Source organism: Aulostomus chinensis, chromosome 5, assembly GCF_037954235.1.
Source record: "Aulostomus chinensis isolate RoL2024-O1b breed Wild chromosome 5, RoL_Achi_v1.0, whole genome shotgun sequence".
NCBI lineage: Eukaryota > Metazoa > Chordata > Actinopteri > Syngnathiformes > Aulostomidae > Aulostomus > Aulostomus chinensis.
In genome coordinates this window covers 2,139,277-2,211,365 of record NC_141324.1, presented here as the reverse complement: position 1 = coordinate 2,211,365, position 72,089 = coordinate 2,139,277, and the positions used below count along the sequence as shown (strand labels likewise).

The window sequence follows — 72,089 nt, the reverse complement described above, 5'->3', positions numbered from 1 at the left end:
CCGACTAAAACCTCTGGCGAGGCCCCTTGAGCTTTAGACTCCCAGCTGCTGGACCAGTCTGAGCCTGTCCATGTAAAGAGACACCAGTAAAGACACCAGTCACCACTGACAGGCTTTACTGGTTGGAAGTTGCTCCTTGAAGCATTTGACTCCAAATGGTTTCTACATTGTATAAATAAATAAATGAATATACATATATATATATGTACTGTACTGAAACAGCAGTGACTAAAACCTTTCTTTTACCAGGCAGGAAGGTGGAGCTGATCCAGGATCAGTAGGGACGGAGAGAGAGCAGGAGCGCAGGACAGAGACAAAGACAGAGAATGGAGGAAGACAGAGACACAAAAGGAAAGAGAGGGACAGAGATAAAGAGAGAGAGAAAGGAGGAGAGACTGATGGACCGACAGGGACGTGAGCAGGTGGAGCTACGGGTGAAAGCTGGAGCCTCTTCAGGGGCCTCATGTATCAATACTCACATGGATCTCATACTAAAAAAACCATGGTCACAAGAATCGCGAAATTGGCGTTCGCAGAAAAAAATCCAGAGATGCACATATGAGTAGGATTTATATTCACCACACACAGGAGGACAGAGAAGAAAGAGAGGAGGAGAGAGAAGCCCAGTGCATCATGGGAGATCCCAGCAGTCTGAGCCTATAGCAGCAGATCTAAGGGCCAGCCTAAGCAGTCCTGACTGTAAGCCTGATCAGCAAGGAGGTCTTAAGTCTGCTGTTAAACCTAGAGAGGGGGTCTGGGTCCTGGACTGGAACTGGGAGACGGTTCCACAGGAGGGGAGCCTGATAGCTGAAGGCTCTGGCTCCCATTCTACTGTTAGAACTCTAGGAACCAGCAGGAACCCTGCATCCTGGGAGTGAAGGGTTCTAGCTGGATCATAGGGGACTAGGAGCTCTGTCAGGGATGAAGGAGCCTGACTGTTGAGGACTTTAATGTTTGAAGGAGAATTTTAAATTCTGTTCTAAATTTGACAGGGAGCCATGCAGAGGAGTCAGTCCAGGAGAGACCTGGTCTCTGCTACCAGTTCTAGTCATGGGGGCAGCAGTGTTCTGGACCAGCTGGAGAGTCTTTAGGGACTTATTAGTCCAGCCTGGTAGGAGGGAGGTGCAGTAATCCAGCCTGGAAGTGACAAAAGCAGGGACTAGTTTTTCTGCATCTTCTTGAGCCAGGATGTGTCTGATCTTAGCGATGTTACGTAGATGGAAGAAGGCGTCCTGGAGATTTGTTGAATGTGGGAGTTAAAGGGTCCTGGTCAAAGAGAACTGCTAGGTTCCTACAGTGGTGCTGGGGGCCAGGGTGGTGCCATCCAGGGTACCTGTCTCATCAGATCAGGTGGTACTCAGGTGTTTGGGCCCAGCACCAGAACTTCAGTTGATCAGAGTTTAATAAAGGAAATGATGGTCCTCCATGTTTCCTGTCCTTCAGACAGGCCTCCAGTTCAGTCAGCTGGTTTGTTCCATGTGGATCATTGATGAGTTCAGCTGAGTGTCGTCTGCATAGCAGTGAACATTAATGGAGTGTTTCCTGATCATGTGACCTAGAGGAAGCAGGTACAGGGTGAAGAGGACTGGTCCAAGCACAGACCCTTGAGGAACACCAGAACTGACTGTAGTGTTTCAGAGGAACCATCATTAACTAGTACCAACTGAGATGACCTAGTAAATATGACCTGAACCAGTTTATTGCGAAAAAGTTTACAAGCTGTTTAGCAACTGCTTTCTCCAGAACCTTGGAGAGAAAAGGAGGATTTAATGTTGGTAGAAGGTATGTGCCATGTATATGAATGTAGGTGTAGTTGGTGGAACTTCTGGATCCAGGCTTGTTTTTTTGAGGAGGGTTTAATTCCTGCTACTTTAAAGGACTGAGGGACGGAATCAGATACCAGCGCCACATTGACCATATCTAAGAGGGAGGGGCTAACGAGGGGAGAGAGTCTTGGAGCAGCTTAGTTGGGATGGGGTCTAGGAGACAGGAGGAGGTTTAGAGGAGGACATTACAAATTCCAAAGTGATTGATTGGTGGTCTGATAAAAGCGTTCTGTGGAAATACAACTAGATGTTCAGCTTCAGTTCCACATATTCGGAGGAGGTGGAGGGTGTGGTTGTGACAGTGAGGGGGTTCATGGACGGACTGATGAAAACCAATTGAGTCTAAAAGAGATATGCAGTTCAAAGACTGTCGTTATCAACATCCACATGAATACTGAGGTCACCTACAATCATGACTTTATCTGATTTGAGAATTAAACTGGATATAAACTCTGAGAATTCAGAAGAACAATAAATACAAGTATATATGTATGTGTGTGTGTGTGTGTGTGTGTGTGTGTGTGTGTGTGTGTATATATATACATACAGTACATGTGAATACACACACACACACACACACTGATAATGTCATAATTATATAAGTATGTGGGCGGAGTCTCTGCTAACAGTTCTCCCCTGATGGAAAAATACGTGACATCAGCAGACAGTGGGAACCAGAAAAGTGTCTTCCTGACAATGTCCCATCATTCGTGAAGCATGTAGACAGAGGCCAAACCCATCTGACTTGGCAGGTTAATGATCTCTTACGCTGTCATCATGGAGACAAGACAAAGTAACATTCATTCTCCACAGCAGCAAAATTAAAGAAGACACAAAAATGCAGCTCTTCTGGAACATTTTCATATCCGTCTACCTCAGTTGCCAGAGGCAGAGAAACTGTTCATAGCCCTGCCAGAAGCTGCCTTCCCTATTCTATTTGCTTCTGTCCAATGTTGTTCTTCAAGTTGAACTTTGTGTCTGAGCTTCGGCTTCTTCTGTGTCCTTATTCCATTGAATGTTATGGATCTTAAGCAGTGTCTGTTTGACTGTATTTACTGTATATCACACTGGAAATTCTTGTTTCCAAATGTAATCATATGTGTATAAATAACTGCATTTCATTTCCTGTGTGTTTGATGATGAAGATGATGTGCGCTCTGACAAAAGTCTGACGGACAAAAATGAAGTGAAACCTGCTAAGAAATGCAGAAGTCTTTTTCACTTCAGAGTTTTCCAGCACCTTGCAAAGACATGATTGGGCGGAGGTCATCCTGCACAGTCTGATTTTTGTAAAGAGGATTAATGCGCTGACAAACGCCTCCGCAAGACGCTGTTAACCTGAAGCATCCATCCATCCATCCACTGTTTTCTGCTTATTCCTATTAAGGGTCAGGGGGGTGGAGCCTATCCCAGTGGCTATGGCCGAGAGGCGGGGTTCACCCCGGACAGGTCGCCAGTCCATCGCAGGGCCAACATAGAGAGACGAACAACCATTCACACTCACATTCATACCTACGGTCAATTTAGAGAATCAATCAGCCTCGTCCCCAATTGCATGTCTTTGGACTGTGGGAAGAAGCCAGAGTTCCGGAGAGAACCCACGCAGGCACAGAGAGAACGTGCAGACTCACACAGAAAGACCCCGTGCCCTAACCGTGACTCGAACCTGAATCTTCTTGCTGTGAGGCCACAGTGCTGACCACTGCACCACCGTGCTGCTCCCTGAAGCATCCAGCTTGAATGAAAATGGTGTGCTTGACTCATTTCTTGAAATGTGCCAGGAATTTTGAGACTTCCAACAAAGACAATAAAAGAGAACAGGAGAAATTCTTTTGGAATGTTCTGGTAACATTTCCACCTGCCTCAGCAGAACCAGCCACAACACACTTTTACTTGAATTTATCTTCTGTCCCACTTTTTTGATTTGTACATCATCCATCCATCCATCGGCTCTCCCAGCCACGCCTTTGGTCACCGTGGGCTCCACCCACAACCTTCTTGCTGGGGGGCCACGGTGAGGACCACTGCTCCATAGATGCAATATAGCAACTGCAGGACCAAATCAGATATTTGGGATTCTGTTCCCCTTCCATGTCACCCCAGTGAGCACATTTTTTATGGATACAACCACAGTGAAAAAGTCAGCAGCCGTCACCTGCATATAAACAGGAGTGCCAATGTCTACATTGTCCTGGGGAGAACCTGACCAAGCTCTCTGGGTGAACTGAAGCTTGAGCTGCACAGTTCCCTGAAACTGTTTCCCTGCACCTGAAGCAACACCAAGGAAGACACTCCAACATCCAAACATCTCAGTAGCACTGCAGCACCTGGGCAGTTTTAGAGGCGTTCTCATGCTGTCATTGTCGACCACAGTAAGTCTCTGCATGTTGCCTTTGTCTATGCAGCCGAGCGTAAGCAGGGAGCAGAATGCTCTCCCCACAGTTACCTTCACGTTAACAGCGTACATGCCAAATTGACAAGCTTGAATATTAGCTTGAGCATATATTTTACTGCAATAAGAGTTTTGCAGTGGGGAATGTACCCATCTTGTTTTTCTGCTCTGAGAGGCAGAAAGGATGTTGACTACCTGACAAAGGTGCTGATATCCATGAACAGAGAGGTGACTACAAACGCTGGCCCCCAACACCATGATTGATGATCAGAGAGAGTTGAAGACAACAGAAGCCTCAGGGTTTCCAGTGGTACTCAAAGTAAGTCTGGGCGTGACAGCTTCTTTCAAAGTGTTTTGATTTGATACACATTTTATTCTGACACTCCCACATGAGTTTGTGATGAGTCATCTTACAAGCTCATCAACATTTAATTAAAAATGTGGCAGTATATATTTGTGTTGCTGAGACATTTGCAGAAGCTAAGCTTGGCTATGCTAGTGATCTGATGCTGACAGCTCCAAAAAGCCTCCAAGAAACTCACCATCTCTCACCTGGTAAAGGTAAGTGACCAATGATGTCAAGGATGATGTGACAGGGTTTGCCGTTAACATTAAGGTGTTTGATCATTTAACCCTGGTTGTTTTGGTATTACTTCCATAAGTAACTTGTAAATTCACATCATATGTTTGGTCACCAACAGGCTTCTGCGCTGCCGGTCTCATCGATTCTGTCCCTCAGAAAGCACTGCAAGGCAAGTAGACAGACAGGAAAATAATGGTCTCATCTTCCTGTAAGTAGTAGTACTTGACATTTATTGAATTTGTATTTCAACCTTAATCAACCCCAAAGAAAGTCTGAATGGATGAAGTTTGATGTAAAATCTCCTGTGTCGTTTCCAGCAACTTTGCATCCCATGATGAAGGTGCTTCAGGGGACGCTGGTGCTCCTGCTGATGCAGTCTGTCACAGGAAGCACAGGTAAAGTGTCGATCATATTTTCTCTCTTTGCAGCCAAAAGAGTCCCAGCCGTGTAGGGACGCCACGCCTGGGGTGGACACATGTGGTCGGTTGAAATGGTTTAATTGTGTGGTTCATTCATCCTTCAAACTGTCATCTGACCAAAACTGACAGCCTGCAATTATCTTTCTTTAAATGGTTGGATCACTTTATTGACACAACAATAACATTTTCCATCCATCCATTCCTCCGTCTTCCCCCTCTTCTCCTGTTCAGGGTGGTGGGGGTGGAGCCTATCCCAGCAGCCTTCCCCCTGGACAGGTCACCAGTCCATGGCAGGGCCAACACATAGAGACAGACAACCTTTGGCTCTCCCAGCCACGACTACGGTCAATTTAGAGTCTGGATTAACCTGGTCCCCTCTTGATGTCTTTGGACTGTGGAGGAAGCTGGAGTACCAGAGAGAACCCATGCAGGCACAGGGGATTTTGTTGCATGACACTGACAATGGGGCAGTGATCCCTGATATCAAGGGGCAAACTTCTGAGGCAGGGTATTTACGAGGGTGGTTTGTGAGTATGAGTCAGTTCAAGTGGAGTTTGAAGGATTTTTGAGGTGAGGCCTAGGTTTGTCTACAAGTTGAAAAAGGTTCAGTTCTAGTCACTATTCTTTTAATTTGCAAGAGCTTAAGTTCTCCCATAATTCATAGTTCAGAGGAGGCATGCAGTGACAAAGATGGGCAATCTCCTCCACAGCATGTAAATACACTGAAGGGAGGCAGGAAGTACCAGTAATGGTCGCAGGCATGCCTCCACCAAGACTGACATCCAACACAATATATTCATGATTTTGGCATAAAGTAAGAAAGGATTTCTTGTACAGAGAGGCAATATTAACAGAAATGAAAACTCCGCCCCTTCTGTCCCCCGAAACAAGACCTGACCACACAGACAACTGTCTTTATTCAGGGTGTGAGGGCGAAGCCATTTCTCAGACACCTGGTTAGGGTTCATTTTTGGGAACAGGCTTGGAGTGTTTAGATATAAGAGGCTTCATCAGGGCAGATCAAACACAGACACAGGAGGCTAAAAAAGGTTTTCTACACAGACAAAATCAAATTGATTTCTCCGGCTAGGAAGACGGTCAGAATTACAAGCCACAGGAAAGTTGTGGGCAAAACATTGAATATAATTAGAAGAGTTATGTCCTGGTTCCCAATGAACAACTTCATGAAGTCAGGTTGGTTGGTGCTGGGACCCAGGGGGACTCAACAATGAAGGGAATGGCCTGAGCTGGTGTACTGAATGTTTTTCATGTTATTGATTTCCGTAATTTCTGGACTATAAGGCGCACCTGACTGGAAGCCGCACCAGCAACATTTAGGTAAAAAACACAAGCCGCACTGGACTATAAGCCGCAGGTGTTTTAATGTTTCATCACCATATGTAAGGGTTCGTGCACAAAGGGGATTGTCAGGAAAGAGACGGCTGTTTGGGGAAGCTTCCGATTTGTTAACATTTCCTACAAACAACAAGTTGCATATATGCATAACTTATAACAACAGTATGGAACATGTACCTGCTGTGTAAACTGTACTGTATCACATCACACCACGTTTAAGACACACAAACTTTCACAGCATTCGAAACGTATTTACTGAGGAGAAATAAACGGTGTGCACTCAGCGCACGTACCATAAACAAAGCTTACAGCGCTCGTCGAGGCAATGCTTAAATTAAGTGTTTTTTAAAAGTGCTAAATTAAAAGTGCCTGTAACAGAGCAGTAGACCTAAAGGTGCAGTAACATCTGTTTGAAATATAACCAGCCTACCAGAAACTGCCAGCTGCACCGTTGTATAAGCCGCAGGGTTCAAAGCAGGGGGAAAAAGTAGCGGCTTATAGTCCGGAAATTACGGTTATTATATCCACCATCCGTACATTTTCTATGCCGCTTCACGGAAAAGCGGCATGGGGGCCACCCCTTTATTTATCAAATGACAATTATTATGATCCTTTTTTCATTTTCTCCAGTGAGGCTGGTCAACTCTGACAACAGCAAATGTTTTGGACAAGTGGAGGTCTTGCACAACAACCAGTGGGGGACGGTGTGTGACGACCACTGGGGACTGGAGAATGCCGAAGTGGTTTGTCAACAGCTGGGTTGTGGCCAAGCTGTGGCCGCACCACGTGAAGCAGTCTTTGGGGACGGCAGTGGACCAATCTGGTTAGATAATGTGAAGTGTGCCGGAGACGAGTCATCACTATTTGACTGTCAAAGAAAAAGGATTGGGAAAAGCGACTGCGATCACGATGAAGATGCCAGCGTCATCTGTGAAGGTACTTGTCTACATACACGTGAGCTTGATCTGATGATATTGGAGATCCTGTTTGACAACTAAATTCAAATGAACCAACAGATGGTTCTCGGTCCCAGTGGGCTCCAAGTGGTTCGCTTTGTGTTTGTGCTGTGTTCAGCTTCATTTTTTTACATTCAGAGGGCATGTAATCAGTGCACAAACCATGGTGCAAAGAGGCAGGGCGGGACCTAATTATTCTTAGGTGTGGATCAGGCATGACATCACTCAAACCAACCAGAGTGCCTCGTATCATTGCCTTTAGGGTATGCCAGGATTTTACATGTTGCCATATGAGAGACGCACCCATTTCAGCCCAGGAGGAGTAAGCGCTTCTTATCTGGAGAAAGTGACCTCCTTGTGTGCCGGATGAAGGCGGGCATTCAGGTCATGTTTAGAAACAGGAGCAGCAGGAATCCACTGAAGCCATCTGAGGTGCAGCAGGCCTGGGAGGAAGTGGCGGCCGCTATTCCAACTTTGTCCGGCATCAATAGAACTGCATTGCTATGTTGCACATCTGCTCATCTGATTGATGCGCCCTTTAAATAGCGCTTGAACCATAACAGGATTGACCAAAGACCAACCTCTTCTTGTTCTACGGTGCGAATTTATTCTGGTATTCTAAAATGTCAGTGCAGCATGGTTGCACCACACTACACCTCATTAACATACTTAAGCACTTGTTGGCACAGTCGGAGTGCAAGTTCGTTTGTTAGTTCAAGGGCGAGGGCTCTTGACACTAAGACATCATTTTAGCTGGCTCGAAACTATGATGACGCTGACACTTCACCGGGCGCCAGCTTTTAGATCACTTAAATAGGGCCCATAGACTGAAGAACCCTCAGGTACCGTTCTTTCTTTTTTGTAAAACAGCTTCTGCCACTGGATGCCAATATTTAGCCTCTGGTATGCCACAGCTGGCAGGATGAAGGAGTCCGGCGGGTTGGAGGGAGCTGCTGTTGTAAGCAACTCAGTACTCAGTTGATAGCCAGTGGATGTAGCTGATGTAAAAACAATGGATGAATCTCATGGAACTGGCCTTAATCAGGCTGCACTCATTGTTCCTGGTCTACTTGTGATGCTGCAGCAGCAGCTGCTCTCCTACTCCTTCTTGCTCCCCCTCCTCCCAGAACTGATCTCATGCCACCAGCGACTGTTCCCTGTCTCTGCAGATCTGGTCTAATTTCATTGTTCTCCTCGGTCTAAAAACAAATGAAAAATGTCACTGGGTAAGACCTCTAGTTTGCAAACTGACTTACTGCGGTCTGCCATCATTACTTCAATACAGACAAGAAAAGTGTCTGGTCCTTTTCCTGACCACCATTCATAGGAAACTCAATATTCATTCAAACTTACCTTGTTGTATTCATAGTCCATTTCACTTGTGTCTCCCCCTCACCACCCAATGACAGCAGCCGTCTGTGTGCTGTGTTGTGTAGTGTAACACCCTCCTCCAAAGGCGTTCAGTGCAGGCCTTTGGTACATCACATAGCTTGTGCCTTGCATTTTTTGCCTCCAGTATTTTGCATCCTGAGGTAAAAACCCCCATGCTGCATATTGTTGTGTGCTGAAGAGCCAATTGGTCAAAAATAATGATAATTGATAATTATAAATATAATTAATGATATATATTAATAATTCGGGGCACCACCCTGGAAACTATAAGACAACCAAACTTGTAACAGTTACCAGTCTCTAACAGAGTTGATCCACCAACAGTCAATATCCTGTAACATCAACTACCTGGGGACAGCTCTGATGTTGGAGGAGGAGGTCCGAGCACTGCTGTTGCTGAGACACGTGACCACAAGTTGGTACACAAAAGATACTACGACTTCTCTCATGTAATAAAAATATATTTATTAACACAGTGCATCAATCAATCAGCAACACGTTGGTGTAACGGTTATCGAACCAAAAGATACAAGTGATAATATGTGTGTGTGTGTGTAAACGTGTGAGTGAGTGAGGGAGTGAAGAAGGGGAGGGGGAGTCTGGTTGCCTAGCAACCAGTTAGCGTTGCAGCAGGGTTAACAGCTAGGCTAGTTAGCTGAGGCTAGCTAGCCGCTAATTAGCACCGTGGAGGTAGAACTTACGGAATGTTAATAACTAAGCAGAGCACTTAGCGATTCAAAGAAACTGAGAGAGAGAGAGAGACAGACAGAGAGAGAGAGAGAGAGACAGACAGAGAGAGAGAGAGAGAGAGCGAGAGGACAAAGGTAAACCCAAAAATGTGTGTTAACACACTTGTGCAGTATCAATAACCGCTAACACCTTCTTGAGAGGTCACGGTTATTAATAACTAACATCAATAAATAACGTATAATGCTATGTAATTTCTGCTAATTACAGGACTTCGTCACATCAACAGTGCATTCATAGACATTGTACAACACACTAAGCTATTTCTCTGCCCAGAAAATGCCTAGATAAAGGAATCCTTACTTGACCCGGTGGAGCGGTAAGGGATTCAGTTTCCGTGTTCCGGAGCGCGGTTCGGCTCGACTCGGAAGGCAGCAGAGCGGCGGCAGGGCAGCCTGCAGGGTCTGCTGGAGTTACTGGTGGAAAGGATGAAGAAGCTGGGATGGGCTTTCTTGCTCCTGGGACCAGTTCACGCGGGTTGCGTGGCTCGACGGTGGCTTCTCTGGACGAGTGGACAGGAGGGAGAGAAGTGTCCTTGTGGAGTCTCTGTCATCGCTGCACTGCACTCGAGGTCCGAAGTGGAGAACCGGAGAGGCTGAATCTTCTGAAGACGTTGCAAACCACTCAAGAGGGGAAAACCACTGAGAGAAGAAAATCACCGAGAGAGAGAATCTTCTTCGCGCTGAAGTTTCTATGTGGAGGCCGATGATGTCACTTCCTGTGGGATGATACTGGCTCTCAGCCAATAGCATTTTGACAGGTTCTTGGATGTGGTCAGTGGCCAGGTTCTCAGAGGGGGGCCAGTGGCCAGAGTCATCACACCTCTTTTGTGACCCTTTGTTCAAGAGCATGTGGTCACTTGAATTCAGGCTTTGAAAAGAGGTGTTAGGCCTCACAGGCCGAAAGCCTCTTCAGCTGGACTGATTGTCACATCTCTGAATTAATCTCTTGGTCTGGTTGAGTTGGCACAACAATATTCATCAAGGCAAATGTGCTGAGTCAGTGTTTGCTATCGTGCTCATTTGAGAGACAATCCTCAGTGTGCACCCTTAGCCCACCTGTTTGCAGGCGTTTGTGAGTGATGTCAATTCGTAGGTTTTACAAGTGAATGTTTCGCGAATCGGGTGCTTGTTGGTGGACCAAAACAGAGACTGCTGCTGACAGGTCAACGAAGACGGCTGCTAATGGTGAGAATGTAGCAGTGGGTTCAGTAATGACAAACCCCTTTAGAGATATCAGAGGATCAGGAAAAACAGAGAGATAGAAACCAAATTACAAGAGAGTCCAACACTCAAATGTTAAAGGTCAGACAATGTGTCACCACCAGGCTTGGACACAGGCGCAGGGTTCAGGTGTGTCAATGAAGTCTTTATTGAAGGTTTCCAGGTGACTCCAAGTTTTAGGAACAGAAAACAGGCTCCGAACCTGTCTTACAAGATCACCCCTCTCCTGTAGGGGAAGAGGCGTGGCTATGAGAAATATATGAAAGAACACTCCTCTGAAATGGAGGAATAAACGCAATAGGCTACGAAAAAGTCAGCAAACAAAGGCTATAAAAATGATAATTAAAAACTAGACTAAGGTTGACAAATTAACAAAATCTCTTCCTTGGTGGTAGGAAAACACAGAACACTGATTGAGGCTGTGGTCAAAGGACTGGGGTGAACCCACGGAGACGGAACACTGGCACAAGACAGAGGGAGACACTGACAACATAGAAACACAGGGTAACAGGGATCAGATGCCATAAGACCAAGCCACAAGAGGAAGGGCAAGTCAGCTGAAACAAGAGGAAAGTTTCTTTTCAAAATAAAACAGAAAACGACAAGACAAAACATGGAGACGGGAGAAAAACCAGACTTGACCTCACAGGTGACACAAGGAGCTGTGACGAGATCATTTTAGTTATTCTACTCACCTGTAAGTTCTCAAGTCATGAAAAACACTGACTTCTTTTAATCCTAGATTTACTGTCTGGCTCACTGGAACCTTGAAGATTCATACGGTGCCTTTTTCCATAATTTCCAAAAATGTGGCAGTAAAACTGGTATTTACGGACTTTTTTTTCCATTTTATCAGGCGCTGACAGCACTTCGGCACCAAATCCTCCAGTGAGGCTGGTCAGCTCTGACAACAGCAGATGTTCTGGACGAGTGGAGGTCTTTGTAGGCGACCGGTGGGGAACGGTGTGTGACGATCGCTGGTCAAAGAGGAATGCCAAAGTGGTTTGTCGACAGCTGGGTTGTGGCATAGCTGTGTCCGCACTAGGTGACGCATACTTTGGGCAGGGCAGTGGACCGAACTGGATGGATAATGTGAAGTGTCAAGGAGACGAGTCATCACTATCTGACTGTCCACAAAAAGGGCTTGGGAGGACCAACTGTGGTCACAGTGAAGATGCCAGCGTCATCTGTGAAGGTACTGGTTTAAATACACATTTCAGATTTCACCAACCGTACAATGAGAGTAGAAGTACATTTTCTCACCATAACATTGACAGTTGTAAATAAACCCAGCCTGCAGCACCAGTCAGTAAAATGTGATACTTGGGTCTTCATAGGAGGGGAAGATATACAGGTTTGATTGACCAAGGATGGGACACCTTCCACAGTCGGTCCACCTCACCTGCAGCCCCCTTGACAAGCTTGATCCGATGATATTGGAGATCCTGTTTGACAACTAAATTCAAATGAACCAACAGATGGTTCTTGGTCCCAGTATTCCAGTCACTACCACTCAGCTACACAAATGGTGTAATTTGTGAAGGCTAGAAGAAATTTGGATTTTAAAAGTAGAAAAAGAACTCCCCCAACCAACAGTTGTCCTGAGGTAACAGCTTCAGTAGCGTTCCAAAGTCGCTCATGTACTGCTGACTTTTACTCCTGAAATTGACTTTGCAGATCAGGAAATATCTGCTTTGTGCCTCTGGAAGTGAACGTCAACCATCTCAAAGCTGCACCCAAGCTTTTAGGTCTCCTAACATAATTTAACCAACAGGGACAGAAAGAGCTGAAGTGGAGCATCAAAGCCTTGAGACCAACCAAAGGAATCCTAGTTTTGTTCTCATTCAGCTGCACGTGACTGTTGGTAGCATATGGGTAATATAAGAGGGTGTGTTTAAAACGCCCTTGTTGACGTGGAGGTGCCTGACACCTGCAAGTCCTCAGAATGGTGACTCAGGAGCAGTGATTAAATCTGGTCAGTGGAACAACAAGGTGTCTGTGGGGTTGAATGTCACTGTGAGGAGCGTCACTGGTGATGCAGAGTAGGAGCACCTTTATGATGGTAATTCAGTCCCCTCACAGGTTTGGAACGGATTCATCAGCACTGTGTATTTTCACATCTACAGAAATGCTAGGTGGTATTTCAGGACCAGGAACAGCATTTATAACCATGCTTTCTTTTCATTCTTCTATTTTTAGGGCCTTAGTGACTTGGTGTTGGACCGGCCTGATAAACTCCCTGCAGCGACCCTCCTGATCCAGTCTAGTGTTTCCAATATCAAATGTGGTTGGTTTTTGGTGTCATGACTGTCAAGGTACTTTGTGGGGTATCCTCAAGCTGGCTCTGTTAGGCTCACTTGTAATGGAACTCCTTCATCCTTTCCTGTTTTCACTGGGACAAATTTCTCTGTTCTGTTTTGGTGAAAGTTAAACAAATGGTGTAACTTGATCTCAAGGGTCGTGCTGTTGACATTAGTAGTTAATCAGAGGAGCCAACTTGGCAACATCTAATTTGGGTTCTTCAAATTGGGGGAAGTGTGACAGTCCTGTTCTGACTGCTGATTGTCAGTGAGTTCATTTTAAGAAATTCATCTGTAGTCATGTGGTTTGTTTCAAATTGTCAGCTTTCTTGTGTTGTTCTCTGTCCTGGTTAATTCCTGTTTTATTTTGAAATCACAGGTGTCTGTTTTCCCTCCTTTTTTCTGGGGACTGTACCATGAAACAGAGTCAGCATATCCAGGTCATTTTCTCACTGTGGTTTGGCAAATAACATCAGTCAGGGATCAGCGGTAAAACTCAGTACATCAAGCCAGCATCTCGTCTCCTGTTTGTGTGTGTGTGTGTGTGTGTGTGTGTGTGTGTGTGTGTGTGTGTGTGTGTGTGTGTGTGTGTGTTCACATGAAAGGGGCGGAGCCAGCACTAGGTGACCGTCCTTCAACATGGAAAGGTGGAGAGCGGTGTGTTTCACTCCAGAGGAACATATTATAATCCTTCAGGCAACATTTCTCCATGTACACATTTTCTGCAGCCAAAACAGGAAGGAGCTGATTAAAATGACCAACTGTGAGAATGATGAACCTGTAACTCTTAATTTCTCTCATTTAATTAATCAGGTGGATGGCATTTTCATTTCAGCGTCAGTGTCATTCTTTCAGCTGCAGCTGGGTTTGGATTCGTCAATGCGCCAGTCATGCAGAAACATGGCGGGAGACCCGGTCGGACTTGGATCCATCCCACTGGCTGTAGAGACATGTTCCACAAGCTGCCAAATAAAAATAGGGGAAAATTCAGTTTGTTCAGAGAGACGTCTGTGACTGAGCTCAGCTGTTCAGGACACGGAAACTCTGAAGATGTGGGTTGAAGGCAACTGGATTGTTTCAGCTTGCTTGAAGAGGTTGGGCCTCTCATCCAGCAGGCTTCTCCAGGTCTAAGTCACAGGTGAGAAGTTGAAGCTTTAAAGACTGTGAGGGCGTGACCCTCAGCATGTTCCCACAGTGTAGGAAGCAACCTGGGACTTTTCTGGCCTTTTCTTTTTTTAAAGCTTTTTGTTTTGATTTGTATTCTTATAGAAGACACATCAACAATATGCAACAGAAGGGAGACACCCATTTTAAAGAAGGAAAAACACTCAGTCACTTCTCCACCCATTCAGATGTTATACTGATGGATTTACACTTCCCATGATGGCTCAGTGAGCATCTCTTCTAGCCATCTATTAATCTATCCATCTATTTGTCCCAGTGCTGCTGATATTTATCAGTCCTTAGATTTAACCAGAAGGTCATCCTTTCCATAGTTTGGATACTGGTCACGATATCAATCCAGTCCCACTCTGTTGGAGGTGTGGCTTGCAACCATCTTGGAGTTCCAGTCTTCTTGCTGCTTGCTAATAATATTTAGAGAAGATCATATTTGTCTCGCCCCAGCATTTGAGGTGCAATGTTTCCCAGGTAAATTGTGGAAACAGAACTGTGAATTTCATGGTCAAATTTTGTTGTATTCCATGCATCATCTAAGCCAGTAGGGCTGAATAACTGAGCAGCTCCAGAATAAATGAAAATGGTCTGCTGGCTGCTCACCACAGCTCCTCCAACACAGCCCCTTGGCCTTCTCCCCTGTCTGCAAATGCTCCCATAGGTGGTCTTTCCTCACTAGGATCAGGGCCCTGCCGTGTTTGTACTGACAGTCAGTGTGTGGTTGTGTGCGTGCGTGTGTGTGTGTGTGTGTGTGTGTGTGTGTGGTCATGTGGGTTGGGAAGGCTGGGTTCTTAACATTTATTGTATTGCTTCATTGCTTTATATCGTATTTAATGTTGCCTGTTTTTCTTTCATTTCTGTGAAGCACTTTGTGTTGCAATTTCTGTATGAAAAGTGCTGTATAAATATAAATATAAGTAAAGTAAACATTTCAACTTAGGAGTTATGAAATATCTCACCAGAGTCCACCAACAAAAACCTCTCCAGAGACCAGAACTCCTGGAAGTTGACCGCACAGAGCAAATATTCCACCACCCTTCTTCTGTGACGACCATTCCAGATTCTTTCTCCCATTTGAATGGAACCTTATCTGTTGACCGTTTGTCATTCGATCCAATCCTGGAGTGCAGTTTAGTTTCTTACTGTCCTTATTTTTGCCCATGTCAAGAAATATGTCAGTCAGGCTGGCCTCACTTTCCATGAGTAGTTTGATCTGAAAATAAGACCCGGTTTGAAGATTTCTAAAACAAAAATCCTCTTGTTCCTAACACATATATGACAGACATTTTTGAAAATGATCAAATTCTCCGTTTGATGTAACTGACCAGTATGAGGTGATTCCCCTTCCTTAGCAATGATTGGACCTCCCGTCGGGCCGTGCAGGCTTGAAATCAGGCTCAAAGGCCATCCATCTCAGTAATTTGGACTGACTTTTGAGCAATGGAGACGACCGTTCCTTAAACCATACAAAGGCACAATGTAGACCATTGGTTCAGGCTTAGGGTTAGACAGATGCAAGAAAGATCAAATTGGCCCCAAAAAGTGTAGAAACATTTCTGTCCATTTAAAATGAGATTATTGTCAAAGAATCTGAAAATATGAAAACCTGACATTTTAAGATTATGAGGACGGGGCGGGAGGAGGTGTTTCCTAGCACCACAGTGGATTCTGAGGACCCCCATTATTTATTGGGACATTTTCCATACACACACACAATCAGGCCAAAACCCTTAATTATGAGGACCACACTGGTTTAAGTGGTCAATACTAACACACACACACACACACACACACACACACACACACACACACACACACACACACACACACACACACACACTAACACACACACACACACACACACACACAATCAGGCCAAAACTCTTACCTATGAGGACAGCACACTGCTCAAACTGTACACTACACACATACATTAGTGTTGTTTGGCAATGCATCAGTGAAAAAGTACCCCACTGGCCCATTACCTGGTATTATCAGAGAGTAATATTACTAAACTGTAAGACTAGTACTCTCTCCACAATACTCTGCTATCTAAATGCAATAAACACTGAAAATTTATTTTATACATCAAATTTGCACTGAATGCTATTTTTAACTAAATTTTGTTCCTTTTATGTACCCTCATATCCTGAAATGACAATAAATGGTGTTTGAATCAGTTAATAAGTAATGAATAATGTATTAATGTGTTTTCACATCTTTCAATTCAAATCAACTGTTGATTTACGATTTAAATCGACATCAAAAATCTGAAGTGCAGAGTAATGTATCCCACCATAAAGTGCACAGCAACACTTGAGTAAGGGAATGACTTCATCACAAGTACTGTCCTGAGAGAACTGCAAAATATTGATTTCAAATTTAAACAACAGAAATTGAGCGGAACAGGAAGTCCACTGCACAAGAATCAAGGGGTAAAAACAACCCTCAACCACAGACCCAACACATTCACTGTAACAGCAAAGAGGTCTCTATCAGACCATATTTCTTCAAACATCAGGCCCCTGGTCCTCACAAAATCTCTGATGTTTTGAATGGTCCTGCTCATCAGAACAGGGTGCTCAGGAAGCCTGCACTGCCACACTCCAACTTTGTGTCAAGGTGTCCCTTTGAAATGGGAGTTTTGAAGTGTTTCATGACAGCACTCATTTCATCCTTGGTCCAGGGCCTTTCCACACATCTTCTTGATTTGAACTCTGTCAATCAAAAAAAAATCTCAATTAAGATAGTGAGGACAGTAGCTGTTATAAATTCAGTTTAATATTTTTTAAATGACCTTTGAGCTGCTGAAATTAAGGTTCATTATGTTCTACACCAGGCTTGTCCAAAGTCCCGGCCAGGGGCCAATCATGGCATGAGGTCAGCTTCTATACGGCTATATAGTTTTGGCCCACCACCACTGTCAAACAGAACTAAGAACGCATGCAGACCCAGAACACAGTTTCTCTTTCCACTTCATGGTGACAGCAGCACTCTGGAACTTCCCCTGACTGTGTGCCCCATACAGGCCACTTTGTTCCATGGCAACTCTTGATGAAAAGAGGACGACTGATTTTGAGGGCTGATGCTTCCAGGGAAGGTGGAAATTACAATATCTGTTCACGTCAATTGCTTAACACAGCAAATATTTTGCCTTTCATGGTTAAAGTACAAGTACATCAGCTCTTGGACATTTGCACATTTTAAAATCTGGCCCTCTTTGAAAAAAGCTTGGACACCCTTATGATATACAAAGGTCACATACAGTAGTATTTCTCTTAGTGATGTACACATGAGATGATGACACCATGTACTACATTGAACTGTGCTTGTAGTATTCTGTCAATATTTATCTATTCACTTCCATGTGCTGATGTACTGATACCACACTCTGGGTCACACACAGTAGTATTTCTCTTAGTGATGTGCACATGAGATGATGACACCATGTACTACATTGAACTGTGCTTGTAGTATTCTGTCAATATTTATCTATTCACTTCCATGTGCTGATGTACTGATACCACACTCTGGGTCACACACAGTAGTATTTCTCTTAGTGATGTACACATGAGATGATGACACCATGTACTACATTGAACTGTGCTTGTAGTATTCTGTCAATATTTATCTATTCACTTCCATGTGCTGATGTACTGATACCACACTCTGGGTCACACACAGTAGTATTTCTCTTAGTGATGTACACATGAGATGATGACACCATGTACTACATTGAACTGTGCTTGTAGTATTCTGTCAATATTTATCTATTCACTTCCATGTGCTGATGTACTGATACCACACTCTGGGTCACACACAGTAGTATTTCTCTTAGTGATGTACACGAGATGATGACACCATGTACTACATTGAACTGTGCTTGTAGTATTCTGTCAATATTTATCTATTCACTTCCATGTGCTGATGTACTGATGCCACACTCTGGGTCACACACAGTAGTATTTCTCTTAGTGATGTACACATGAGATGATGACACCATGTACTACATTGAACTGTGCTTGTAGTATTCTGTCAATATTTATCTATTCACTTCCATGTGCTGATGTACTGATACCACACTCTGGGTCACACACAGTAGTATTTCTCTTAGTGATGTACACATGAGATGATGACACCATGTACTACATTGAACTGTGCTTGTAGTATTCTGTCAATATTTATCTATTCACTTCCATGTGCTGATGTACTGATACCACACTCTGGGTCACACACAGTAGTATTTCTCTTAGTGATGTACACATGAGATGATGACACCATGTACTACATTGAACTGTGCTTGTAGTATTCTGTCAATATTTATCTATTCACTTCCATGTGCTGATGTACTGATACCACACTCTGGGTCACACACAGTAGTATTTCTCTTAGTGATGTACACATGAGATGATGACACCATGTACTACATTGAACTGTGCTTGTAGTATTCTGTCAATATTTATCTATTCACTTCCATGTGCTGATGTACTGATACCACACTCTGGGTCACACACAGTAGTATTTCTCTTAGTGATGTACACATGAGATGATGACACCATGTACTACATTGAACTGTGCTTGTAGTATTCTGTCAATATTTATCTATTCACTTCCATGTGCTGATGTACTGATACCACACTCTGGGTCACACACAGTTTTGTTTGCCCTGGAGAAGCAAGAAATTATTTTGTTGAATAGCTAGTACAATATCCTATCCATCTATGGAGAAGTTCACTTTCTACACCAAACAATACTACTTACTGAATAGCAGCCTGAACTTCTGGGTTGAACCTTCATTTTTTTTCTCGGTGGGGTAAGTTGGTCAGAGATCTTACTGGCTTAAGTTATTTTTCACTTTCCCTTACCAGGGGTCTGCAGCCTTTTTAATGTGAAGTGCCACTCCTCAGTCAGGGTGCCATGACAAACTTTGTGTAAATATTAACTTTCATAATGACACCGTATCAAAATGTAAATCTCCAAGGAACTATACGTTTTTTTGGACAAAATCTGGCAATGTGATTTCTGGAAACCCCTCTGAACCATTACTGCCATTTTAGACAAAAACAAAAACCTTACCTTTGCAACTCTTGGCCTCACCCTGGGTCAATTGCATACTTTTTCTTTTCCCTACAATAAATCAATAAATAACAAGAAGATTGAAGAAGTTCTGAAGTTTTCACGGCTTTGAAATTTGTCTGCGTTCTTCCCTCTGTCAGACACCATTTAGCACAGTAGTACTGCCTGCTATATAGCAAGGACAAATTATGAATTTCCCATACGTTACCAAAGGAGCTGGAGGGCTCTTCAGGTATTGTCATTTCTTGATTTTCTGGTGAAAAGAATACAAAAAAGGCTTTCAGCATCTATCCAAGTTAAGTGATCAATGAGCTACGTTGGTAGTGGCAGTGATTAGGAGTGCCTGGTCTAACTTTTATGAATATGTTCTTGTTTCCTGTATGTGTACATAGATATACCACATGATTCCTCTTGAATGTGGAACCAAACCATGGACTTAACCCTGATGGCCACATTTAGCTCACTGTTAGGGCTATTTATCGTGACGACCATGTACCTTGCCGACTTTGTGCGAGTAGACTTTAAATCAAGTCTAAAGTCACAGTCAGTCAAAGACAAAATGACACATGAAGGCTGGGTGGAGCAGCACACAGCCTCCCTGCTGAGGAGAGGAAATATCCAGGCTGATCAACAGCCTCCATCAGGCTTGATCGTGTCGAGCAGTAGTCAAGGGGCCTTCTTTGATTTCCTTTTTTGACTCTAGTTTGTTGCTGAATGTGTTTACACATTGGTGTACACTTTGGTTTCACTCCTTCACATTAATATAAGCTTAAATATCCAACAGTAACTGCTGCTGCTCTTTGAAAACATTTAAGATAAAACATTAAATTAAAGTCAACATTAAAATGACTATTATCATGAAATGATTTGAAAGAGTTTTCTTTGAAAGCAATGATATTTGTTTGTAGTGCATTTCTGTTTCTGCTCTCAACCTGATATTTCCTAATAAAAAATCAGAAAGAGGAAAAAAGACCATTTTAATAATGTTGAACTAGGAGTCAAAGGGTCTGACATCTGCAGTGCTGAACTATATAATACGTGCCAATACTGTTCCTAATAATTAGTAGTACTCCTGGTGCTAGCAAACATGCTAACGTCTGTGGGTAAGTAGCTGTGGCCAGCTGAAAAGTTGCAAATCAGTAACAAACATTGCTGTTTACTAAGTTAAACAATAATAGTCTGACCTGGTTTCTGATCCATCAAAGTGAGGAAAAATATGAAGTCCAATGTACGGTATTCTTGTGGTCCCGTCTGCAGACTCTGCGAGTGCCGAGTAATGCCGATGCGGAGAAGTGCGGGCTGAGACAATGGCGCCTTTAGAATTCAAAAACCTGGACATAGTAGGCGGGGCCTTGCTGTATTACTCCAATAGAAATTCTTCTGAAAAATTGCTCTCACTCTATTGGTCACAGGAGATATTTATGACTCCAAATGAGTAGATACGACTACTGAAGAGGAAAATAATAACTCTAAAATAATTACTCTGGGAAAATTACTCCCCAGTTTTTCCTCTGGTCCAGGAGAGACCTGGTCTCTACTACCAGTTCTAGTCAACACGTGGCAGCAGCGTTCTGGACCAGCTGGAGAGTCTTTAGGGACTTATTAGTCCAGCCTGGTAGGAGGGAGGTGCAGTAATCCAGCCTGGAAGTGACAAAAGCAGGGACTAGTTTTTCTGCATCTTCTTGAGCCAGGATGTGTCTGATCTTAGCGATGTTACGTAGATGGAAGAAGGCGTCCTGGAGATTTGTTGAATGTGGGAGTTAAAGGGTCCTGGTCAAAGAGAACTCCTAGGTTCCTTACAGTGGTGCTGGGGGCCAGGGTGGTGCCATCCAGGGTACCTGTCTCATAAGATCAGGTGGTCCTCAGGTGTTTGGGCCCAGCACCAGAACTTCAGTTTATCAGAGTTTAATAAAGGAAATGATGGTCCTCCATGTTTCCTGTCCTTCAGACAGGCCTCCAGTTCAGTCAGCTGGTTTGTTCCATGTGGATCATTGATGAGTTCAGCTGAGTGTCGTCTGCATAGCAGTGAACATTAATGGAGTGTTTCCTGATCATGTGACCTAGAGGAAGCAGGTACAGGGTGAAGAGGACTGGTCCAAGCACAGACCCTTGAGGAACACAAGAACTGACTGTAGTGGTCTCAGAGGAACCATCATTAACTGGTACCAACTGAGATTACCCAGTAAATATGACCTGAACCAGTTTAGTGTGGTTCCTTTCATACCAGTGACAGGTTCCAGTCCCTGTAGAAGGATATGGTGGTCAATGGTATCAAAGCTGCACTGAGATCTAATCAGACCAGCACAGAGACCAGTCCCTCATCTGGTACCAGCAGGAGGTCACTGGTACCTTTGACTAGTTCTGTTTCTGTGCTAGGATGAACCTGGAACCTGACTGAATCCTCCAATCAGCTGTTGCTGTGGAGAAGTCACAGAGCTGTTTAGCAACTGCTTTCTCCAGAACCTTGGAGAGAAAAGGAAGATGTGATGTTGGTCTGTACTTGGTAGAACTTCTGGATCCAGGCTTGTTTTTGAGGAGGGTTTCATTCTTGCTACTTTAAAGGACTGAGGGACGGAACCAGATACCAGCGCCACATTGATCATATCTAAGAGGGAGGGGCTAACGAGGGGAGAGGGTCTTGGAGCAGCTTAGTTGGGATGGGGTCTAGGAGACAGGTGGAGGTTTAGAGGAGGACATTATTGAACTGAGCTCATGAAGGCTGATGGGAGAAAAACTATCCAAGTGTGTGTCTGGTCCTCCAGCTGCCTCTAAGGTTCTGGGTTCTAGGGGCCATGTTGTCAGCTGATGGCAGCAGGAGAAGAAGTTTCTCTCTAATCAGGAGAATTTTGTCGTTAAAGAAGTCCATGAACTCTTTGCTGCCCAGGGAAACAGGACTACTTGGTTCAGTAGAGCCGTGGCTCTCTGTCAGTCTGGCTCCAGTACTGAAGAGGAACCTGGGTTGTTCTTGAGTTACTCTATTAGTGCTGAGTAGTCGGCTGCTCTGGTTCTACCAGGGGCTTTCTTCTAGGTTCTAAGGCCATCTTGCCAGACTCCATGTGACTCCTCCAGTTTGGAGCAGCGCCATCTTCTCTCCAGTTTCTGGGTTTCTTGTTGAAGCTGTCAGGTTCCAGAACCGTACCAAGGTGCTTGTTTCCTTGGGTTCATAGTTTTCTACTTTAGGGGGCCAGCAGAGTCCAGAGTTGTTGCTAAGGTGCCTGCTGCTCTATGGATGAAATGATCAGTTTGGGAGGGACTAAGGTGGACAACAGCGCCCTCTGTTACAGTGGGACATGACACTGAATTAAGCACCAATGTGTCACCAGTGGGTCAATAAGAGGTCCCAAAGTAGGAGGAAAAAGGAACTGAGATTTGGCGAGGCTCAGAAGACTGGATTCACTCAAGGAGTGCAGAAGGACAAGGCTGAACACAAAGAAGTTCAAGTGGCACCGTACTTTATAATTGTGAATCCATAAATATGAGACAGTGACAAGATTACCAGGATGGAAAAACATGGCCATGAGGAAATATTTACAATACGGACGCTCTTCAGACCAATACAGCGTAAGAAGCATTCCACAGTGCACTGATTGTCCTGGTGTCTGACCTGGAGGTCAGAGGTCAACACACACACAGTCCAGCAGTTCTCCTGGTTGATTGTCAAAGGAGGAGAATGTCTGAGTGTGGGAAGGAGGTGATTGTGATGGTGATTGTGTGGATGGGAGCTGGGCAAGCGTGTGTGTGTGTGTGTGTGTGTGTGTGTGTGTGTGTGTGCGCGTGTGTGTGGGGAAAAAGAGGAGAGGACAGCAAAAGCGTTGGCTGCTCACGGGGGCGGAGCCTACTAGCAGCCCAGCCAGAGCGGTGGAGGTCCAGCACCTTCCTCCAAAATCTTGTTTGTTCTGGTTTTGTTTCCTGTTGGGAATATATAGAGCTCGCTGAAGGGGAAGGATGTGGGAACTTGGAAGAACTAGAACTAGTTTGACCCTGTAGAGGGCGCAAGAGAGCAGCCTATGAGGAAGTGAATGGACTGCGTTGTTCCTGTGCTGTTTCTGCCTCCCCAGTGTGCCGCTAGCCTCTCGTGGCAATAAAGGTTTGAATGGATATTCCCTCCTGCAGTTTCGACAGCTTTACAATCAACATCTCTGATTGGTGTCCCACATCCACACACTCCACATGTTGAGTGGGTGTTCTGGGCCTGTTCTGAAGACAGCACAGACCACTGAGTCAAACTAGGATGTGGAGTGACTTCAGGATCATTTCAAAATAAAAGCTTTCCATTCTTGAGTGTCCAAATAAAGGCATGAAAGCACAGACCACGGCTATTAGAACTCCTCCATGAAATTCAAGCGTCAGCTTCAGCTCAGGGCCAAACACACCTCCTGTCTTCATGAGCCCAGCATGGTTCTCCCTTCTGAAGCTGGGTGACTCTGCCCTGGTGTCACACACCATCTCCCCTTGGAGAAATCTGCCATTTGCCATCACCCCTGTACACAAGAGAAGATGAAACTTGGAGTCAAACGTTAGGAGCCATGAAACATTGCAGGCTGCTCTGGGTGCTGGTAAAATGTAGCCACAATTGTTCAGATGCTCTCGATGTGGAGACATTTTCTCTCCTTCCAAAGAAAATCCCATGGCCTACCTTTTCCTTTGTCTCCGTCAAAGTCTTTGATGGAGAGGCCCCTCCACCTGGGCTTCATCACACTCTTGATGAGCTCCTTCTTGGTGGACATGTCCTCTTTATGGGGTGGCGTCCACAGCTTCAGCAGCGTTTCCTATTTGGGTTTGTTTGTTCCCATCTCAGGCTCTCCACACATCTGTCCAGCTGCTGCTGAGTTGGTTGGCCACGTCTGAATTTGGCTGGAAGAGAAACAGAACTTCCGTCAAAAAACTTGTTGAGTTGAGGCAGTGTGATTGGTGGAGCCTGTTTTCACCAGCGGTTTGATTGGCGGAGCCAGTTTTCACCAGAGAGTTTGATTGGCGGAGTCTGTTTTCACCAGCGGTTTGATTGGTGGAGCCTGTTTTCACCAGCGGTTTGATTGGCGGAGCCAGTTTTCACCAGAGAGTTTGATTGGTGGAGCCTGTTTTCACCAGCGGTTTGATTGGTGGAGCCTGTTTTCACCAGCAGTTTGATTGGCGGAGCCTGTTTTCAACTGAGAGTTTGATTGGCGGAGCCTGTTTTCACGAGAGAGTTTGATTGGCGGAGCCTGTTTTCACCAGAGAGTTTGATTTGGGGGAGCCTGTTTTCACCAGAGAGTTTGATTGGCGGAGCCTGTTTTCACCAGAGAGTTTGACTGGCGGAGCCAGTTTTCACCAGAGAGTTTGATTGGTGGAGCCTGTTTTCACCAGAGAGTTTGATTGGCGGAGCCTGTTTTCACTAGAGAGTTTGATTGGCGGAACCTTTTTTACCAGCAGTTTGATTGGCGGAGCTTGTTTTCACCAGAGAGTTTGATTGGCGGAGCCTGTTTTCACCAGAGAGTTTGATTGGCGGAACCTGTTTTACCAGCAGTTTGATTGGCGGAGCCTGTTTTCACCAGAGAGTTTGATTGGCGGAGCCTGTTTTCACCAGAGAGTTTGATTGGTGGAGCCTGTTTTTACCAGCAGTTTGATTGGTGGAGCCTGTTTTACCAGCAGTTTTTCTTCAGGGCCTCACATGGCATCATAAAAACATCCTCTGGTCTTAGAGCCTCACATGGACTGAGGAGAAACTCCTGAGAAAACCTTTAACAGTTAAAAAGGAGAGGAGAGGAGAGGAGAGGAGAGGAGAGGGGAGGAGAGGAGAGGAGAGAGAGGAGAGAGGGGAGAGGAGAGGAGAGGAGAGGGGAGGAGAGGAGAGGAGAGGAGAGGAGAGAGAGGAGAGAGAGGAGAGGAGAGGAGAGGAGAGGAAAGGAGAGGAGAGGAGAGGAGAGGAGAGGAGAGAGAGGAGAGGAGAGGAGAGAGGGGAGAGGAGAGGACAGGAGAGGCCTCCATGTGGCTCATGGAACCCTGCATGGAGAGACCTCTGTGAATCTTCTCTGTGTCCACAAAGCCACGGCGGTGGAACCAAAGATCTCCCATGTGGACTCATCAGACCAAAGCCCAGATGTCCTCTGGTCTGATGTCCCCTCCTTGAATGTCTTGGTCCAAACCAATGTCCTGCCTGCTGCTCTTCCTTAGCAGTGGTTTCTTAGCAGCTGTTTGACTCCAAAGGCCTGATTGGCGCCGTCTCCTCTGAGCGTTGATGTAGAGACGTGTCTGCTACTAGAACTCTGGGAGGCTTTTATCTGGGCTCCAGTCTGAGGAGCTGCTAGCTTGGGATTCCTGAGGCTGGGGACTCAGAGGACCTCAGGAGACTCTTGGTCTTCCTGTGCTGGGGCCTTTGTTGATGACTTGATGAGCAATCTCCTGTCCATAGGAGCAATGATCCAAATATTGATGAGATTTTGGTGATCAGGCAACACCAACACAGAAAATCCCAGAATATCAAATTGGAGAGTCGCACACAGGAGTTTTCTGCTAAATAAAGGAGAGCCCTGATGACATTTTGGACTCCAATAAAGAAAGTCCTGAACGAACCACTGGTCAATGTTTCTCTTCATTTTGTAATCCCTCCTATACCATGGGGAAGTCATGGTGTCTGGCTTGGAGCGTCTGTCTCCGTGTCACAGGGACAAGCCACAGGACTTTCCAGAGAGTTCCACAAACCTGAGAGAGCAAACTGCCAGCACCTCCCGTGACAGAGCTGGAAGGAAAACATTGAAATCCTCACTTGAGAAGGTGGGGCAGGAGAACTGGAGACAATGAGATGCTTTGTTATCAGGCTGTGTCATCTGTAGCTAGCAGCTAGGTAGCTTAGCTTAGCATATCAAACCAGAAGTGACAGGACTCACTCTCTGTTACTCCTGTTTAGAAGGATTCCACGGTGGGTTTCTGCAGTGGAACTCCCAATAAGAGATCAAATAGAACCGTTCCACAGTGGAACCCTGTCGCCCTGCACTGGAAACTGCTTTCAACCAATTCTACAGTCCAAAAGGTCTCAAGAGGTCAACACACTCACCGTCACCTGGGAGCTGAGCCGCTCTCTCAATCATGGTCGTGTCCTGTTGGGGGTAAAGGACAGTGGAAGATGAGACGTCATCTTACAAAATAAACGCCACCACAAAGTTGTTTCTTTAGGAGGAAAACGCACAACACAATCTGGAGCAGGAACATTCAGCTGAAGAGGGAACAGAAGTCTGGAGGTGAGTAGGCAGGACTCAGAGAGGATGCCTGACATCTGGATGCAGGACAGGACGCTGATGCCAGCCAACATGAGGACGCTCAGGACTCCTGAGGCTCTCAGCTGACCCACTTCATGAACGTCTCCTGGTTTGGAAAACAGAAAACATCAGGAAGACCAACCCTGACGTGCACATTTCACGTCTCAAACGCCGCCGGTAGCTTCTGAACACATCTGGTCAGCAGAACCTGTTGACCTGAGGTCTTTCCTGCTGCATGTACCTGGTCTGGTGTGGCTACTGGCTGGAAATAGAAGCTGTGGCAGAAGAGCAGCAGCAGCGTGAGGAGACTGAGGACCAGCGCGTAGAGGCAGAGCTGCAGGAAGAGCCAGTGGTTGTCCTCTCCTACACAGTTGTTGATCCTGGAGGACAATGAACCCTTGAGATGACATCATCCACCTTTGTTGTGTTGACAGGACCCAACCTGCTGAATCTGAAGCTTTTGATACGTTTGTGTTTGGAACGCTGTTGACCTGCGTGTGTGTGTGTGTGTGTGTGTGTGTGTGTGTGTCCTCACCAGGGACAGTGCTGGTCCATCCTGAGTACCCAGTGGTCACAACGCTGCAGTGGTGGGACCTTTTAGACCTCATTGTCTCACATTTCCTGCACAGCGTCCAGTGCTGTTGCTCTGTGGCACAAAGAGAGAGAGCGATCAGCGGCGTTGTGGTGGTTCTGGCTCCAGCTGACGTGGTCACACACTCATGTAGCATTCAAGGAGGACTTTGGTCTGCTGACCAGTCCAGGAGGCTTCATTTTACCACATTTCCAATAACGCAGTGACAGAGACTCCTAACGGTGCCACTTGGTGAGCTGAACCACAAGCATATGAACCTTGAAAAGAAAGACTGATGAATGAAACAATGACATGTATGCATGGAACACATGGAGGAGAGGAACTAAGAGGCCATCTTGTCTGCGTCCTCACCAGAGGGAGGGATGAGGGTCCACAGGTGGACGGCCAGGATCTGAGGCTCCTACCAGGGCTGCCACACAGAGGGCCGATGCAATAAAATAAGCTGCAGAAGAAGAAACAACGTGTCATTCTGAGGTTTCTGATGTGATGACAAAGTGGAACGCTAGCAGTCAGAGACACTCACCAACAAGGACCGCCCCTGGAAGGTGTGCTTCCTTCTACTGAGGAAGGAGCACCTGCTTGGGGATGACCATGGCGTTATACAGCCAGATTCCAACCAGCATGCTGAAGCACAGCCAGCCGGCAGGGTCCTTGACAAAGTGGGGCTTCATGGTGGTGGACTGATGGCTCTACCTGCTGCTACAACACAGGCTTGGGGTTTCTCCTCTGGAGCACACAAGGTTGAGATGGGTTTTCTAGCCCAGCCTGGAAGGCTCTCACACACTCGCCAGAATTCAGTTTCTTTGATGTGTCCTGAGATCAAAGACAGAATTCTAGGATCAAATACACTGGGAAAGCCCCCTGATGACATCATCAGGAATCTGACTTGGATCTGGTCCTCACCTGTACGTCAGCAGAGTGAACAGGAGGGGGCACAACAGACAGCCCTGTGGAAGAGGAGACGGTGTTGTGGATCCTGCCGCTCTGGGGTCTGTTGGTCTGTTTTTAACCTTCCTTTACCAAGCAGGAAGGTGGAGCAGATCTAGGATCAGTGGAGAAAGAGAGAAGGAGAGGGGGACAGAGAAAAAGACAGAGAATGGAGGAAGACAGAGAGACAGACGGAAAGAGAGGGACAGAGATAAAGAGGGAGAGAAAGGAGGAGATACTGATGGACAGACGGGGACGTGAGCAGGTGGAGCTACAGGTGGCAGCTGGAGCCTCTTCAGGTCTGCAGCCTCCTCCAGCAGCACCAGGATCTGGGATGAGGGGAGAAGAAGAGGAGTTAGTAACACGTATGAGGACAGGAGGAGGAGAGAGAAGCCCAGTGCATCATGGGAGATCCCAGCAGTCTGAGCCTATAGCAGCAGATCTAAGGGCCAGCCGAAGCAGTCCTGACTATAAGCCTGATCAACAAGGAGGTCTTAAGTCTGCTCTTAAACACAGAGAGGGGGTCTGAGTCCTTGACTGAAACTGGGAGATGGTTCCACAGGAGGGGAACCTTATAGCTGAAGGCTCTGGCTCCATTCTACTGTTAGAACTCTAGGAACCAGCAGGAATCCTGCATCCTGGGAGTGAAGGGTTCTAGCTGGATCATAGGGGACTAGGAGCTCTGTCAGGGATGAAGGAGCCTGCTTGTTGAGGACTTTGATGGTAGAAGAAGAATTTTAAATTCTGTTCTGAATTTGACAGGGAGCCATGCAGAGAAGCAGTCCAGGAAAGACCTGGTCTCTGCTACCAGTTCTAGTCAGGGGGGGAGCAGTGCTCTGGACCAGCTGGAGAGTCTGTGACAGAAAGTCAGGGAATTCTTCTAAGAACTCAGAATGAGGTGCAGGAGGACGGTACACCCCAGCAAGTAAGAGTGGTTTCTCTGCTTTCCAGTCTGGGGGGGAGAAGCTGACAGTCAGGCTCAAATGAATGAATCAACTGTCTGAAGGACTCTCAGATGCACCGGTGGTGTGCAGGTGTTCATGAGGATCAAAACACCTCCTCAATCAGGACCATCGTCAGCTCAGCCGCCTCCAGGCTTTGTTCTAGCAGCATCCTTCTGTGATGGGCCTCGGCTACTTGGGTGGTGTGTGCCATGTACCGGGCCCCTTTTCCCTTCTGGGCGGGAGTGACGTTGTTCGCCGCCTGTGTCTCTGCAGCCCTTGGGACTTCTTGACTGGTGGAAGGGTCGACCTCGTAGCTGTTGAAGGATAGTGTGACATGAACACTGGATTAGAGATCTGTGAGCAGGGCTGAATACATGACAGGGTTGCCATGAACAGGCTGTGCATTTCTGTAGGGACGCACATATCCCAGAGTCCACCCATGTCATTTGTGACCTTGGGGTCCCATTCCAGCGCTGCCAATCAAAACGACTGACAAGACATTTTCTGGGAGCGAGTCCTGATGGGTCGGTCGTATGCATCGAACCACCGCGGGAACAAGAGAGACGGTGACTGGACTGTGACTCATTGTGAGCAGTCGCTCCTACAACAAAAAGGCAGCTTGATTGCAAACACAAACTCACAGCATCCTCCTCCAACGACAAGGCCAATGTTGCAACCTGCACGGTTGCTGTTCGGTGTTTCTGGACGCCAATCACCACCCTGAGGGGACACCCCTTTGTGCTGACGTACTGGTCCACCTGTAAAACAGGGAGAGCTGATCAAGGCTACGTTTACAAAGAAGCAGGAGACAGCTCATCAAGGTAACAGTCACATTCATCTTACAGTCATTCCCTCCACGGCTCTTGGGCGCTGAAAATGCTGAAACACCACGACCGCCTCAAGGGAGGAGTGGGACGTGGTCTTCTCATTTTCTGAGATGGGTTGGTTTGTGATCAACTTCCAACAACCAGGAGACTTGTGGAAATAGGGGACGGGTGATCACCACTTTAGGGTGGTGGACCAAGCCCCCAGGAAGGACCTGAACCCTGACCCTATGGACTGAGGTCTATGCAGGGATGAGGAGGGAGAGCTGGAAGACGATCACACAGCTGTGCTGAGCAACCAGGAGACCTGTGTGGAAATAGGGGACGGTGTGTCCCAGGAAGGACCTGAACCCTGACCCTATGGACTGAGGTCTATGCAGGGATGAGGACGGAGAGCTGGAAGAAGATCACACAGCTGTGCTGAGCAACCAGGAGACATTTGTGGAAATAGGGGACGGTGTGTCCCAGGAAGGACCTGAACCCTGACCCTATGGACTGAGGTCTATGCAGGGATGAGGAGGGAGTGCTGGAAGACGATCACACAACTGTGCTGAGAAACCAGGAGACCTTTGTGGAAATAGGGGACAGTGTGTCCCAGGAAGGACCTGAACCCTGACCATATGGACAGAGGTCTTCTTCTCCAGCTCCAAGGTTCTCCACCTTCTTTTCTCAGGCTGCTTGTCATTGCCTGGACCAGGACCCAGAATCTCCATGACGTGCAGACACCATGCTGGTGGTTCAGCTGGGGAACCCTCCTGTCGGCCCCCATGTTTAGGACTTCCTGTGAGAGAGAGATTGGAAGCTTTCCTCTGATGTGTGATAGGTCTGATTTGAAGGAAGGCCAGGGAAAATAACCCAGGGAGCACCATGAAGGTTTGGCTGCTGCTACACCCCTGAACTCAGCTGAACATTGAGGCAGCTCTCACAGGTGCTGTTTGGGCCCAGAAAGTCCAGAATGGACCAGCTTGGTGTCTCTGGAGAGGTCAGACTTCCACCTTCACATGGAGCCCCAGCTCATTGCTCTGGGATCATGCTAGCTTTTAATCTCAAGAGGAACATGTGGACAACCCCAGACAGAGCCAATGTGCTCCAGTGTGCTGATATCTGGAGGCTTCACCCACTGTGGGACGTGAGACTCAGATGATCCCAGAGTGTGTGACACAAGGAAAAGCTTGGCGTTCTTGAGTGGTGTTTTCAGATGGAGTTCATGCCAAAATTCTACACTGCTGTGATTCCAACTGGCCTTTTTCTATTCATTTGGAGGGAGCAGCTGAGTGTGTCAGCGTCCGGCTGCCTCTCCTCTCACATCGAACACACATGCATTCTCCAGAGCTCAACTCAAGGGTGGAGCAGCAGCCCAACCTTCATGATGCTGCTGTGTTCTTCTCCCTGTCCTTCCTTCAAATCAAACCTCTCACACATCAGTTTTGGACTTTACTGAATGCTGCCCATCTGAAAGTGCAGACCTCCACGTTCCAGTTGGAAGACCCGGATGTACTTGTCACAAATGAATTCATGGCAGCCTGCATCTTCATCTCCAACTTTGTGTCCTTCTCCCTCCTGTATTTACCTGCTCAACCCTTGACAGGCTCCCGCTGCTTCAGCTCAAGATGCCGTCTCAGCTTTGCGGTGGATCGATTCAAGTGCGTCTTTTCTTTCTGAAACGCGGCGGCAAAGTTTGCTCAGAAATGGAAGGTTTTCGCCGTCCTCCTGGACTTTGTCCTAACTCGTTCAAATGACCGTCCGACGCATCCTTGCTGGTTCGTTGAGTCCAGTTCCGTCTTGTCCGTGGGCTCCAACTCCACGCCGCTCCTGCCGCCTCCTCCATGCTGCTTTCTGTTTTGGTGACGCGCGCGGCGGAGCGACGCTGGTGGCTGCGTTGCCAGGTTGGGGTTTTTTCCGTGAAACATTAAGAGGTGTTTCGGGAGTTTTTTCAGGCTGAAATCTGGTACCCCACTGACCGAAGATGAACGAGAGAGCGAACCGTTCCCAGACACCAGATGGAAGGCGTTCACAGTCGCGTTCACTCGGCAGCAGGGCTGTACGTTCATTTCACGTTCCTCCGAAATATGAAGGCCCAACACTGCAAGTGAGTGTGGGAACCAGAGCAGTCTGGTGACCAGTGAATGGTTGAAGTGGAAACAGGCCAGGTTTGAGCCAGACTGAGTTGATGATGAATGAAATGAAGGAATGACAGAAGAGACTGGCTTCTTCAAAAGTCTTGGCTGACTGGTCCAACCACTGACAGGCAACATTTCCATCCTGAAGGAATCAAGTCACTCAGGTTGTGAGGAGGCAAAAGAAAACTTCTTCATGTCTGTCACAGAAGAAGCAAAAGGAACTGGAAAACCCATCTGGCAGAGCAGAAACCAACGAACTGGCAACCAAAGGAACAAAGCAAGGAATCAGAACTTCATGTTAGCAACCAACTGGTGAAACTGCTGCCATCTTGGAACTGAGTTCAAGAACTCCTTCATAGAACCAGCTTCAGGGATCTCACAGCTTTCCACCACCCCAGCAGAATCACTACCCAATCGATAGTTGTCAGTGTTACCATGGTAGCAGAATTTGAAGTCAATGACACGATGAGTGAACTGAATAATTCTACAGGATGAGGAGGAACTGGATCTACATGTCAAGTCAGGTTTATTTGTGTGGCACCAGACGCCAACCAAAGTTCTGTCCTGATTCTGTCCAAGTAGAGCAGGTCCAGCACCTCCCTCCTTCAATGAACCTCCACCCAACAATTCTCCATCAGCAGCACATCCTGCAACAGCAGCCACCAGAACCTTCCTTTACCAGCAGGAAGGTGGAGCAGATCCAGGATCGGTGGGGACGGAGAGAGAGCAGGAGAGCAGGACAGAGACAAAGACAGAGAATGGAGGTAGACAGAGACAGAAGGAAAGAGAGGGACAGAGATAAAGAGGGAGAGAAAGGAGGAGAGACTGATGGACAGAGACAAAGACAGAGAATGGAGGAAGACAGAGAGACAGAGGACAGAGAGGGACAGAGATAAAGAGAGAGAGAAAGGAGGAGAGACTGATGGACAGAGACAAAGACAGAGAATGGAGGTAGACAGAGACAGAAGGAAAGAGAGGGACAGAGATAAAGAGGGAGAGAAAGGAGGAGAGACTGATGGACAGAGACAAAGACAGAGAATGGAGGAAGACAGAGAGACAGAAGGAGAGAGAGGGACAGAGATAAAGAGAGAGAAAGGAGGAGAGACTGATGGACAGACGAGGACGTGAGCAGGTGGAGCTACGGGTGGCAGCTGGAGCCTCTTCAGGTCTGGAGCCTCCTCCACCAGCACCAGGATCTGGGATGAGGGGAGAAGAAGAGGAGTCAGGAACACGTATGAGGACAGGAGGAGGAGAGAGAAGCCCAGTGCATCATGGGAGATCCCAGCAGTCTGAGCCTATAGCAGCAGATCTTAAGACCAGCCTCAGCAGCTGCTCTCTGTCACAGTTGAGACACTGAAGACAAAAACATTCATGGCCACAATATTACTTTGGACCTCTCAATGTTCTGTTTCTGATGCCCTCCCTTCCTGATCCTGAGCTCGTTTAGTCTGGATTTGCGCTCTCGTGATTGTGACAGCTACATGACGCCATCCAACTGGAATCAGTCAGGAGTGGCTGGTGTCCCTCATTCTGGTGGAGTTCTTTGGTGGAAAGGGCATTCTTGACCGTGATATGGAGGTCTCTGGTGGTGCGGTTCCATTGTGATCAGTCTTCATGGGGCCAGAAATCCCTGCTGCACCCTGCATGCAGAAGTCAAAGCTAGCTAGTGTTGCTCTCAGCTAGCTTGTGCTATTTTGCAAGTTAGCCAGCAAGCTAATGTTGGCTCAGGCTGACATTCTGCTAACGTGGACATTTGCTAACTCATGGACTTCAGCATGTTTCTTATCTTGATAGAAGGAGGCTTCATGCTAACATTAGCAGCTCAGACTGGGAGTGAACCAGGCACCACTGGAACAACACCTCTGACTACAGCTGTTCTCTTTAGCTGAACTTTTCTCAGCAGACATTTTTGTCCACTTTGTACAGCTCACTTCCTTCAGGGAGAACATTTCCAGTGTCTGCCTCATTGTTACGTTCCTTGTGGCCACACAAGGAATAACACAAACAGCCAAGTGGAAAATTATCAGTGCAAGAATTATTTATTTCACAAAAATAGAAGTGACGACAAGAACAAGAGTTGTGTACAAAGTGGGAGGGAAGGTAGGCCGTGAGGGGATTGTGCCAAACAAATTAACTTAACATATCAAAACAAGGCCTAACTGAAATCTTCCTGACACAAGAAACACAAGTAGCAAAAGGCCTGCCCGTCTAACTCATCAAGGTTGTCAAAAACGTACAAGGATGGCACCAACCCATAAACTAGTGTGGTATACAAAAGAAGACTACGTGATGTAAGGTGTGGGGTACCCCAATCTAACCTCAACCGACCACCTCCCACTTCCAAATAAGTTGATCTTACAAAGTGGTTTCTCAGAGTATGTTGCTCAGCAGGCCGCCAGAAAGAGAGAGAGACCCAGAACAAAGCAGGGGAGTGGCTGATAAAGAGGCCTCCCTGGAACCAGCCAGGTGGAGGGGCAACCAGGCTCCAATCAACTCTTCTCCCAGATGTCAGGTGGGAGGGCAGAACAGGAAGCAGCCAGAGTCCTCCTGGATCTTTCCTAAGAGCAGGAGAGGGAGGAGAGAAACAAAGAGAGAGGGAGAAACCATGCAGGGGCTCACCTGAGCCCGCTGGGTGACATCACGGCTGCTCGGGAGCTGCAGGGGAGCTGCTAGCGGTGGCTAGGCTAGGTGGCTCCGCACCCGCTAAGGTGGACTGAGCAGCTCCTGAAGGTAAAGGACTAGCGCTAGCTTCCATGGTGCGGAGCCGAGTCTCTAACTCTCTAAGCCTCGCCTCCAGGACTACAAACAAACTACACTTTTTACACGTACCATTAGCACTAAAGGAGGCAGAGGAGTCACTAAACATCTGGCACATGGAGCAGGAGAGGGAGGGAGAGGTGGGGGAGAGGTGGAAAGAGAGAGAGCGGCCATAGCTAGTATGCTAAGGTGAGCTAGTGGACCTGTGGCAAATAGAACAAATAGAACGAGGAATTTCAGAGCAAAGTCCTGCTAAAGACTGAAGTGACAGAAACCTCTGTATTACACCAAAACGTCGTATACAGTGGTGCTTAAAGCGATGAAGTTAGCAGTACATCTGAGGGAGCATTGAGAGAGTGAACAACACAGCGACAGGATTACAGGCAGGAAATGACGTAACACGCTCACCGGTATCGGGTCAGCAGTCAGCCCCACCAATCATCAAGGCTTTCCACTTTAAAGAGAAAGTGATTCCTGGGAATCCTCTTTCCACACACGGTTCTGTCTCTGAGTCCAAGGACGATCATGGGTCATCCATGTGACAGGAAGTAGAGTGAGTTGAAACATGACAGGATCCTGACTGATGTCGTTCCAGATGGGGTCAAAATTAATTCATGTTTAGCCTCGTGCCAGGTACATTTTTGGTTTCTCCCCAGTGTGTGTTCTCATGTGTTCATCCAAATGTCTTCTGTCACTAAAACCTTTGCTGCATGTTGAGCACCTACAGGGATGCCCATCCTCACTGACTTCTGTTTGAGGTTCAGCCCAGGCAGGGGACTGGAATTTTAAAATGTCCCCTGGAACCAGACAACCTGGGGAGGTAAAACCTCCCATCCTAGCCACTCAGATGCAGCAACAGAAGAAGCTGTCATCCACCCTGACAGTCAGAGCATGGAGTCAAGAAAACATCACCATCTTGTAGTTCCAAACCTCCACCTGTCAGATTCAGCTGCTTCTGATTGTGGGACTTTAAATTTGAACACCATCAATTTGGACAAGGAGTTTTCCTTCCAGTCCAAACATCATCGTCCAGCCTCCAACCAGAGGTCCATCAGTGATCATGGAGCCACAGGTGGAGTCTGGGTTCTTTTCTGGAATGAGACGGCAAAGACAGGCCTGCCAAGTGACATCACTGACATGACTTCAGTCACCTGACCGGATGACTTCAGTCACGTGACCGGATGACTTCAGTCACCTGACCGGATGACTTCAGTCACGTGACTGACATGACTTCAGTCACGTGACCGGATCACTTCAGTCACCTGACCGGATGACTTCAGTCACCTGACTGACATGACTTCAGTAACCTGACCGGATGACTTCAGTCACGTGACCGGATGACTTCAGTCACCTGACTGGATGACTTCAGTCACCTGACCGGATGACTTCAGTCACCTGACCGGATGACTTCAGTCATGTGACTGACATGACTTCACTCACCTGACTGGAGGACACCCAGATAGCAAAGGTCCACTCTTGTGTGTCCTCACTGCTCCACAGGTCTGTCAAATGTTCTGTAAAATAGTTGGACCCAGCAGAGCTGCTAGATTAGGAGTTGATGGAGTCGTTGCAGATACCAGGGTCCAAAGTCCAGCTTGAACCTGGTTTGTGCAGTTCTTTGTCAAGCTAGCAGCCATTCTCTTCACTGCCAAGCTAAAGTGACTTCTGTCAACAAAGGTCAACATACAAAAGGATATTTCTACTGGCAGTTCAAGATTTGGATCAAAGTCCTTTTTCAGAGCTGGAACCTTCCTCTTGTGTCAGCTTTCTGTTCCCATCTCTATGGTAACGGTCGCTTTTGAGCCACGTCTCCAATCAGCTGTCAGATAAACTGAAACAATTTTCTATCCTCCAAGTTGTTTCCATCTCTTGGTGACCTTGTTAGGCTTCCTTATCCATGGAAATACTGGTTTATTATTTTTGTTGTGGGTCTCTGGGTCTTTTTTAGTCCCTAAACCCTGGATTTCAGTTTTGTGACACGTGTGTGTGTGTTCAGATGCATTTGTGACACGTGTGTGTGTTCAGATGCATGTGTGACACGTGTGTGTGTGTTCAGATGCATTTGTGACACGTGTGTGTGTTCAGATACATGTGTGACACTTGTGTGTATGTGTGTGTTTGTTTAGATACATGTGTGACACGTGTGTGTGTTCAGATGCATGTGTGACACGTGTGTGTGTGTGTTCAGATGCATGTGTGAGGTGTGTGTGTGTGTGTGTGTGTGTACTATATGCAGTACTAATCAAGTCCAGCCCTGACTGCTACTTTATCTCCAATGCTAGCTCCACCCACCTCAGGGTCAGGGTGAGGGTCAAAAAATCTCTCTGGATGGCTCCACCCACCTCAGGGTGAGGTTCAAAAAATCTCTCTGGATGGCTCCACCCACCTCAGGGTGAGGGTCAAAAAATCTCTCTGGATGGCTCCACCCACCTCAGGGTGAGGGTCAAAAAATCTCTCTGGATGGCTCCACCCACCTCAGGGTGAGGGTCAAAAAATCTCTCTGGATAGCTCCACCCACCTCAGGGTGAGGGTCAAAAAAATCTCTCTGGATGGCTCCACCCACCTCAGGGTGAAGGTCAAAAAATCTCTCTGGATGGCTCCACCCACCTCAGGGTTAGGGTTAGGGTAAAAAAATCTCTCTGGATGGCTCCACCCACCTCAGGGTGAGGGTCAAAAAATCTCTCTGGATGGCTCCACCCACCTCAGGGTGAAGGTCAAAAAATCTCTCTGGATGGCTCCACCCACCTCAGGGTGAAGGTCAAAAAATCTCTCTGGATGGCTCCACCCACCTCAGGGTGAAGGTCAAAAAATCTCTCTGGATGGCTCCACCCACTCGTTCATCTACTCACTGACCAAAAATGCAGTCTAATTCCAGTAAATTTGTGCAGAAGAAATGGTCATTTGTGCTGCTTCTTTGTTCATTTATTTGGTTTAGTTGGTATTTTTGAACGTGTTCTCTTTCAATTCACATTTTGTCCATTACCTTCATCACCAGAGTCTCCATCTCATCACATGACTAAAGTCTGGGTTCTGTGTTGGTGGTAAAATACCCTTCCATGCCCCTCACTGGTCTGCACACAGAAAAGCATATTTGACTGGTTTCAGATCTCTTAGCTTGTTCTCTGTCTCAAAGCAGCTGAGGCAGCTTTCATTGTGTGATTGATGTAAAATATCAATATGGAACAGAACCACTGCAATCAGATGTCAGGACATTTGAAGGAATGTCAGTCTCCTGTTGAAATGTTGCAGTGTGCAGCTGAGGCTCTCTGGCAGTGGCACCAGGAGCCACAATGGCAGAACCTGGCAGAACCTGGACCCCCTCTTTTTAGTTTTTCCTTTTTTATTTTTTAACCCTTTAAATAATAAATGAAATGAAAGACACTTGTTTTGACGAATATATTCATCTGAAATTATGTTTTAAGATTAAGAATTATTATTATTTATCATTATTTTAATAATTACATCAGTGGTTAGTGGCTAGGTCACTATTTATTGTTTGTCCATGAACACACATCTGGAACATCTGGATCGGTCCCTCATAGCTCCAAGTCTGGGTCCACTCCTGCAAACACCGCTGGATGTCTGCCCGGTCAACCGCAGGTGTCCGAGTGTCTGAAGCGGGCAGCTGAAGCACCATTTCAGCCTCTTCCTCTGCCGAAAAATCCCTTCCTGGCCATCTTTTCTCGCTCTGCCACGTTCACGGCTTCAAGGACTACAGCGCTGCTTTACACAGCCAAGCTAACTTGACGCACGCCGGTGCGCAAGCCTCCTGTTGGTGCCCATGAAACCTGATCCCCTCATGCTCGGTACCGTTTTTTTCGTCTGTTTATTGGCTAAAAGAATATCTACCTGATATTCTGAAATAATCTCATAGGCTGGTGTCAAGTGTCAATCGAGTGATGCATGGTCCGCTCTGTAAACTGGGGTCTGGTTGGGGTTTCAGCCCTGCGGCTCAACAAGCCAGGCCCTGATTGGCTCAGCCTGCTACTGACGTGTTCAGCAGACCGTCACCGAGACTGAGAAGGAGTGTCGTGGAGATCGGAGCAACACTGGCTGCTAGCTACAGGGAGGGACAGGGGGACGTTAGCATGGCGACCGAGGAGTGGAGTGGTGCCAGCACTCCAGTGACACACTGAAGATGAGAGTTCAGCAGGGAGACAGTAAATTCTACTGCGTGGAGTCTTACAGATTAAGTTCATGCCGATAGTTTGAAGGTGATGACGTTGGGAGCATGAAGGTAGTTTGTGGGTGTTGCTTGCCGGTTGCCTAGCAACATTTTAACTCAGCTCCAGCTACAAGTAACGTTATTCATCGTGATTGGGTGTTTCTCAGTCGTTACACCACCAGGTTTCGAATGAGGTACAACATGATCGGATACATTGTTGCCGCTAAAATCCGTCCTCTTCGGACGTTGTTTACGAGCTGTACCGCCACCGGTACAGCGCTGCTTCAGAGGTTAAAGTCAAGTTCCATGTGTGGGCCATGTTCCATGATATTTTTAGAATATGCTGCGGGCCAATTAAAATCTGACCGCAGTGGGCCCGCGGGCCGTAGTTTGGACACCCCTGTTCTAGAATCATCTAAACAAAGCCTCCCTCAACATCGTGAAGCTAAAACTATTTGGCCTTCATCTGGCAGGATGACTTTCTTTTCCCAATGATTCCATTGATAGTAAGTAAGGAAAGGAAGTACAATTGTATTTGTATAGCGCTCTTCGCAGTACTAATACACAGAGTGCTTCACAGTAAAAACAGACAGAACAGAAACAGCCAGGTGACTGACATCACCGACGTAACACAAAACAACATCAGTAATAAAAGCACAGCTCTGTGACAGAGGCCGTCTGACATTGGGTGAGAGTGCATTTTCACCAGCAATGAATAAGACGACCATCCAGCTGTGCAAATGAAAAATAATGGAAAAACTACTATTAAAACATTTGACATATCATTTTTGGGGTTTAATTTCTTTTTGATGAATAAAGATAAAAATAGATATTGTTTTCTGTCATGGTGGGGGGCTCCACCACCCACCCCCCATGGACTATGAAACTACAACCCCCTCCTCTTTTTATATCCAAGAACTAAATACACGGCCTCAAGGCACCACTACAGCCTAGGACCTGTGAGGGACAGACCCAGGACGCTACCACCTGGGCAAGCACTGTGCAGACCCGGCTACAAATCCAGACCTGTTCCCAACACCCAACTGGATCCACCAGGAAGTACGGTCACCAACAAACATACAGATCTGGCCGTCTAGAATTTCCCCTGCCATCCGGCTGCCATCCGGCTGCCAGTCGGTCTCCAGCCAGTTTCCAGCCACTGGGAGTCCCCCCCCTCCTCCTGGGGGTGTGCCCTGAATCCACTACGATCACGCCCATTTCTTCAATTGCAGGGTGTCACCAGAAGATTTTTACTCTGCTGCATTCATCTTCTGCTTTAGTTTTGCTTTAATACATATTTTCGATCTGCAAATACATAATCCCTGATTTGTCTCTTACAGGATACTGCATGCCTACATAAATGTGTTCCAGTCCCTCCAGGATTTAGGAGTTTTTGTGATTGTGCGATCAAAAAAGCTTGATTTTGCAGCGGCTTCTCCCAAAAATTGCGCTATAATTTGTGAGGCTTCACTGTATGTGAGTTTTTGCAGTAAAATTGTGTCGATTGGCAAAAATTGCAGTTCAATAAAAAATGCAATTTTAAGAGAACAAACTAATGTCAAAAAGTCGTACATCATCACTTTCTTTATAATAAGCGTACCTCAAACTACAGAACCAGTCGAGAATATTTAGTTCTCTTCTTTTTCTAAGTTTGTTTACGTGGAGTTTGCTTTTCAGTTATCACCAAAAATGATGATGTAATTCTACTTGACATGCGCTGGAACAGAGACGGAGCTGCAGCAGAGCTGCTGGAGACCTCCTGTCCCTCTCATGTTGTGTATTTTCTGATCGGTGGCACATTCGCAGATACGGACACTACAACCCTTTAGATGACATTAAAACACTCATGTGATACTGGTTCGACTGTCTACTTCCCCTCTCGTGCTCGTGCCAGCATGAGCAGTGGGAGAGTTGCGCCGGTTCTGCATGTCTGCTGTCATCTGGAGATTCCGAGGCTTGCCAGTGATTTACACAACAGGCGCGCGGCTCTCTGCAAAAATAGACCATGAGACGGCCAGCAGACAGTCATATTAGTGTTGGTTCTCTGCATTGGCCTCTTTCAGTGGCCACACTCTGGAACAATGTGGGGCTGGGAACCTGTTTGGCTGGCCAGCACCCATTGAGCGAGAACAAGAGGATACACTCTGATGCTAATGATGACCTTTCAGCCTTTAAGCTGTTTTAGGAAAAAGAAAAACACACACGCAGAAGATTCTTTTGTGAATTATGTGTTTAACTGTGGAAAATGCAGGGACTGCAACATTACATTTGTCCAGTTTTTTATTGGACAGAATTTATTTTTACGAACAAAAGAAAGCTTTTTAGTTCCTGAAAGTCTAAACATGTCTATCAATATAGAATACATCCATACTGCAACATTACATTGACCCATAACCCTTTTTCAACAACAAGAGACACAAACAAAGTCATGGAAGAGGCTGCAGTGATTCCTCACATGAAAAGATCTTCCTCACAAACTCGTCCTCGTTCATTGTGGTGTGAGGGACGTTTTCCTGTTCACGTCAGAGGATCCCCACGGGCACGTCACTGTACGAACCTCCCTCATCATCAACGTCCTGAAAGAAGGAGCAGGGCATGATCACGTTACCATGACAACACAGCGCTACAAACAGCCTCAGTAAGTACAAACACAGCCCACATGTCCGCCCTGTTCAGTGTCCACCCACTGCCCAGTGCAGACACCGCTACACTCAGGACAGGTGGAAGGAGTTTGCCTCCTCCAGACTTCCAGCTGAGTGGACGCGGAGTCCGGTCATCAAACTGGTGCTTTGAGCGGTGGATGTCCGCTTCGAGTCGAGTCGAGTGTTTGTTTGTTTGTGTCAACCAAAAGCGGACGGTCGCCGGACATGTCGGACCAAAGCGCAGTTATGAGTGGGCAGACACCACGTACTCTCACTGGGTCCCACAATGTAGACCCCCTTAGCAAGTCAGCTGCCAACTTACCGGGACGACTGCTGGTCCGTGGTCCGTGGTGGAGCTAACTAGTTCTGGTGTCTGGCTAGCTCAGCTTGCATTAGCTGTCTGGGAGCAACATACAAGTTACCTGGTTAGCTACCTTGCTAATAGCAAACTAAGCTAACGACTGCTAGCGTTAGCGGTTGCTCTGAGCGCGGCGCCCCGGGGGGGGCTCCTTGCTGACCAGCGCCTCCACGGGGCTGGTCTTGGCCAGCTGGCAGCAGTTTGTTGAGCAGCTCTGAAAAAGTGAAGTTGACCGACTTGGCCGTGCCGGTCTGCTGCCGGTCTGTCTCTCACCATTCACTCCTCCAGTGACTCGATGTTGCTGGTCAGAGATGCACTGCGGGTTCCCACCTGGCCGCTGCTCTTCTCTTTGTGGCATTTAGCCAGAGCCTTGCACAGGCTGGGGTCGGGACACAGGTCTGGAGGGGACTGGTCCTTCTTGTTGCGAATGGTCAAATCTGCTCCGTTAGCAGCAAGGAAGCAGGCGATGGATGCTGCACTCTTCTTTTCTGCCCCCTGGGTGCCGAAGCCCATGATTAACGTGGTCTTGGAGGGTTCCCAGGGTTCCACTTTGCTTTTTAGGGCCTGAGCCAGAAGAAAACCTTTGTGCTACCAGTTTGAACTGGTTTGATCCCTTTATTTAACTCTCTAAATGCTGGAGAATCATCACTCTATTGATACAATGGAGCTCCCTAGGAGACAGAAAGTAGTGATCCCAAATATATTGAACCCTTATTGACAGTGATTAGTCTGAAAACAAGTTTATTTTAACCCTTTACATTCATGAACTAATATGCTATAATAACTATAATAATTAATGTATAATAATGTACATTAATGACCCTTTAAACTAATTGACTAATATGCACTTCTGAACTTTTTTATTGTATTAATTTTAACTATGTAAGATATCCTAAATCCATTTGTATATATATTCATCTATTTATTAATTCATTAAAATTTGGTTAGGTATCAGGTAAGAGTACCAACCTAGTTAAAGTGGTGCACTTTGGAACCGTAAGGTGTAGGAGGCTGAAAGTTGGTGCACGCCGTTCTGATGGTCGGTGGAGTGATTGGTGAAAGTTTCAAGTGGATTGGAGCAAAGGGGGCGGAGTTATTGGCGAACAAGCCCCTATTTTGATTTTCATTGGCGGATCACTTTTGAGCTGTAGGGGGCAGAGTGCTGAGACTCTGGCTACCCCCCAAATTTGGGAACGGGCTTTCCAACGAGCCTAGTCCCGAGTCTGTAGGATTTTAGGAGAAGAGGGGTTTGGGGAACCGCGACCCAAGATGGCCACGGGACCCAGGCACACTCCATCCAGTATTGTCATACCTGTTTCGCCCACATATCTTTACCCCATTGTACACAAATAATCATACAGACACAGTTTTTGGAAAGAACATTGTTTTGTGTCGACAGTTGAAAACCTTTTTGTTTTTGTACATCATGAACCCACTTGACTTGTTTAAAGTAGCCTCTTTTCGCGTCAGCTTTCTCTTCTGTCCGTGGTTTGACCTTTGACCGGACCAGGTCATCTTTAAGATTCTTATTTTTACGGAATGCAGCAATGATTCTTAGATCCTGATGGGGTTGGGTTGATCTCATGACCCTCTCAAAATCATTCTTGATATTCCCGACCAGCCTAACAGTAGAAGGGGAGAAAGTGGTGACCAGTGGAAGAGCAGTGGCGACATGACTGGGCTTGGACCGGAGAGAGGTTTTGAAGCTGTGTCTTAAGAAGGTCCGAGAGTACCCTCTGCTGGACAAAGCGGAGAAGACCACCTTGGTGGCTTCTTTAAAGTCCTCTTTTTGTGTACATATTCTGTGGAATCTTAATAACTGTGATTTAATTAGTCCTCTGAATGTATGCTTGGGGTGGTGACTGCTTTTGTGTAAGAGTGCATGTGTGTCCGTGTCTTTCAAATAAACTTTAATATCGACTTGAGTGTTAGTTTTGAAATGAGGTCCTTCAAATGTGGTTGTATCCAAGAAATGAACTGATTCTTGATTGATCGTAGCTTTAAGCTTCATGGAAGCATTGTGGTTCTTTAAAGTGTGGAGGAATACAGTGAATTCCTCTGCAGAATGTGTCCACACACCCCAGATATCATCCAGGTACCTCGAACAGCACCAGCTAAAAAAGTTTACTAAAAAACCTAACATTTTTCATACTTTATCTTTTGATTAATAAGACAATCAACAAGTTAATTTAATTTCTGGATGTTTATTCTACCTACAAAGTCCATTTGTCACCATGACAGATCTCCCAATCAGCATTAAGAATAGAAACAATGACTCAAACTAATGGCGCGGTCTGATGACGTCACATCCGTCACAGAGGCTCACTCCTGCACTCAGAGGTGGCCTTTTAGTTCCATCATTTCACGCTCTATTTACTGATTGATTATTGAGTGGAACAAAGCTCACTGATGTCTGGGTTCATCAAGGGTATCATTCAAGAAATCCTAACTTCAATCCCATTTTACAAAGTCTAGATCTGCCGTGGGTATTTTCTCGTTCCACAGCAGCTGCACAGCCACGCCCACTTCAGATTTTAAGGCGCCAACAAGAAACCATTTGACGACAACCACCACGGCGGGAAGCAGCATGGATCTGCTCCAAGACGACGACGCCTTATTTCTTGCTGATGTGCTCTTGAATGAGTGTGAGGTCAGCGGTACTTTAACGATATCTCCTTGAACTTTCTGAAAGGGTTAGGGTTGTGTTTTCTGTCCTCAAAATTCAAGGAGACATCTGAGATGTAATCTTGGTGTGATTGCTGCTGTTGTTGTTAGGACTGTGAAGACCCTGGCATGTCTCACACCCCCACTGGGATCCTGACCCTCATTCCTGAGGATGAACCGACCTCCCCTGACTCACTGCACCTTCAGTCTCCAGGTACCGCCATCATTTTGGAAGGAAGAATTGTCATGGATGACCTCGGGAATCTTCCGCATGCCATGTGCTTGCTCGTTGGACTGACTTGTGCTCTGAATTTGGAGTACCCTCAACAACGGAAGTACACCGTTGACTTCACCCAAAGGGTGCTTCTCTCACTTGGACATGAAGCCCTACAACCAAAAAAACAGTCACTCCAAAATCTTCTGATGCAATGAGTGAATGTGTTCACGATGTGACTGTGACATGACATCATGGGTCACATGGATACCTTTACCCTGACTGGAAAAGGGTTGTTTATTTCTCGTTTGCTCCTTTTTTGTGGCCATGTCTTCTCTGTCACCTTCTCAACCACAGGAAGTAAAACTGTTTGTTTACATTCGACATTTATTTCCAACTTTGTAACGTTGTTTATTATCCTATGTTTTGTTATTGGATTTACCTCAAATGGTCTTTTTTTTACTTTTACTGTGTAAGATTTATAACTTACCCCTGTTACTTACTTACTCCTATTTGTATGAATTTGGAACAATTTTTCTTGAAATAAAAGGTATTTGTCTTGTATAAAGAGTGCATGTATTATGAAATTTTCATTTTTTTTTAGAAATCCTCCTGATGAAGGGTGAGTCAAGAAGGGAAGGAATCCCATCCGGGACCAACGCCGTGGAGCTCATGCTCCTGGAGATGACGCACGTGGCCGGTCACCGTTGAGGCCTCAAACAGTCTGCTGGAAAACGGAGGCAGACCCCGACACTCACAAATTCACTCACCTCGATTCACTCCCAAACGCTGCCCTGGCGTTTTTTTGACCCTCACCCTGAGGTGGGTGGAGCCATCCAGAGAGATTTTTTTGACCCTCACCCTGAGGTGGGGGGAGCCATCCAGAGAGATTTTTTGACCTTCACCCTGAGGTGGGTGGAGCCATCCAGAGAGATTTTTTGACCCTCACACTGAGGTGGGTGGACTCATCCAGAGAGATTTTTTGACCCTCACCCTCACCCTGAGGTGGGTGGAGCCATCCAGAGAGATTTTTTGACCCTCACCCTCACCCTGAGGTGGGGGGAGCCATCGAGAGAGATTTTTTGACCCTCACCCTGAGGTGGGTGGAGCCATCCAGAGAGATTTTTTGACCCTCACCTTGAGGTGGGTGGAGCCATCCAGAGAGATTTTTTGAACCTCACCCTGAGGTGGGTGGAGCCATCCAGAGAGATTTTTTGACCCTCACCCTGAGGTGGGTGGAGCCATCCAGAGAGATTTTTTTACCCTCACCCTGAGGTAGGGGGAGCCATTGAGAGAGATTTTTTTACCCTCACCCTGAGGTGGGTGGAGCCATCGAGAAAGATTTTTTGACCTTCACCCTGAGGTGGGGGGAGCCATCGAGAGAGATTTTTTGACCCTCACCCTGATGTGGGTGGAGCCATCCAGAGAGATTTTTTGACCCTCACCCTCACCCTGAGGTGGGTGGAGCCATCCAGAGAGAATTTTTGACCCTCACCCTCACCCTGAGGTGGGTGGAGCCATCCAGAGAGATTTTTTGACCCTCACCCTCACCCTGAGGTGGGTGGAGCCATCCAGAGAGATTTTTTGACCCTCACCCTGAGGTGGGTGGAGCCATCCAGAGAGATTTTTTGACCCTCACCCTCACCCTGAGGTGGGTGGAGCCATCAAAAGAGATTTTTTGACCCTCACCCTGAGGTGGGGGGAGCCATCAAAAGAGATTTTTTGACCCTCACCCTGAGGTGGGGGGAGCCATCCAGAGAGATTTTTTGACCCTCACCCTGAGGTGGGTGGAGCCATCCAGAGAGATTTTTTGACCCTCACCCTGAGGTGGGTGGAGCCATCCAGAGAGATTTTTTGAACCTCACCCTGAGGTGGGTGGAGCCATCCAGAGAGATTTTTTGACCCTCACCCTGAGGTGGGTGGAGCCATCCAGAGAGATTTTTTGACCCTCACCCTCACCCTGAGGTGGGGGGAGCCATCCAGAGAGATTTTTTGACCCTAACCCTCACCCTGAGGTGGGTGGAGCCATCCAGAGAGATTTTTTGACCCTCACCCTCACCCTGAGGTGGGTGGAGCCATTCAGAGAGATTTTGTCACCCTCACCTTAGGTGGGTGGAGCCATCAAGAGAGATTTTTTGACACTCACCCTGAGGTGGGTGGAGCCATCTAAAGAGATTTTTTGACCCTCACCCTGAGGTGGGTGGAGTCATCCAGAGAGATTTTTTGACCCTCACCCTGAGGTGGGTGGAGCCATCGAGAGAGATTTTTTGACCCTCACCCTCACCCTGAGGTGGGGGGAGCCATCGAGAGAGATTTTTTTTACCCTCACCCTTAGATAGGGGGAGCCATCGAGAGAGTTTTTTTACCCTCACCCTGAGGTGGGTGGAGCCATCGAGAGAGATTTTTTGACCTTCACCCTGAGGTGGGGGGAGCCATCGAGAGAGATTTTTTGACCCTCACCCTGATGTGGGTGGAGCCATCAAGAGAGATTTTTTGACCCTCACCCTCACCCTGAGGTGGGTGGAGCCATCCAGAGAGATTTTTTGACCCTCACCCTCACCCTGAGGTGGGTGGAGCCATCCAGAGAGATTTTTTGACCCTCACCTTGAGGTGGGTGGAGCCATCCAGAGAGATTTTTTGACCCTCACCCTCACCCTGAGGTGGGTGGAGCCATCAAAAGAGATTTTTTGACCCTCACCCTGAGGTGGGGGGAGCCATCAAAAGAGATTTTTTGACCCTCACCCTGAGGTGGGGGGAGCCATCCAGAGAGATTTTTTGACCCTCACCCTGAGGTGGGTGGAGCCATCCAGAGAGATTTTTTGACCCTCACCCTGAGGTGGGTGGAGCCATCCAGAGAGATTTTTTGACCCTCACCCTGAGGTGGGTGGAGCCATCCAGAGAGATTTTTTGACCCTCACCCTCACCCTGAGGTGGGTGGAGCCATCCAGAGAGATTTTTTGACCCTCACCCTCACCCTGAGGTGGGTGGAGCCATCCAGAGAGATTTTTTGACCCTCACCTTGAGGTGGGTGGAGCCATCCAGAGAGATTTTTTGACCCTCACCCTCACCCTGAGGTGGGTGGAGCCATCAAAAGAGATTTTTTGACCCTCACCCTGAGGTGGGGGGAGCCATCAAAAGAGATTTTTTGACCCTCACCCTGAGGTGGGGGGAGCCATCCAGAGAGATTTTTTGACCCTCACCCTGAGGTGGGTGGAGCCATCCAGAGAGATTTTTTGACCCTCACCCTGAGGTGGGTGGAGCCATCCAGAGAGATTTTTTGACCCTTACCCTGAGGTGGGGGGAGCCATCCAGAGAGATTTTCATTTTTCAGAGATTTTCAGAGACTCAGGGCAACATTGAGAATGTGGATGCCCCTGATAGAGGAGCAGGTCATGATGTTGCTAGATGAGCTTGCTGAGCAGAACAGTTTCCAGTCCCACTTGTCTGGCTTGTTGGCAGTGGACTGGTGGAGAGAGCAGCCCTGTTCTTGAATGAGCCCCATGCCCTCTTCCACTGAGCTGATAAAGTGATGCTATCAGACACATTGATCTCAAAGGGTTTCACCAGTCATCACCAGTAACCTGCAGTATCACGACTAACAACACCTAAATATTATATTCTGAACAAGGAGCTGTAGTTTGAATATCTCCTAAAGCAAACTGATTCTTTCTAAATGCTTTTGAAGGCGTGTTCTGCCCAAGTAGAACACATGATTTGTTGATCTGGAAGAAATAAAAATGGATGAAAACGTCCAGAACGTCCCTCCCAAATCTGATTTCTTCAACTGAAAGAACGCTAACGTTTCTAGATTCATTCCCTCCCAGGAAGGTCTCATTTCCAGCTCTGCTCTCCCTCCACTACTGTTCAGTGTAGTATTTATTCTGCTGACTACTTCATTGACAGGTGGTCAAAATGTCTGGTGTTTCCTGAACTCAGCTGAGTGCTGCTCAGTAAAGGTGACATGACTTGAGGTTCTCTTCCTGCTGGGTCCATTTCAGTATTCTTATCCTTCCTAGCATTGGAGATACAGTAGCAGTCAGGGCTGGACTTGATTAGTACTGCATGTAGTACACACACACACACACACACACACACACACACACACACAAGTGTCACACATGCATCTAAACACACACACCTCACACATGAATCTAAAGAAACACACACATACACACAAGTGTCACACATGCATCTGAACACACACACGTCACACATGCATCTGAACACACACACCTCACACATGCATCTAAACACACACACACGTCACACATGCATCTGAACACACACACCTCACACATGCATCTAAACACACACACGTCACACATGCATCTGAACACACACACCTCACACATGCATCTAAACAAACACACACATACACACGTGTCACACATGCATCTGAACACACACGTGTCACACATGCATCTAAATACACACATATACACACATACACAGAAGTGTCACACATGCATCTGAACACACACACACCTCACACATGCATCTAAACACACACACGTGTCACACATGCATCTAAACACACACACATACACACATACACACAAGTGTCACACATGCATCTGAACACACACATACACATATACACACACACGTCACACATGCATCTGAACACACACACCTCACACATGCATCTAAACACACACACGTCACACTTGCATCTGAACACACACGTGTCACACATGCATCTGAACACACACACACCTCACACATGCATCTGAACACACACACGTGTCACATGCATCTGAACACACACACACATACACACAAGTGTCACACATGCATCTAAACACACACATACAAACATACACACACACATGTCACACATGCATCTGAACACACACACACGTGTCACACATGCATCTGAACACACACACACCTCACACATGCATCTAAACACAGACACACATACACACATGCATCTAAACACACACATACACACATACACACAAGTGTCACACATGCATCTAAACACACACACATACACACATACACACACGTCACACATGCATCTGAACACACACACACGTCACACATGCATCTGAACACACACACACCTCACACATGCATCTAAACACACACACGTGTCACACATGCATCGAAACACACACACGTGTCACACATGCATCTAAACACACACACATACACACATGCATCTAAACACACACACATACACACATTCATCTAAACACACAAACATACACACATACACACAAGTGTCACACATGCATCTGAACACACACACAAGTGTCACACATGCATCTGAACACACACATACACACAAGTGTCACACATGCATCTGAACACACACACGTGTCACAAATGCATCTGAACACACACACACCTCACACATGCATCTAAACACACACACGTGTCACACATGCATCTACACACACACACACAAGTGTCACACATGCATCTACACACACACACTTCTTCTTTCATTTTGTGTTTGGATGAAAGTTCTGTTGCTGAAAAAAAGAGGTTTTGCCTTTTTCTTGAAGTAAACATCAGTTGGTCTAAAGTGACCCAAAAACCATGGATGTGACAATCGTTCATGATGTTAAGATGAATGAAGACATCAAACAGATTTATCTAAGAGGTCTGTTAATACCCCTCTATTTACTGATGTGATTTTCTTGAGGTTCATTTTACCATTTTTTTAACTGAAATCCAGGGTTTAGGGACTAAAAAAGACCCAGAGACCCACAACAAAAATAATAAACCAGTATTTCCATGGATAAGGAAGCCTAACAAGGTCACCAAGAGATGGAAACAACTTGGAGGATAGAAAATTGTTTCAGTTTATCTGACAGCTGATTGGAGACGTGGCTCAAAAGCGACCGTTACCATAGAGATGGGAACAGAAAGCTGACACAAGAGGAAGGTTCCAGCTCTGAAAAAGGACTTTGATCCAAATCTTGAACTGCCAGTAGAAATATCCTTTTGTATGTTGACCTTTGTTGACAGAAGTCACTTTAGCTTGGCAGTGAAGAGAATGGCTGCTAGCTTGACAAAGAACTGCACAAACCAGGTTCAAGCTGGACTTTGGACCCTGGTATCTGCAACGACTCCATCAACTCCTAATCTAGCAGCTCTGCTGGGTCCAACTATTTTACAGAACATTTGACAGACCTGTGGAGCAGTGAGGACACACAAGAGTGGACCTTTGCTATCTGGGTGTCCTCCAGTCAGGTGACTGAAGTCATCCGGTCAGGTGAGTGAAGTCATCCGGTCAGGTGACTGAAGTCATCCGGTCAGGTGACTGAAGTCATCCGGTCAGGTGACTGAAGTCATCCGGTCAGGTGATTGAAGTCATGTCAGTCACGTGACTGAAGTCATCCGGTCAGGTAACTGAAGTCATCCCGTCAGGTGACTGAAGTCATCCAGTCACGTGACTGAAGTCATGTCAGTCAGGTGACTGAAGTCATACGGTGAGGTGACTGAAGTCATCCGGTCACGTGACTGAAGTCATCCGGTCAGGTGACTGAAGTCATGTCAGTCACATGACTGATGTCATTCGGTCATGTGACTGAAGTCATCCGGTCAGGTGACTGAGTTCATCCAGTGAGGTGACTGAAGTCATGTCAGTCATGTGACTGAAGTCATCCGGTCATGTGACTGAAGTCTTCCGGTCAGGTGACTGAAGTCATCCGGTCATGTGACTGAAGTCATGTCTGTCACGTGACTGAAGTCATGTCAGTCACGTGATTGAAGTCATCCGGTCAGGTGACTGAAGTCATCCGGTCAGGTGACTGAAGTCATGTCTGTCACGTGACTGAAGTCATCCGGTCAGGTGACTGAAGTCATCCGGTCAGGTGATTGAAGTCATGTCAGTCAGGTGACTGAAGTCATCCGGTCACGTGACTGAAGTCATCCGGTCAGGTGACTGAAGTCATTTCAGTGATGTCACTTGGCAGGCCTGTCTTTGCCGTCTCATTCCAGAAAAGAACCCAGACTCCACCTGTGGCTCCATGATCACTGATGGACCTCTGGTTGGAGGCTGGACGATGATGTTTGGACTGGAAGGAAAACTCCTTGTCCAAATTGATGGTGTTCAAATTTAAAGTCCCACAATCAGAAGCAGCTGAATCTGACAGGTGGAGGTTTGGAACTACAAGATGGTGATGTTGTCTTGACTCCATGCTCTGACTGTCAGGGTGGATGACAGCTTCTTCTGCTGCTGCATCTGAGTGGCTAGGATGGGAGGTTTTACCTCCCCAGGTTGTCTGGTTCCAGGGGACATTTTAAAATTCCAGTCCCCAGCCTGGGCTGAACCTCAAACAGAAGTCAGTGAGGATGGGCATCCCTGTAGGTGCTCAACATGCAGCAAAGGTTTTAGTGACAGAAGACATTTGGATGAACACATGAGAACACACACTGGGGAGAAACCAAAAATGTACCTGGCACGAGGCTAAACATGAATTAATTTTGACCCCATCTGGAACGACATCAGTCTGGATCCTGTCATGTTTCAACTCACTCTACTTCCTGTCACATGGATGACCCATGATCGTCCTTGGACTCAGAGACAGAACCGTGTGTGGAAAGAGGATTCCCAGGAATCACTTTCTCTTTAAAGTGGAAAGCCTTGACACCAGGCTAGCTAAGTGAGACCCTGTTTAAATGGAGTTTCTCTGTGGAGCGTTCTGACAGGTCTGCCTGATCATAAAACCACATGAAGCACCAGGCCCAGACCTGATGTTGATCATACAAACAATTCATTTACAAATGTTCATCAAAACTCCTTGATAGTCACATTGTTGATAACAGCTTGAACTGACATCAAATCTGTCCTTCAGCCTGCTTCAGTCCAACAAATGACTCCAGCTGGAGCTAATCTGTGTCTTCGCTTCATCCAGTACAGCTGAACTGTTGGTGGGAATTTGCGTCCAGTGCTCCAATCTATTGATTTAACCTGGCTCAGAGCTGATATCCCCTCACGTCCAGAGCTCTGCTGACTGGGGGACAGATCTCAGTCACCCAAAATATCCAAATGTCACTTTTCTGGAATCTCAGTTGGCATAACAACAGCGTGTCGGATCGTTTGAAGACACCGGAAGACATCAAATATTCCGCAGGCGAAAGAATGGGTCTGTGCAATGAGTGAGACTGCATCCTATGAATGTGTGCTGAGCAGATTGAGTGATGATGGGAGGCAGGGGGCGACTCTGTGGGACAGGTCATGGGACTACATAAAGACAAATGACCCCACGAGGGTTCCGTTTTTCTCTTTTGTTTTGTTGAGGTCTCATGGTCCTGTATGCCACAGTCACAGATGGAATATGTGGGAGATGTTGGGTATGTGTGTATGTGAGTGTGCACATGTGGGAGTGTGAGAGCACACTCAGGCGCCTGCACTCTTCTTCTTTGTTTTGCTGCCTGTCTTCTCTTATCCTGTGTGATTCTTTATTTATTTGATTTGATGTGCTCAGTCTGTCGTTACAACTACTCCTTTTATTCATATGTCTGTGCTGCCCTTCCTTATATTGAGTAAACTGTCATTTACCAAGCCTCAGACAAGTTCAAGAAAAAAAGACAAAATGTCAACAATGACTCGTTGCAATTGATGGTAGAGAATTGCAACAAGAGGAAGAGACACCTTGACATGCGTCGGCCCGTGCATTCAACTGCCGAGGCATCGGACAAGGCAGGGAGTCATCGAGAGAGACTGTCTGACCCCTCCCAACCCTGGCCTACACCCAATCACAGAGCAACCAGGCTGCAGGAGCCGCAGCAGGTCGGACACACTCGGAAAACCAGCCGCCCTCAAAATGAAGTTTAAATGATGTTGAGCTAATTTGGGTGAGACGGCCAGTCACAGCAGGGTCAAACCAAGAGGCAACCCCCCTCTAAAACATTAAAAATGGATCTGGCTACCAGCACTGTTGCTAAGCTAAATACTCGTCACCATCCTAACGAGTCATGAAGAGCAAGTCAGTTGGTAGGAGGGAACCCTAACATCCACGCTGCTAACAGTGTTAGCATCAGAGAGGGTCAGCAAGGTGAAGGCCAGGTCTTCAGGGGTTTTCGAGGACTGCTTGGAAATTGTCCACAAGCTAGCTAGTTAGCATAGCCTCGTAGCCTGCTAACTTACAAGGTTTGCTGTGGCTTTCGTAAAAAAACACCGGCAGGAACAACCGAGCAACGATGGAAGAGGTTTGAGCGAGTTGGACCAGGGTCATGATTGGAGAACATTATGATGCAGTGACAGCTGGAAACTGGAGGACTTGATTACAATATCAGTTCCCGCTACATCCTGTCGTGTGACCAAATCTACGCTGCCATCTTAATCAAAATGTAAAAATCTTGTAAAAATTAGTTTTTAAGACATATTTTAACACGGCTTTTTAAAACATTGTTTTGAATCTATTTTTGATAAACCAAAAACCAAGTGCCTCTCGGAGTTCTCCATCAGAGCTGCGTCACTCACAGTACCGAACCCTGTAGCGACCCTGGGGAAGTGGGAACCAAAGACTCTGAACTGACACTTGATAATTCTCTCTTTTTTCAATGTTAGAAAATTGTTTTAAATATGTTTTTCTTGTAAAATAGAAAGAGTATGCACTACATTTATCCAGCGAACAAGGGAGTGAAGTTCATACTGAAATAAGATTTGTGTTGTTGAAGTCGTCCTCATTTTTACATAAATTTGAGTCGTCTGTCTTTGTGTTTTTGTTCCTTTCTACTTTTGGGAAAGTGTTTTTAGTTCACTCTTGATTTCTTGACTTTAACTGAAAAACAAAACTCCACAAAAACAAACCAACAATTCAAAAACTCCCAAAACAAAAACTAACATCAAAAGTATACAGTCTTCAACCCTGATGATGGATGACCAGGTTTCCAGAGGTTCTACCATGTGACCGACCCCTTCATAAAGGTGATGTTGTATTTCACAAAAACCCGTGGAGGACCCTTCAAAATGGGGGCAAGCACCTCAACATCCATCACGCTGGACAGCAGCAACAATGAGCCAGACCATCGACACTCTGCAGCCACTGACTCTGATTCAGAAAAAGAACCTTCTGATGAAGAGCAGCACACGCAAATCACAAAAGTGGAAGCTCCTTTTAAGAGGAAAGAAGAAGAAATAATCCACAAGGAAAAAAAGGAGAAACTGGGGATGAATAAAAGAAGAACCTTTGCTCCTTCCCTCCCAAGATGGCAACTGAAACAGCATCATGGCAAATGCAAATTTTGGGGAGTAAAAGAAAAGGCTAGGAGAGGAGGTGTTGCTCCTGTCAGCAAACGTTGACCTCCAACCCCAAATACAAGGTAGGACTGGTCTTCATTGACTTGGTGGGCACCAGAGTTTTCAAGGAGTCGAGTCCTAACTGGAAGGTGACTGCTTACCTGTGAGGGACAGACTTGGACCACGTTGACCCAGTAGATGGCCTGGGGCCCGTTTCACAAAGCAGGTTCATCAAACCCTGAGTTTCATCCTGACCTCCGAGTTGATCTACCCTGAGATAGAAAACTCAGTTTGCGGTTTCAGAACAGCAGATTTGAATCAGTTTGATCAACTCCGAGTAGGTTCACCTGGGGTAAAGCGCGATCACGACAACTCTAAAAAGCCAGCATGAATGGAGCCCCGATTCACCGAGTCACCATGGCGACGGAGAAGCGGAGAGCTTGGTTGTTCACGTCAGTGGAGTTGGAAATCTTGATGCCATCATGTGAAGAGTTCCAACACGCGTTAAAAAAGAAGTGCAACACCGCTGCAGCTGCAAAAGAGAGAGAGATGGCGTGGAGGAACACTGCTGCTCGGGTCAATGCAGAAGTTTAAATGTAGTCCTTTGCAATCATGATTACTACGGAGGAAGCTGCTTCCATGGTAGCGCATTAATTGATATCGTTTAGATGCAGTACCGCGGGGGAGAAACGCACTTGGCAGCAACTTAAAATGAAGCATAGAAACATGATTCAAACAGTCAGACCACCTCAGGGGTACCCCATGTTCTGCATTGTAAGTTAAATATTAAGTGGCTGTTTGACTGTGTACAATAGTTGTTTGATCCCCAACCAATGCTGGTTTCATACACAAATGTCTTTTCATGGATATCATGTTCTAATAAAGGATTTAGCCTTTTTAAACAAACACAGACTTCTACTCAGCCAACAGAAAGAAGGCAGATGCCCGTAAAACGGGTGGGGGCCCAGCACCACCACCACCTCTAACAGAGGCACAGGAGCAGGACCTGAGCCAGAGTGTAGGAAGGCCAGTGGCTGAGGGAGTTCATCCTCAGAACAAAACCCCCAAGACACCAGTGCCTTCATGAAATGTAATATGGCTTGAGATATATATACAGTATATATATATATACATAGAGAGAGAGAGAGACAGATGACATGAGAGCATGACTACGACTGGTGATGTTGCCAATGTAAGGACGGAGGAGGTTGTGTATGTAGACGATGGACTGTGATGTGAAATGGTTCCGATACTGTCTGGAACAGCAAGAACGTCTATGGTCTGATCTCCATCTCCTGACGAATATTTAATTGTGCGCAGCAATGCTGCACCTTCATCCACGGGATCATCAACAAAAGGACCTGCCATGTTAGTTGAAAACTCGCCAAAACTTGTCTGCTGATGAATGAATGTGGAAATCAAATGGGGGATGTGGCTCTGAAAGTGGGCGGAGTCAGCGAGAAACTCGAGGTTCATTGTCAAAAACCTGGTCCCGACCAGGTTAGTTTCAGGGCGTCTGTTACTGCGGTAACTGACCGAGAGTTTAAGTTACCGCTGTCTGTGAAACAGGCCAGAGTGAACCCTCTTTCTCTGGTTTGAGTGACCTCCCTTTGTGAAGCGGAAAACTCTGAGTTTTCCTAATTTCAGGGTTAACAGACCCCGAGTTTTCACTAAACCTGCATTGTGAAACGGGCCCCTGATCCTCATCAACCCTGAACATCTGAAGGACAGGAAAGTCTTTATCTGACCTGGCTCAGAAGATGGTCTGGGTCTGGAACTTGGGAAGGTTGTGACCAAGACCTTTAGAAACCAGGAAACATGTTGAGACAGGGGAGAGTGAGGGGAAGATGGAAACAGTGTCTACTGAGAAGGACAAAAGGAGGGAGCACTGCCATTTTGAACCGGGAGGTTCAAGACCACTACATGCTGACTGTCAAGGCTTCACTTTGTCTATTGAGTTGACACTCCTTCTTCTTTGAGCACTTTGGTTTTGTTTGATCTCCCTGAGATTTTGGTTGTTTTTCTCTTCATCTTTTTTCCAAAGGGCCTTCAGTTGTTTGTTTTATTTGTGAACTTTCTATTCTTTCATTCAAAAACACTTTTAGTTCTTTGTTTAAATAAAAAGACCGTTTTCACAAATAATTTGAAATATGATGTTACGTTTGTAATGCAGCCATTAAATATGTTTCAATATCAATGTTGTTTGAATATAAAATGTTGGTTTCTATAAATGTTCTTCCTTCATTTCACTACGTTCTCTTTCCTCTTTGATCCTCCTAATGACTCACTGATTTATCCTTCTATGGTTCTGGTTCCGTCAGTTCTAAAATACAGTCTCCAACAGACAGAACCAGAGACCTGCGTGTGCTCCAGAGTCCCTCTGCTTCTCCAGCTCCCAGGTTCTCCACCTTCTTTTCTCAGGCTGCTTGTCATTGCCTGGACCAGGACCCAGGATCTCCATGAGGTGCAGACACCATGCTGGTGGTTCAGCTGGGGAACCCTCCTTTCGGCCCCCATGCTGGGGAAGCTAGCATGGCCCCAGACCTTTCCCTGGACTGCTGGTATCCTGATATCTGGAGACTTCACCAACCGTGGGACGTGAGACTCAGATTCTCACAATAAGACAGACAGAGAGAGACATGTTGTGAGATGTGTTTCAGATGAAGTTTATTGCCTTCAGCTGATGAAATCATTCGTTATCACGCGCGTCCAGCGTCACGGAGGCCGACGTGCTGCTGGCGTCACGTCTGCTCCTTCCTCTAGCGTCTTGGTAAAATCCAGTTTCACCTGCATCACACAAAGACGACCAACATGAGCGAGCAGCGCCAGAACAATGAGACAAAGCACATTCAAATCCAGGAGGTGACAAGTAGTGTTTTCAGATGGAGTTCATGCCAAAGTCCTACACTGCTTTGATTCCAACTGGCCCTTTTCTCTTCATGTAGAGGGAGCAGCTGTGTGTGTCAGCCTCTGGCTGCCTCTCCTCTCAGCTAACACACATGCTAATGACCCCCAGGTCACCTGACAGCAGGGCTTCACTGGACTGGTTGTCTAGATGAGCGGCCCAATGTCAAGTTGTTCTGGACACAAACTTTGATCCGTCTCACTCAAGTGTGGTGCAGCAGGCTACAAACGGCCTTGGCCTCTTTAGGAATGCTGACTCAGCATCAGCCATCTGACCGTTCAACCACACTTTCATGAGACACCCACTTGAAATAACACACGTGTCTAGGAGGTGGGGAACTATTGGCTGCTCTAAAATACATGGGTCACATACATGTTCTGCTGGTCATGGGTAGGAATGCATTACCCATGCTCCTCCACTCCACACAAGAATACTACCTTTCTAACCTAGCTGCTAGCTAACGTAACGCTAGCAAGATAAGCTGTCCTCCCTAGCAGGAAGCAAATGCAACTCACACAAGTGCCTCCCTCAGGATGGTGGTTTTCCGTGAACGGTGCTTACGTTCCATCCGTGGTGTTGTGGGGAGGAGGGCACAGGCCCCCCTCCTGGAGGAGAAAGTCCTCAATGACTCTGAGTACCTCTCTGGAGATGTAGGCCATCCATTCTTCCTTCAGCTGTTTCCTCTTAGTGTTCTTCAGCAGGAGTGTGAGGTCAGCAGCTCCACAGAACTCCATCACAGCCAGAGCTGGGGGCCTGGTCCACCACCCCAAGGTGGCGGGTGTTCTGCTGGACAAGGATAGTTCAAGTTGAGCTGTTACCCTTTTGGATCCTGGCTCTTGGAGTGTTGCTCTCTACACCTGAGGTGGGGTTGTTTTGGTGACATTGGTGGAGCAGCACCTGGGGGAGATTTCCCTCATCTTTCAGGGACGGGCGGCTCAGTCGCTGGATGAGAGCAACGCCGCCGCCTGTAGCGCACCACCGTCCACCCATCGCTATCAAAGAAAGCCTGGACTGAAAACTACAAAGCTCCATCTTTTACGTCTTCTCTTTTGAGGAGCTCTTAAAATGTAAAAACTTAGCATTTTTTAATAAAATGCACGATTAAATATAAACACACACGACAGGCCGAGTCTTCTTGAATAGAGAAAGAAAGAGAGGGGCAGGAAAGAAAGGTCCTCACCAGGAGTGTGAGGTCAGCAGCTCCACAGAACTCCATCACAGCCAGAGCTGGTCTTCATGTCCAGAGGCCTCCTCTTACTGGAAGCACCCTAGTAGGTGGCCATGTTTCTGTGCTGGGATTCTTCTTCATGCTAACCTCCAGTTTAATTTCCTCCTCTTCATCCTCCGTGACGTCCAGGACCCTGGTGGTAGCCTGCTGTCCAGCCTTGACATGTTGTCTCTTGTAGACTTGTCCATAGGTGCCATTTCCACCAATGGAGCCAAGTCTCGTCCCAGCTTCTTCTTCCTTGCTCTCCCGTGCCAGTCTCACCTCCACCTTCCCCCACGTTGAGCTTTTCCTTCGTCTCCTCTCATCCAAAGCAACATGAGCCACTAGCACCAACCAACACTAGGTTCTGCGGGCCTTTCTGGATGGAGTCTGCATGTTCTCCCTGTGTGGGTTCTCTCCCTCCTCCCACGGTCCAGAGACATCAAGAGGCGACGAGGCTGACTGACAGTCTAGATTGACCGTAGGTACGACTGAGATTGTGAATGGTCGTCTGTCTCGATATGTTGGCCCTGCCATGGACTGGCGACCTGTCCAGGGTGAACCCCGCCTCTTGCCTGACAGTCACTGGGACAGGCTCCACCCCCCCTTAACAGGAATAAGTGGAAGAAAATGGATGGATGGATAAATTGAATGAATAATTAAGAGGGATAAAAAAGCAAGAATATGTAGTTAAATGAAGGAAGAACATTTATTTAAGTCAACATTGAAAAGGAGAAAAACAACATTGATATCAAAACCTGCATTTCACAGTGACATCACCAACGTAACATTCATTCATTCATCCATTGTCTTCCGCTTATTCCTTTCTATTCAGAGTTGCGGGGGGTGGAGCCTATCTCAGCGTCTACAGGCGAGAGGCGGGGTTCACCCTGGACAGGTCACCAGTCCATCGCAGGGCCAACATACAGAGACGAACAACCATTCACACTCACATTCACACCTACGGTCAATTTAGAGAATCAATCAGCCTCGTCCCCTCTTGACGTCTTTGGACTGTGGAGGAAGCTGGAGAACCAGAGAGAACCCACACAGGAACAGCGAGGACATGGAGACTCACCCAGAAAGATCCTGCACTCGAGCCGGGACTCCCACCCGGAACCTTCTTGCTGCATACTGCATCGGCGTGGTCTGTGTGGTGTAGTGAATTGTCCTCACCATTGATAGTCATTAAAATCACTGGTTTCCCCGGTGATGTGGCGGTATTTTTGCCCTGATAAGAACAGCATGGTGCCCTCACAGCTGGAAAAATGCATGCTGACCAAAAAAAGGAACCACTCCCTGCTATTATTTGTCACAAGCCAGAGATACATATGAAGAAAAATTAAGACTTGGGTCAAGACATACCTTGCTCGTGGGTGCAATAACCATGGTTGTTTTTCATGATGTGGGTACTTGGAGGAATAGCTTTAAAGAACCATCAGTGATGGATTCCCTGTTGTGGAGGGGCTGCTTTTTGTGATGCAGGCCGTCACAGTTGCCACAGAGCCACTCCTCAGGAAGACAATCTCTGTACCTGTCAGGGAAAGGCAGTATGATTATAAGATGATTTCATGGGAATAGTAATAGAAATATAAATTCAATTTAAGAGGGTCTGAATGAGGGGACATAGAAAGTTGGATTGATTTGGGATGTGTCTCAGGGTTCCACCCTTCCAGTTGGGCACAGCAGGCCCACACAATTTTTCCACATTCCTGTGGGATGCTTCTGAAATGTTGAAGTTTTCTACCACCCCAAAAGAAACAATAATTACCCACTGACCACTCATTCTAAAGAAAGCCTACCATGGAATACATGTAGTCTTTAAGAATGCCAACCGAATGACAGCAGGCTCACTGCAGTGGCAACACAGTGGATGACCAACAGCCTCTTTCTGTCAGAGGCATTGAAGGTTGTATGGTCTTGACTCTTTCTATCGCTCTGAGGCTTCCTGCTGATGGAAAGACCAGGATGATGCTGAGCTTCTTGGAGGCTCATTAGCATGGCATCATGCCAAAGTAGCAGAGAGCATCTCCATGGTTTTTTCTGTAGAGAAAATACAGAGGGTAGAAGTAGAGGGAGGGGCAGGAGAGGCTCTTTCTTGCTTTGACACTGGAAACTACACACCTGTTTATTAGCACTGGAGAGCACTGGGTTGTGCTTGGCTGTTGTGGGCCAGGCCTGATGAAGATTCTTCCCAGGGTTGAAATGCTGCCTTTTTGGTTTTTATTTCAAAGCAATTTGATTTAAAAATAATTTGATTTGATTTTTCATAAACAATTTAAAACATTATTTCCATTTCATTTGATTTCATATTTTCACAATGAATAATAAATAATATAGGACCCTTAAAAATTCATTAAATACATGACAAAGGCTACGCCGATACACTAAAAACAGAACCCAGCAATGGGGAACTCCAAGGATGATGACCCGTGGATGGTAGTGCACTATGGCCAGTGCTGCCGTGCACATCCACCTCAAGGGGACTGGTGGTATGGTGGTCTGACAAGTGGATGGACCGTGCACCTCCCTTCCCATTGAGGGGAGGGTTTTTTGCTCATTCACCGAACCCTAACCCTAACCACTAACCTCTGATGTAATTATTAAAATAATAATAAATAATAATTATTATTATCAATCGTAAAACATAATTTCAGATGAATATGTTAGTCAAAACAAGTGTCTTTCATTTCATTTATTATTTAAAGGGTTAAAAAATAAAAAAAGGAAAAAGAGGGGTTTCATTTCATTTCATCATCTTCATCGTCCTCCTCTGATCCGGTTGGTCTGGGTCGGGGGGGCAGCAGCCTCAGCAAGGAGGCCCAGACTGTCCTCTCCCAGCCACGTCCACCAGCTCTTCCGGGGGAATCCCGAGGCGTTCCCAGGCCAGCTGAGATATATAATCCCTCCAGGGTCCTGGGTCGGCCCCGAGGCCTCCTCCCTGTTGGACGTGCCTGGAACCCCTACCGAGGGAGGCGTCCTCACCAGATCCTTTATATGTCAGACAAGTGAACTGGTACTCCTCTGGGTCAAAGGTGTCGGCACCCTGTTTCTCCACGTTGCTGGCCACGCCGTCATCGTAGTTGTCAATGTCACCCTGATCTTCCTCTTCTCTCCATCATCCTCATCTTCCTCTTCTTCAAAGTTTACCCCAAAGTCTTACTCATTGCTGTCAGATGCCTAGCTGTTCAGGTCCACAGACATCCAGTCCACTAAATCAACCACCTGGACAGGTAGAGGGTCGGCCTACCTGTCGGAGCCCAGTGGTCCGATGGGCTGAAATGGCTTATGTGAAACTCTGCCTGTTCTTTTCTTCTCTTCAACGCCTCCCTCTCCACCTGCTTGTGTCACTGTTCAGAGACACTTTGACTCCCTGCCTGTCTGAGGTGCATGGAGAGCGGTTAGGGCTAGGGGTTCGGTATGAACTAAATCAAAAACGTCAACATGTGCCCGTGCGACGTTTCGACACAATTTGTGTCTTCCTCAGGCTGGGTGCAAAGGAACAAAAGTGGCCTCCAAGCACCCGAGCTAACAGCCCCTTCTCCATGTACCTGTTTTGATATGCATGTCTTTTAGGTCACCGTCTCTTTGAGGCTAAACTGTTCAGTAACTTTTGTGTACATACAACCTGTAGGGGGCAGAGTCCCGAGACGCTGGCTACCCTCCCCAAATGTGTGTACGGGCTTTCCGATGGTAGCAAGCAGGTGTGTGTAGGAGCTTCCTAGCCTGAGTGATGCCAACTTTAAATTCCACGAGCAGTGAAACAAATCAAGTGAAAGGTTTGCCCTCCATCCGGACAGGCGTTCACTCTATCGGTGCTGCTCAGGGTGAAGGTTCAGGGTTTTAAGGTAAGTGTCCCCTCCCACCTAAGTGCTTTCTCGTCTCCCATTTCGCATGGGTTACTAAGATATCCTGCATGAAGCCTGAAGGTGGTGGGGTTTCAAAAAAGTCAACTTAATAGCCTTTAAATATGACCTGGTCCTTGTGGCCTTAGGCAGCTCCATTTTAAACACGACAGCTCAATTCTCACTCTATCACAACATTAGTGATTAAGATAAAGTGGCATATATTCTTTGAACACATAAAATCAGTGGAGGTATAAGGTAAGACTACCACCCCAGCAAAAGTGGTGCACTTTGGAACCGTAAGGGCTAGGTTTAGAATTATGGCCTGCCCTCCACAAACGTGGGGAGCAGGAATGCACAGTCCTTCCTGGGGGCTTGGTCCACCACCCAAAGATGGTTAGGGTTTCTGGTGGTTTTAGCGAGGCCACAAAGAGTTATGAAGGTTCAGTCACATGGAGGACACAGATCAGGAGCCCTAAAACACCACGTTTGACACAATCTCTCACTCGCTGGACATGCAGACCACAACAAGTATTGGTGGCAAAGGAGAGGTGGAATGAGTACTAAATAAAACAAACTGAAATACTGCCACCCCCCAGTCATAGTACTTGAGAGTACTATTCTAGAGAATTACTCAAAAATACTTCACTGAAGAGCATGCAAGTACTTTGGTCAGGTGCTGAACATAGGGTTAGGGCCCCTCATAACCATAATGACATCAGTCTCAGCGTGCAACCTTTTGGATTGTTTTTAGCTTTCCTCAGGCTTTGTTAGCCTCCCAGTTCAGTCAAGGCATAGAATCTCTTTTCCAAATGACAGGCTGGGTTATCATAGGTACAAGTCTTTGTCAGTCCCTCCTAATGTGGAGGGTCACTCCTGCTTTCTTTGCCTTTTTCCACAAATTTACAAATTAAAGTTTGTGATACAAAAAAAAGGCTCACAACTAATCAGCGAAATGTTTCATTTGCTTCTTTAGTTTTGTCGATTTCACAAACAAATGGTTGACAGGCTGTGTCACATTCCAAAGCAAAGAGGGGAACAGATAAAAAAATAAAACAAACAAACAATACACCAATATGTACATTTACACATGAAGATTTCTTTGACGAGAACGGTTGATGAAGAAAACGGTACTCCGTCCGTTTTCTGGCCTGGTGGGAAACACACTAAGGGGAAGGGAAGTTACCAGAAATGAGAGCAGAGTTCAATTTCAATATAAAAGCGGGAGCCAGGAGACAAGACAGACACAAGGCCAACCAAGAACACCGCTAGGGCATGGACGTGACATTGCCGTCTGGGGAGGGAAGGGACAAAGGTTCTTCTTGAGATTTGTCTTCAGTGTTTCACTTTTTCTCCGATGTTGGGGTGCTAACCTCAGAACTGGAAGGCTCCCCCGCAGTTTTTGTGAAATAAGACTTCACCTTTATGAAGGGGTGAGTCACATGGACTCTTAGGGAGCGTGTGTGTGTGTGTGTGTGTGTGTGTGTGTGTGTGTGAGTGTGTGTGTGTGTAAAACACATACTGACACACATTAAAATACCCATTCATGGGTTTTTATGAAGTTGATGGGAGGCCGTGCATTGTTTGACAATGACAGAGTCAGAGAAGGCAATCCTGGTTCAAATTAATCTAACATGACACAAAACCTGACCGCTCTGGGGGGTTCATCTCTCACCTGACACAGTTGGTCACCCCCCCCCCCCCCATCAAACCTGTCACCATCAGAGGAAAGCTTCCAAGCTCACCTTTCCAGCAATAATCAGCTGCTGTCACCAACTAAGAGCGGTCAACATTTGCCACACTGGAGCCCGTTCACTACGGCTGGAATGAGGTGTTCCTGCAGCAACGTTAGCACCCCTGTTCATTCCCTGTAAATGTGGACCTCCGGAAACTTTCCCAGCTCCCCCAACTGTGGCAAGAGGCCCTCCAGTGTTAAGGGTGACACCTCCAGCCTCAGGAGTACCTTTTACATGCAGCATCCCAGTTCTCACCTTCCACCACACCACATCATTCCTACCTAAAGTCCTTCATGGGACCTCCATTTCAGGGGAAAGCGCGTTGCCATGTGGTGAGAGGATCTTTTCTTGATGCACCTGTCAAAGAGGACAGAGAACGTAGTGAAATGAAGGAAGAACATTTATTTGAGTACATAAACATTTGTCAATATTAAAAACACACATTAAACAGTTACATCACCAATTCAACATGATATTAGAAATTAGGAGTAAAAATGTGCTCATTAGTTCAAAACAAACAACTAAAAGTGCTTTTAAATGAAAGGATCAATAAAACAAACGACTAAAGGCACTTTCACAACAAAAGATCAAAAGAAAAACCCAACAAAATTGTTTGGGGAGGAGGGCAAAGACCTGTCTGAGGAGGAGAAAGGGGGTGCACAGTCCTTCAGTTCTTGGGACCCCACTTCTCCCCAGCACCTTGAACTCCCTGAAAATCCCTGCTATTGAACTGTAATCCTGTTTTGATGTGTTTCTGCAATGCTGCCTGCAGTGACACTGGAAGGAACCCTCAGGATTCATCCATGTCCTGGTCACAAGCCATGCCTACAAATCCAGCAGGGAGGTGCAAAGGTGCGGCCGTTAAGTGGGTTGGGATCACACGCTGCTTCCTCAGTGGGGGTTGGGTTTGGGTTTGGAGAATGGGTGGTGGACCACCCTTTCCCTGTTTCCACACATGTCTCCTGGTAGCCTGGTCTGGCCTGGAAACAAGTGGACACCATCAGGGCCACAGAACTCCATCACAGCCAGAGCTGGGGGCCTGGTCCACCACCCGAAGCTGGTGGGGGTTCTGTTGGACAAAGATAGTGAAGGTGAGCTGTTACCCTTTTGGATCCTGGCTCTTGGAGTGTTGCTCTCTACAACTGAGGCAGGGCCTCAGCACCGTGTGGCACGGCAGCTACAGGCTGCTGAACAGAAGGCTCAGCGGGGGGGGGGGGGGGGTCAAGGCAGCACAAAGAACTGTGGGTAGCAGTCCTCCCTCCACCTGGGACCTCTACACCTCACGATGCAACGCTTTAAAAATGGGATGCTGTTTTTGTTGTCTGCCCCTAAAGCCACTAAATAAATAGTACTTTAAAAACAGGACATGGACAGAGCAGCCACTCACTACCGCTCAGAAGTGAGGACACCCTCTTCTTCAGTGGTGTCCTTTATTTGGACTACCTTCTACTTTGGAGATTCATACTGAAGACATCAAATATATCAAACAAGATACATGGAGTCATGGAGTAGAGCCAAGAATTGTTAAGAACTGGAACAGGTTTGATATTCTAGCTCCTCAAAGTGGCCTCCCTCTGCTCGTCCTTCTCTCAGGGAGCTTCATGATGTCATCACCTGAAAAGGTTCCCCTCTCAGGTTCACCTTGTCAGGTTCCTTGGTGGAACTTCCTACCTTCTTCCTGGGGTGGAGCATCAGTGGAGCTGAGCAGAAGTCAGGTTTGTCCCCAGCTGACAGCTCCCTTTACCAACTGGTAGAATTCATGTCATGGCAGGAACCAGCAGCTCAGTAGAGAGGAACCACCGTCCATCAGTCCTCTCAGACCTGAAGGTCAGGCGCTGTGGAAAACTGAGAAATCTTTGAACGTGTCCACGAGTGCAGTCGCAAAAACCAGGAGCTGCAACGAAACCGGCTCAGGTGAGGACCAGATCCAAGTCAGATTCCTGATGATGTCATCAGGGGGCTTTCCCAGTGTATTTGATCCTAGAATTCTGTCTTTGATCTCAGGACACATCAAAGAAACTGAATTCTGGCGAGTGTGTGAGAGCCTTCCAGGCTGGGCTAGAAAACCCACCTCAACCTTGTGTGCTCCAGAGGAGAAATCCCAAGCCTGTGTTGTAGCAGCAGGTAGAGCCATCAGTCCACCACCATGAAGCCCCACTTTGTCAAGGACCCTGCACATTGGAGACCTTTGGTTCCACCGCCGTGGCTTTGTGGACACAGAGAAGGAGAAGGGACGGTCTCTCCATGCAGGGATCCATGAGCCACATGGAGGCCTCTCCTCCCCTCTCCTCTCTCCTCTCCTCTCCTCTCTCCTCTCCTCTCCTCTCTCCTCTCCTCTCTCCTGTCTCTTCTCCTCTCCTCTCCTCGTCTCTCTCCTCTATTCTCCTCTCCTCTCTCTCTCCTCTCCTCCTCTCTCTCCTCTCCTCGTCTCTCTCCTCTATTCTCCTCTCCTCTCTCTCTCCTCTCCTCTCTCTCTCTCCTCTATTCTCCTCTCCTTCTCTCTCCTCTCCTCTCTCTCCTCTCCTCTCTCTAGAGCCCAAATCAGGTCAAACCAGAACAGGTGTGGGAAGGCCTCTGTCAAGGTCAAAGGTCACTGGAGACCGTCCTCTCAGTGTCTACATTCAAAAACCCCAACTTCAGCAACTCTGTCCCTCAACCTAAACCAACACTGCTGATTCAGGAGCCCTCCAGCTCCTGGGCCCTGGTACATAGAGAGTTGAAACTCACAGGACCTGGTCCTAGTGGGGCCGAGACCACGTGGACAGGTTTTGGTGGATGGAGCCCCAAGGGTTCACTGAACAAGCCCATTCAGCACCAACACCTCCAGATGGTGTGAGGCTGGACAGGTCTAAGGGCCTGGGTCTTTACTGCACTGTAAAAAAAGGGTCAAAAGTCTGGCAGCAGCGTTTCCAGACGGTACCGTCCAATTACAGTCATGAACTGTTCCACAAAATTCCATGGAAGAAACTGTAAAAATACCCAGCAGCTTTCCCAGTCCAAACTGATGAAATTACAGTCCATTTAGTGTTGAGAAATGTGCTTTCAACTGCAGGAAAACAGGCCCATCATGGAAAACACATGAAGAACAAGGACCTTTCAGGTTCTTCTCTCAGTTCAGGGCTCTTACTGGTTCATTTATGAAACAAACCAGTCTATGAGCAGGAATTTCCCATTAGAAAAGTTCATTTGACAGTGGAAAAGCAAGCAGAGTCCATCAAAACAGCCCAGTTTAAGGTCCGTCACTGTCAAGTGAAGCTACTGAGTTGTTACTTTCTGAAACTGAGCCAACTTTCTACAGTGATTTCCTGTCAGATTCTGGTTTCTCCAAGTATAAAAACTACAACAATGTATCAACACAGAATCTGTGCTTTGAACAATAGAGGATTTCTGCATCTTGCCAGTATTAGTCCATCACTTTAGAGGACTGGAAGGGTCAAACATTCATTGGACAATGGAAAACCAAGCATCGTCCATCAAAATCCATGAACAACAGCTCCATTCAAACAGAAGCTCTGGAATTGGAGTGTGTTAAAGTGAAGTTCTGGAATGTTCCACTTCATCTACAGGGATTTCCCATTAAAGAACAGGTTTTACTACGTTCAGTGTTCCAACATGAACCTTCAAGGAAACACAAAGGTCTGTAAATGTGTGGCATTGAACACACTCGTTTCAGTGAATTGTGAACAAACATTTCTTGTTAAAAATGTTGAAAAAGCAGCAGAGTGTCAGAACAGGAAGTGACGCCACATTCAAGGCAACCTGGCAAAGTAGGAATGCAGCATTGTTTTATACAACTGTCCGATGAAGTGTTGGACTGCCAAAACAGTGGTTTTGATGTGGAACAAAGGAACTGATGTAGAGATACTTGAAGGAAAGGTTCAGTATTTGAACTCTGGGCCCAAGCGTCATGTTGTCAGGGACTTTCTCCATTCTTAGAAACCACAGCTTTGCTCGGTCCCTGCTCCGCCTGTCCAGCAACACCAGGAAGGCCTAAAACTCTCCTCCAAGGGCAGAAGGTCTTTGAAAACTAAGACTCAACTCAACTTTATTCATAAAGCACTTTAAAAACAACCACAGCTGAAAACAAAGTGCTGTACATAAATAGTCATAAAACATAATAATCAAGTGAAGAACAATAAAAATACTAAAACAGGAGCAAAGTCTCATGCTGGGTCAAAAGCCAAGGAATAAAAATAGGTTTTAAGATTAGTTTTAAAAATGGACAGTGAAGAAGCCTGTCTGAGGTGCAAAGGCAGATCGTTCCATCATTTGGGAGCAGCAACAGAAAAGGCTCTGTCCCCTCTGAGCTTCCGCTTAGACCTCGGTATCTCCAGGAGCAGCTGGTCAGCTGACCTGAGGCACCGAGCAGGAGCACGAGGGTGAAGCAGCTCAGAGAGGTAAGGGGGGCCAGACCATTTAAGGATTTAAAAACAAATAAAAGAATCTTAAAATGAACCCTGAAGTGCACAGGCAGCCAGTGGAGGGAGGCCAGAACGATGGGCTCCTTCTTCCTGCTCCGGTTAAAAGTCGAGCAGCAGCATTTTGTACCAACTGGAGACGTGAGAGGGAGGACTGGCTGATTCCAAAGTAAAGAGCACTGCAATCATCAAGCCGAGAAGTGATGAAGGCATGAATCACAGTCTCAAAATGCTCTCCTGCAAGAAAGGGCTTCACTTTTGCTAACAGCCTCAGATGAAAGAAAATGGACTTCACCACTGCACCTATTTGACGATCTAGTTTGAAATCCCTGTCCATCTTAAACCCAAGTTTGAAACAGTTGGCTTCACATACAGAGCCAAGGGGCCCAAGTCAATAGGGGGAGGTTCACAGGAGCCACTGGGACCAAACACCATCACTTCAGTTTTCTTCTCGTTAAAATTGAAAAAGTTTAGGGCCATCCAGGCTTTAATGTCATCAAGACATAACAGAAGTGGCTTGATTGAGAGAGCATCTTTCTTCTTTAGTGGCACATCTATCTGACTGTCACCAGCATAGCAGTGAAAAGAGATGCCATGCTGATGAGAATGGAGCCCAGAGGAAGTACATACAATGAAAAAAGGAGAGGCCCTAAAATTGAGCCCTGTGGAACCCCAAATGACTGAGGAGCAGGGGAAGATTCAGAACCAGCAAAGCTTACACACAGAGTTCTGTCTGTCAGATAGGACCTAAACCACCGCAGAGCACTACCACAAATGCCCACTAGGTGCTGCAACCGAGATAATAAAATATTGTGATCCACTGTATCAAAGGCAGCAGTTTGGTCCAGCAGGACAAGAATCACATCATCTCCACAGTCGTTTGCCAGGAGGATGTCATTGAAGACCCTAAGCAGTGCTGACTCTGTGCTATGCAGAGTCTTAAAACCTGACTGGAAAACCTCCAGAATATCATGCTCATCCAGAAAAGACTTCAGTTGAGCAGACACAACTTTCTCCAAGACCTTAGAAATAAAAGGCAACTTAGAGATGGGCCTAAAGTTAGCCAATACAGTGCTGTCAAGGCCAGGTTTCGTAAGCAGTGGTTGCACTACTGCATGTTTAAAACTAATGGGGACAACACCAGAAGACAGACTGCTGTTACTAACACCCAGAACTGACTGCCCCATACTGGGGAAAACCTCTTTTAAAAATGAGGAGGGACAGAATCATGAGGGGAACCTGATGGCTTCATGTGGCCAACCACATCTTTAAAAATGACAAAGTCACAGGCTCAAACTTATCGAACACAGCCGGGCAACGGACAGAAGCAGAGGGGTCAGCGGCAGGAGCTGAGATGAGAGCCCTCCTGATAACAACCTTGTCAATGAAAAAGTGCAGGAAGTCATTGCACATTTCAGTGGGTGCTTCCAGGCAGACAGGCTGTGGGGCATTCAGAGCAGAGTCAATGGTTTTAAATAGCACACGTGGGTTGTGGCGATCAGACACAATAATGTCTGACAAGTGTCCTCTCTTAGCCTCTTTAACAGTCTAAGACTGATGGTTGTTCAGTCACGACACTCAGGGCTACCACACCAGTGTCAGTGTGTTCTCTTGGAAAGCCAAGCCTTCTGTCAACAGTTGTGTGCTTCTGGAGAGGAACAGAGACACCAACACTACCTTCTTAGCTGCTGTTTGGTCCACAGGAACCTGCATTGTTTGTTGTTGTGGGAAATCATGTCCTAAAATGCCAGTTTGTTGTTTTTGAGATAACCTTTGACAACATTTGGACATGGAAGTGGGCAGGCAGACAAAAAGTGCCACAGCTGATGCCTTCCAGGAGGTGCAGAGATACCTGGCAGAGGGCAGTACTTCCAGGGCCCAGGATCCAGTGAGTTACTGGGCCAACCAAAAGACAATCTGTCCAAACCTCTACCAGCTGTCCCTACAATTTCTTTGCACTCCAGCCTCATCTGTGCCGTGTTTTCGACAGCTGGAGAAGTTTTATCAAAAAAACGTAACAGACTTAATTTTAAAATGTCAGAAAAACGAATTTTTTGAAATAAAAATTTGTAAAAGTCCTCAAGCGTCCTCATTACCAACATTTTCACTTAGATTTTCACATTAAGATACATCTTCACATTGTTTAAAGACATGGAATGATCCAATATGAACGCAAAGACTTCAATGACATTATTGTGTACACCAGGTCATCAAATCAGTGTCAGGTCAGTCTGTCAAGCCTGCAGGGAAGTTTAAAGTCCAGCAGGTGCCAGTATTCAGTGACACAGTATCAACACAGTGTGTCATTGTGTCGACACGCTTCATGACGCTTCATGACGCCTCATCCACCCATCACCAGTGTGGAGCGTTTGCTTGGTGAATTTAAAATGAAGACATTTGAATCAACTTGATGTCGTCCATAGTCCACTGATGCAGCGGTCATGTTCTCAATGTGTGTCACAAAGTGCATCTGTTGCTGTTGGCTGTTTAGTTGGAAACAAGAGTTTGAAAACAGCACACCAATTTGTTTCCTGATGTCGCAGAGGATTATGGGGAATGTAGTCTGATAGTGTGTGCTAGTCTGCAGGCATTCAATGAAGTGTCATCTAATTCAAAGGACTATGATGATGATGTATTGTTTCATAGTGTGTGGCTAATTTGGCTAATGCTTGACAACACCAACAATAATAATAACAATAACAATCATAATCATAACAATAATAATAACAATTACAATAATAAGTATAATCCTAATAATAATAATAATCATAACAATAATCAGAATCATAATAACAATAATAACAATAATAACAGCAATAATAATAATAATGATAATAACAATAATCATCATCATCATCATCATCATAATCATAATAACAATAATAACAA

At 46.5% G+C, this 72,089-nt stretch overlaps 2 long non-coding RNA genes across 2 annotated transcripts in view; both read right to left on the bottom strand.

Annotated features, from left to right (window-relative positions):
* Nucleotides 1-16,542: 16,542 nt before the first annotated feature.
* On the bottom strand, nucleotides 16,543-20,913 carry LOC147260872 (uncharacterized). Its single transcript, XR_015116187.1, has 4 exons — nucleotides 20,631-20,913; nucleotides 19,655-19,699; nucleotides 19,447-19,497; nucleotides 16,543-17,087 (listed from the first exon to the last, which is right to left on the bottom strand). It is a non-coding gene; the product is annotated as an uncharacterized LOC147260872 (long non-coding RNA).
* Nucleotides 20,914-65,577: 44,664 nt separating this feature from the next.
* LOC147260871 (uncharacterized) overlaps nucleotides 65,578-72,089 on the bottom strand; it is an 8,502-nt gene continuing 1,990 nt past the window's right edge. The window contains exon 4 of the long non-coding RNA XR_015116200.1: nucleotides 65,578-65,851. This is a non-coding gene — a long non-coding RNA (uncharacterized LOC147260871). The remainder of the gene's footprint in view (nucleotides 65,852-72,089) is intronic.